Genomic DNA, 72,089 nt, shown 5'->3' with positions numbered 1-72,089 from the left:
CATCTGTATGTAAGATTAAATGTATAAGATTAAATTCAGACCTGTAGAATGACAACAATCCAAGTGAATTTATTGTATCCCTGGAAGAATCCATTTTCTCCTACTCGCTGCCCATCATATACATATACACCCATCAGTCCAAAAATGCTTCCAAATAAACCTACAGGAGACAGGATAAGTTTTTCAACATATGGTATTCCTGCAGACATCTAATATTTGAATTGAATTACATATAATTCAATAATATAAATATGAAAGATTAATATTTCTCGATTTTCCTGAATAATTTGCATCAATTCAAGACAATCATGATCATTCTTATGTCTTGTGTATGAATGGAACACTTGGAATGTCATACACAGCTGAATGGTTGCATTAAATCGTATTCAAAAGATCAAACCAATATGCAAAAGACAGTTGGCTTTGTAAAACTTTTAAAACAAACATTCTCGGCATTGCCTCAAATTGGGGACATTTTTGAGGGATAGTTAAGTACAGAATATTTTCACCTATCACTTCCTAAATGTTTATAAAAGCAAAACCAACCAAAGGCCTTGGCCTAAACATGAATAAGAAAGAATACAGGCTTTGAGATTAAATACTTACAGTAGCATCACTATCAACACCTCTTTTTACTTATTCTATTACCTGTACAGAAACTGTCAAACCTGGCAAGATGATCTCAGAGTATATTGAGTGCATCTACTTTAGCTGAAGCAAAATCTTGAAGCTCTGGAGCAAATTTTTATTTTATTGTTTTACTTTAGAAGGCTCATGGCTCAATCCCATGACACATCCATCTTGAAAATAAATATGACAAAACTGTCATATTTTATATTCCAGACATATTCAATAGAGAAACAAATGGATGTTTCTTGTATATTTTTGTGTGGGTCAAACTAAATTGCATTGGATCTAGCCAAAAATGTCATAAAGCTGCATAATGTATCATTTTTTTGTTGAAGATTTTGAATTTAATTCAAATGTAAAATGTTCATGAGAGCTTGCTGTGTGCAAATTGGCTGCTGTGTTTCTCCAGTATAACAGTGAAAATACTTCAAAACTACTTAATTGGCTGTAAAACACTTTGAAATATCCTGAGATTGTGAAAGATATAAATGCAAGTCTTTATTCTTTCCAGTGAAGAATTGATTTTGGTTTATTAAGTCCCAAAGCTAAAAGCTCTAAGCTTTGTTGCCAGCGGCAGTCTTGACAACTTACTTGATCAAGGGTAAACAACAGAGTACATTTTGCCTGCCTGAATGAAAGTGAGCTGCAAGAAATAATCACACTCAACTGCTGCAAATTAATCCTGTTGCAATGTAACATAGGAGATCGCAGTTCAAATATTAATAAAATTGTGACTCATTATCGCTTTTCAATGAAGCTGAACTATTACTGCACAACACTTGCTGAAATCTGGAGACACCAAGCAAAAATAGAACATAGAGTGAAAATTGGATATTTAATATCACCATCTGAATTTATTTGAAGACTTGAATTCTAATGCTCAAATTTGTAAGAAAATGAAATGAAAGGATACTGTGATCAGGAGGACATGTTTTATAAGGCAGGGTGTTTGCTGGTTGATTTCTTTACTTAAATATCTAAGAGAGAGTTTATGGAATAAAACTACATGGAAAAATTAACAGTACCATTTATTTTATTACATATCTGTAAGGTCACCACTCAATTCTTCACTTTAATGGTTGAAAAGCCCAAATTTTTTGATTACCAATGCTGATCACACAATACTCTGGGTGGTCTGATAGGAACACTACAGTTTTAGCACAACTGGCTGTGACTTGTGCACTACTATTTTGGTCATGATTTTATTTAGTCTGTTGTTTGCTGCAATGATTGAACATGAACAAATAACGTATTCATTTGCCTTGAAGCTGTTAATCTATTTGAATTATCACCAATTATGGAAGACATGATCTTCTGCAAGAACATGTTTGGAGGAAGCAATCTTCTGGTATGTTAACTCTTCTAAAATTCTCAGTTTTAGCTCTATAGCCATTCTTTTTCATCTCTTGACTATTTGCTTACTGTTAATAGTACTGAAAGAATTTCCCACTGTTATGTTTCCTATGATGAGCTAAAACGGAATAAATTATTTGAATTGGTAGGTTGGAAGTTAATGAAGCATTAAATAAGATTAAATATTAAGAGGTTCATGACTTTTGGAGCCACATGCTGGTTTGTGTAGTTAGTGCAGATTGACTGCAAATATTTGAAAGGGATTCTGGACGACATCAGCACATGAACATTAAGCAGATTTTAGAGCAATGCGTCTCCAGGTCACCATCATTTCCTGAAACTTGTTTAATTGGTTTCAGGGTCTGAGTGGAACGTCTCAGATTCTATTCCTGAGTTGGTCAGTTTCTTTACCTCTCATGAAATTATTTAATTTCTGGTAGGTGGAATGGAATAGGAACCATGATGCATTGTGACAGGCTGATTTTTTTCTATTCATGTTTATGTTACTCAGACTGCTCTATTAATGTGCTCCTGGATGTTTCTAATCATCTCTCAATTTTCCTTTGCCTGTAAGATTTATAGAATTTCCTTTTTCTTTGTTTATCTTCCGATTGATTCCGTTTATGTACTTGGGTCACGTTTATTCTCTATTTCTCTAAATCAATAATTATCTGCATGCTCAGATTGCGCCTTGCATCAGTATAGTTTTGCTGTACATTAGTACAATTGTGTTTTTAAACTTGGATCTGAACCATTGGATATTCCTACTTTTGTCACTTTGTTGTTTAATGTCACACACAAGAACAACATTTCAATTTTCACTTATCTCTCCCAACTCTACATAGAGCAAACAGGGCTTCTTATTCTTATTAAGCAACTATAGATTTTTTTTTTTTAAAAGCAGTCCCATAGGCTAACAGCTTGCAGAGCTTGGATGGCAGTAGTAGTCTTCACAAACAGCTTGATTAAGGACATTTATATCTGAACTTTCACAAAAGTCAAGCGTAGGGATTAAAATATCTGAAGTAGTGCCACAAGAGGCCCATTCAATGGTCTGCCTAACCTAATCAGCTCAGCTCCCACTTGGCCCTGGTGTTTGGAGAGCCTGTCAGGTTTTAACAAAGACTGGTACAAGCAAATGCATAAAGTTCATTGAATGTATCAGAACTAATGCTGTTAGAGGACTATAAAAATGATTGAAATGCAAAGTTAGAAGCAAGAGGTTCATAAATTTGGGTGGCATGGTGACACAGTGGTTAACACAAGGGACCCGGGTTCAATTCCACCCTCAGGTGACTGTGGAATTTACACATTCTCCCCATGTCTGCGTGAGTTTCCTCCGGATGCTCCAGTTTCCTCCTACAGTCCAAAGGTGTGCAGGCTAGGTTGATTGGCCATGCTAAATTGCCCTTAAGTCAGGGGGATTAGCAGAGTAAATATTTGGGGTTACGGGGATAGGGCCTGGGTGGGATTGTCGTTGGTGCAGGCTCGACAGGCTGAATGGTCTCCTTCTGCACTGTAGAGATTCTATGATTCTATGAAATTACTAGAATGTACAATCTTTTACAGCTAAGCATTGCTGTGGGTTTCAGGGTTTTGATGCCAAGTTCCTTTCGCCTTGAACAGATTTTGAAGTGTCTGACTCCAGTGTTTAGAACTTTCATTTCTGTACATAGTCAAGCACTGAAGCCTCGGTCTATCCTTATACAATATCCCAATCCAGCAAGCTGTAGCATAGGCCCGGCATTGGCTTAGGCCTATCATGAATGACTGAGCTCTGAAGAAGGGTCATACAAACTTGAAACTTTAATTCTGTTTTTCTCTTCACTGCCAGACCCAAGATTTTCCAGCAATTTCTGTTTTTATTTCAGATTTTCAGCTTCTGCAATACTTTGCTTTTATTTTATGTACAGCTGGAATTAATCATGTAACTTTGGGTTTCAACTTCTTTCATGTCCCTGAGATTTGGAGTGACCCTACCTCTGGCATGTCTATTCTATATTTCCTAAACTAATGGGATTACCCATAGTTTCGATATTATATAATCATAAAATGATCCAGCAAAGAATGAAACTATTCCCTAGCCCTAATTCTTTGGAAGAACTACATAATTCATGCCATTCTTCTTTCATCCTAACCCTAAGTATTTATCCAATTTCCTTTGGAAGGTTGCTATTGAATCTGCTTTCACTGCCTTTCATACACTGCATTCCAGATCACAATTTACCTCTTAATTTTTTTCCCCTCATGTTGTTTTGTGTTCCTTCATCAATGACCTTAGATCTTGCATTCTCACTACCAATCCTTCTGCCACTTGAAATTTATTTATTCAACCAAAACTCTTAAGATTTTGAATACATCTATCAACTCTCATCTTAACCTTCCCTTCTCAAAGCTATCAATACATTTTCCGTCACACAACTCACTGTGTGCATCTTATGATTGAACTTCAATCCAATGTCTTGTTCAAGATGTATTCTGCCCTTTCATTATCAGCTCAAACTTCCAAATCCCACTTTGTTTGCTTCAATTACCTTTGTCTTTATTGTGGATATCCGTTATACAACTGGTTAATTTATACCACTCTAATAGATTCAGGAGTGACAGCAGCAAGGTAATCTGAAATGGCATTACTAGTATTTCATACACTATTAATAAAGCGTTAAAAATCCTACTAGTCTTGCAAATCATATCGTTTTTTCATGTGTTTCATGTGACAATATCCTGAAAGTGCTCACCTCTTTATATTTGCCACAGAATCACTTACCTCACTGCTCATTCGCATAAGTCTAAACATGAGGCTCCCATAGTGCCAGTGATGCTGACATAAATGATCAGAGAAATGAATTGGTCTGAGATGGCAAAGATGGCACATGAATCTCATGTATAGGGTTTGTGATGGGACCATGATGACAAGGAATGCTATATAAATGCAAATTATATTGTTTCTATCTGAACCCTAACAGGAAGTTTCAAGATGTGAAATTTTGTGACCTTAAATGCTAAATTATGCTTTTTCAAAGCATATCTCTTTGCTGAATGTCGAAGCATCACAGTGCACAGTGGTTAGCACTGCTACCTCACTGTACCAGGGATCCAAGTTCAATTCTGGCTTTGGGTCACTGTATGGAGTTTGCACGTTCTCCCCCTATCTGCATGGGTTTCTTCCGGGTACTCCAGTTTGCTCCCACGGTCCAAAGTTGTATGGATTAGGCTGATTGATCATGGTAAATTGTCTCTTAATGTATGGGAGACTGGCAGAGGTTACCGGATAGGGCCTCGGTGGGATTGTGTTCGGTGCAGGCTCGATGGGCCAATAGCTTCCTTCTGCACTGTGATTCTAAGAAATTTGTGTGTCTCTTGAACACAGAAAATTGGCAGCCAAAATGTACTGGGTCAGGTGAATCCAGGGGCAGATGAGACAGGTCATCTAGAAGTGACAGCAACACACATACACCGTATAAACACCAGTTAGGAAAGAGGGTTTGGGAAATGAGGAACTTTGCCCTGGATTAGTGGGTCATACCAGATCCATACTTGCTGTCCTGACCAGTACTGGCATGTCAGGGAGTTGTTCCACAGATGCAGATCATAGAAAAATAACATGGGAAAGGGCCTCAAGAGGGACCTTGGGCTCCAGTTAAGATGGAACAACATTGGGCAAAATTTGGATAGAACATTAGGATTGGTTCCTGGTAAGCATACTGATATATTTTAAGTCAATCACAAATAACACAATCCTTAAATGTAGATATTTATTTTGATGTACAGAATGTGTCAAATATACTACTGGACATTTAAGTTAAATTTTAGGACTGCAATTATAGGTCAAAATAGAAATATCCATACTTAGTCATTTTTCACTCACCTAATTGAATATTTCTAATCCAAACTGACTGCTTTGTCCCTTTTAGGATTTTCTCAAAGTAAACTCCTGCAAATCCACTGGATAGACAAGCACTGAGCACCGCTATCAAACCTACAAACTGGGAACCTGCGGAGAGCTCCTGTTTCAACTCCTCCGTGGTGTCAGTTGGCCACTGAAACAGATTGGGCAATTTCATGTTAGCAACATAGAAACAACCCAACATTGATATTTGGGAATAATGTGATATTACAGCAAATGAAGGATGAATAGAGATGTCAACTTGGCTCTGTGATCATACTCCCACCCTAGTCAGAAGTTTAAGGGTTCAAGCCCTAATGTATGACCTGAGCGCACAATTTAGGCTAACACTCGAATACGGTACTGCACTGTTGTAGATGCCAATTTTTGGATGAAATGTTAAACAGAGTTCAACTGTTGGATGGGTGTAAAAGATCTTACTGAAGAACATGGTGTTCTCATGGTGCCCTGATCAAATTTTATCCCTTAATCATAAACTATCAAAAACAATTTGAATTATAAGTTATCCCATGGCTGTTTGTAGGATCTTGCTGTGTTCAAATTGGCTGTCACATTTGTCTGTAAAATGATAACTACACTCCCAAAATACGTCATTAACAGTGAAGTGATTTGGGATATGCTAAGAATTTGAAAGGCTTTATGTAAATACTAAGTCCTTCTTTAAGTATTGGGCCAGTAGTTAAGGAGAAGTAGTAGAAGTGGAGATGTTTAAGAAGAGAATTTCAGAGCTTGGAATTTTGGCAGCTGAAAGCACCAATGGTGCAGTAACTACATCAGGGTGTGTAAGGAGCCAGAAATGGAGAAATGTAGAGATCTTAAACACAGGCTTGCAATTGTCTAAATTCTTGAGACATTAAATGTATACTTCTTTGAATCAGTACTTCTGTTGATAAATAAAATCAATTGCTAAGACAATCTATTTTTAAAAAATACTTCATGTTAAAATATCAAAATGTTGCCCAGATTTAGCTACTTTAAAACATTTCATTTTCTGGCAAGATATTCATTCTCTAAAGAAATACAAATGATAAATTATTATGCAATTAATTTTATGAGCATTTCCAACTGTTCCTTATTTGAAGTAAAAGATTTTTGTTAAAATGCTGATTGTTGCACGTTCATTTTGAACAATATATCCTGGAAGCTATTACAAACTAATTGTTTCCAAGGTTTGTATTAAGATGCACACTGACTGCAAACATGTATTTTAATATAAATGAGTTGCCCCATGTTATAATCCAATCTTTCGCCCAACTCTCTTTTTTTAATATTCATAACAAAAATATATATTCAAGGCAGTATTATGCCACATATGATCGAAAGCTTAGAAATGTGTGTTTTGCGCATCTGGGACAGTGCATTGCAAGGTATTCAAGAAGGCCTGGAGTGTGGCGACTTCTTGTGAGCTGTCCCCAGCATACCCTTCAATTCTATCTTTTACTCATTCTACACTTTTAAAACTGTACTCTAACTCTTTAATAATGTTACCTACCATATATTAAGCTGATCTTTCTCTACACCCTAACTATGACTGTAACACTATATTCTGCACCTTCTCCATTCCTTCTCCCCGTGAATGGTATGTTTGTCTCTATAGCACACAAGAAACAATACTTTTCACAGTATCTTTTCACTGTATCCCAATACATGTGACTATAATAAAATCAAATCAAAAAGTCCAATAACCAGTTTTTGCCAATACAGTGTTTAGCATTGAAGACTTATGTCGGGTGCCGATCACATTCCCCTGTTTTTGAGAGCTGAAAAATACCATTCTGTCGGACTGCCTCAAATTTATTCAAGAAACAAAGAACATTACAGGTACTTCTAAAACAAGATAAAATTACAGAAGGGCGAAGAAGCTAGACCAGTATATGGTGCAAATACAGACTTTCAAAGACATTCGAGAAAGTATCAAAGACATGTTCAGAAAATAGAAGCACGTGGTATTAAAGGGATGTGAGTAATTTGGGTACATAATTGTCCAAGAGAAAATACGCAGAGATTACTGGTGAACAGTTTTTTAAAAATTGGACAGAAATAAGTGGTCGGGTTCCCAAAGACCACTGTTTCTAATGTCACGTACTACTCTGGTAGGTAGTATAAATATCGGAACTTGTTTATGAGGTGTACAATTACAAAGTTGGTAATACAGTAAATAGTGAGGAAGGATGCATCAAACTTCAGGACAACATAGTTCCAGTGAAATAACATGGGAGATCCAAATTAAGGTAGATAAACATGAAGTGACAAATTTGAGGAGGACAACATGATCGTATAATCTACATTTTGAAAGGGGTACAAGAGCAGAAGCACCTGGTGGAAAATATTCATAAATCCTTAAAAAGTGGCAGGGCAAGTTGAAAAAGCAATGGCTTTGTGAATAGGGTCATTGAACAAAAAAAAAAAATCAAGGAAATCATGCTAAACCTTAACAAATCACTGCTAGCTAGGTCTCAGTGGCAGCATTATACACTTTCTGGGCACCAAACCAGGAAGATGTTGAGGCCTTGGAGAGGGTACAGGAGGTTTACCAAGATGGTATCAAGTATGACAGACTTCAGTTATGTGGAGAAATTGGAGAAGCTGGGATAGTTCTCCATAGTGCAAAGATTATAGGTATCAAAAATTATGAGGAGCTTTAAGCAAGGAGAGAGAAATAATTTCCTCTGGTAGTTAGTACAGTAACCAGGTGTCAGATTTAAAATAATATGCAAAAAGACTATGAATATAATATATATGAATTTTTTTCTCACATAGGTTTATCATCATCTGGAATCTAGTACCTGAAAGGGTGGTGGAATCAGCTTCCAGGAACTTGCGTATTTACAATGAAATGTATTTGAGAACTAATTTCAGAGTTATGAGGAAAAAGCAAGTGTGTGGAACAAATTTAGATGCGATACGCTGAATGTCTTCCTTCTATGCTGTGAGATTTTACAATTCTAAACCAATCTACAGGAATTTAACTATCTTAAAAAAAAAAATAGCATGATAACCTGCAAGATTTTGAGGCTTCCTGGTATAAATGCAGGCAAGACAATATTCATGTTTATCACTAAAATCAAACTTTCATCAACAGCATTAAAAACAAAAAAAATATATGAAAAATTCCCATATATATTGCCCCTTCCCTCCCCCACCATAATTCCACATTAAACAATTTATCATACATCTGCTTTACCTATGATTTTCTAATGCATCATACAATGCACAATTTTTAAACAAAGCTCATTTCAATTCCTCAGCCATCAGAAGTTGTGAATATATAAATGGATTTTACATTATTTGACGTATGACAGTAATTAAAATTATCTCCCTGGAATTTACAAACAAAATAGTCATTGTTCTCTACAGACTGAATGCTTTGATCAGAAGTTCAAAGAAAATCGTAGGTTCATGGCAGATAACCTTACTGCTGGCCTCAAGCTACCGATAACAATTACCTTTTCCTAGGAATTATCTATAACCAAAGTACGTCTTTAAAAACAAGTTAAATATGGACAGGAACATAAAAGCAAAATTATGCGGAAATACTCAGCAGGTCTGGCAGTATCTCTGGAGAGAAAAGCAAAGTTAATGTTTCTGTTCTTCTGAAAGGTCAGACTTTTTTGTTTGAGGTTTGATAGAATTCTGCTTCTATCACATTCTAAGGCAGGGCTTTTTAACGAAACTGAAAAAAAAAGTTTGAATCAAAAGCCAAAGAAACTCATCCCTTTTCCAAAAGGTCAGTCCTACTATCTGCTCATATTTGTACTGCATCACTCAAATCGCTTCTCTCTCCAGAAACTAATTGCCTCTTGAATAAATCATACCATAATGAACACACATAGCAACGTCATTAAGATTTAAGGCTCTACTTAGTTTCCATTCTCAAGATAAGGAAAAATTAGCTGCAATGCCTCCATGAGAACACCAGCAGTCAATGAAAAGCAGCAAGCAACCTACCCCATTCTCCCAGCTAAATAGGCAATTAATCCAAGAGACACAAGTGGAAGAAAGCTTGAAACTAAATGTGCATGTTCTCCAATTAAGATTAGCAGACACTCAAAAACCATGCTGTTGGGGCTAAATCAGTAATTTATATTGTGCTGTGTCTTTTAATGCAATTAAATATGTAAAACTAAATACAAAACATTAAATAGTAATGTCTCACAAAGCCTTTGAAGTCTGAATTTCTGTTGTGTTGCCAAATATTCAATTGTGTTGGGAATCAATTATAAACTTTTGTCACAAAAAAGTCCTTTCAATATTATAAGAGTCTGTGCATTACACATACCTGAACAAGTGCTACGCCAGCCATTAATGTTAAGAGTGAGAGCCACTGATAAACACCTAGGTTTTTACCAAGCATTGTCACAGAAAAGAAGGCTGTGGTAAGAACTTTTAGCTGGTAAGTAACCTGTAGAGAAACACATTATAGCAATAAATCATTTATTTACTTTTAACAGTATATACAAATCCCATCTATACTTGTGTCTGTTATTTAAACAGTTGCTTTCTATAGATCATATTTCCATAGTCCCTTGAGCACACTACTGCCTCTATCCCCAAGAAACAGGTATGCCAAATACAGAGGTCATGATGATCTCATATCAGCTAAGATGGAGGTAGCATGTCAGAATGTCCGACTCAAGATTGCCCAAACAGGTGCACTACTCAGAGTTACACCATGAGATGAGAGCTGAAGGAAACATTTCAAAGACAATCTCAAAGCCTCCATGAGAATCTGCTCTATTAACATCACTGCATGGGAAGCAGATGCTCAATCGTGACCAAAATGATGATCCATTATTAAAAATAGTGTCAACACTCTCCAATCAACAAGAGCAGCCACTGAGAAAATGGAGAGAGGCAGAAAGAAAGGACAACTGTTGGAGCCAACAATCTGCCACAACGCCTACCGGTCAACAACCAATGCCCTGTCCGGGAGAGAACCTGCAAGGTTAAAGTAGCTGGGTATAACCCATCTACGAATCCACACCAATTGTGACATCTCACTTCCACGTAGTCATCTGCAAGGAAGAATTGGTCTCTACATGAGGGATTTCCAATTATGATCATTACTCTTAATGTGTAATGCATGAGGTTGTCAATTATTTCTATTAATAAATCTTAAAACCCTGAATCCTGTCCCCAAACAAAATTGAGACAGCAGTAAACCTTTTTGCTGATAGTCCGTTCCAGATATCTAGTATGCTTATGGGAAAATAATCCCATTAAATATTTGATCTGATTTGAACTGTGTACTCGGGTATTCTAGTTGTTCACTCTCATTGCCCATGTCTTTCACTTTGATAAAAACCTGGATTAGATCCCTTCTTGTTCTGTGGCTTTACAATTCAGAGCTGCAAATACCAGAATCAATCTCACCATTCCTTTAAACACTCCAATGCTGAATACTACAGAAATACATTGGCTCCCTGGCAATGCCTTGATTGTAAAATTCACATCTTTATTTTCAAATCGTGCCAGGGCCTTGTCAGTTCCTATCTTTGTAACCACCTCCAATCCTATAATTCTCCAAAATCTCTGCACTCCTCCAATTCAGGTCTCTTGCACTTCGCTGCGTATTTAATTGCTCCACCATTGGTGACTGTACCTTCAGCTGCCTAGGACCTAATCTTGGAATTTTTCTTCAAAAACCGCTTATTTTTTCTATCATCTTCTCCTCTCTGAAGACCGTCTTTAAACTCTTAATTCTTGGACCAATATTATTTTCTGTGGTTTGATGTCAAATTTTGTTTTGGAATGCTCGTGAAGCACTATGCAATGTTACTATGTTAATAGTATATTAATACAAGCTGATATTGTGAAGTACTCTCCTCCAAGTCATTCATGAATTGTGTAAACAGCACACCTCTAGAATTGCCTCTAGATTTTTCACTTGTTTTCAATTAACAACCCAGCTTTCACTCATCAATTTTAACATTCTAAAGACACATTAAATATGGAATTTAATCAAATACTTTGGAAAATTCAAACATATTCATACTTTAACCAGGAACATCTTCAAATACTTCCATCAAATTTGTAATGCAGGACCTTCTTAAACTTATTCCTACCAATAAGTCAAAACAAACAAAACAAACAATGGAGAAAGAATATTTAAAATTGAGATCTGGAAAATACAGAGAGGTTAATATTTTACCTGATAAGTCGCAGCATCTAAATTGGACAACGCTACATAAAGGAGGTTATTTTGAAGTGTGTAAATTCCAGAAGGAATAGCAAGTTTTAGTGTGTCCATTGGCTTGTTAATAATTTCATCTTGTAACACTCTATTTAGTGCTTTAAAACTGTAACCTAAGAAAAAAAATGAAAATAGTACAAGTAGATTAGCCTCCAAAGTGTTCATGCTGAGACATCTTTATTCACTCAAGAACTCAAACCTTCAAAACCCACAACAAAGAACAAGGAAAATGATAGCGCAGAAACAGGCCCCTTTGGCCCTCCAAGCCTGCACCAACCATGCTGCCTGACTGAACTAAAAGCCCCTTCTCTTCCAGGGACCATTTCCCTCTGTTACGTTCGTATTTCACGAGACTCTTCCATCCTTGATACAAAGGCAAACACCAACCGTTGTCAGAACCAAAGTTCTTTATTTGTCCTACATATGTAGGCTGGCTAACCTTTGCAACTTAACTTCCACTCAGTGCTGGAAGTCAGTTAGCAAAAGGCGCTCGGAGTAACATGGCTGACCCTGTTTATACAGTTTTACTATTGCATCAGGTAGATGTGATTTCAAACGAGACTTAAGCACACATCACCCGATTCAATCAAAAACGAGTAGTTACAGGAATTGCTGCATAAGAAAGAACATTCTATTCAAATACTCGTTTACTAGTAACAACCCCCACCCATCAGAACATAAGCATAATGTCTTTAAGATACGCTGTCAGCGCAAAATAGAACATTGTCACGTACTTAGCTAAACTCGCACCCCAGTGGTGCCCAGCAAGCTGGAGCCTGTGGTTATCTTGTTTTGTCAGTTTGCTCCCATGAGCTGTTTCGCTGCCGTCCTTGCAAGCCCAATAGTTTACCTTGCCCTCTACAGTGGACATTAACTCTTTAATATCTCACCTCTATTCCCATCCTATTTATGCATTTGTCAAGGCGCCCTTGACAGTAAAAGTCACTATTGTATCTGCTTTCACTACCTCCCCCGGCAGAAAGTTCCACGCACCCATCACCCTCTGTATAAAAAACATGCCTCTTCCATCCCCTTTAAACCTTGCCCCTCACACCTTAAACGTATGCCCCCATGTAATTGACTCTTCCGCCCTGGGAAAAAGCTTCTGACTATCCACTCTGTCCATGCCCCTCATAATCTTGCAGTCTTCTATCAACCTCCGTCGTTCCAGTGAGAACAAACCAAGTTCCTCCAACGTCTCCTCATAGCCAATGCCTTCCATACCAGGCAACATCCTGGTAAATCTTTTCTGTACCCTCTCCAAAGACTCCACATCCTTCTGGCAACCAGAATTGTACACTATATTCCAAGTGCGGCTTAACTAAAGTTCTATAAAGCTGCAACATGACTTGCCAATTTTTAAATTCAATGCCCTGGCCGATGAAGGCAAGCATGCCAAATGCTTTCTTGATTACCTTCTCCACCTGCGTTGCCACTTTTAGTGACTTGTGTACCTGCACACCCAGATCCCTCAGCCTATCAATACTCTTAAGTCCATTTACTGTAATTTCCCATCTGTGTTGGACCTTCCAAAATGCATTACTCATATTTGTCCAGATTAAACTCCATCTGCCATTTCTTCACCCAAGTCTCCAACCGATCTATATCCTGCTGTATCCTCTTGATGGTCCTCATCGCTATCCGCAATTCCACCAACTTTTGTGTTGTCCGCAAATTTACTAATCAAACCAGTTAACATTTTGCTCCAAATCATTTATATATATTACAAACAGCAAAGTTCCTAGCACTGATCCCTGAGGAACACCACTTGTCACAGCCCTCCATTCAGAAAAGCACCCTTCCACTGCTACCCTCGGTCTTCTATCCCTGAGCCAGTTCTGAGATCCCTATCTGCTTCAAGAAGACGACCATAATCCCGGTACCCAAGAAAAACCAAGCAGCATGCTTTAATGACTATCAGCCGATGGCTCTGACATCCATCATTATGAAGTACTTCGAAAGGTTAGTCATGGCACGAATCAATTCCAGCCTCCCGGACTACCTGGATCCATTACAATTTGCCTACCGCAGCAACAGGTCCACAGTAGACGCCATTTCCCTGGCCCTGCACTCAACCCTGGAACACCTAGATAACAAGGACACCTATGTCAGACTCCTATTTATTGACTACAGCTCAGCCTTCAACGCTATTATTTCCATGAAACTCATCTCCAAACTCCATGGCCTCCAAACTCAGCACCTCCCTCTGCGACTGGATCCTGAACTTCCTAACTCACAGACCACAATCAGTAAGAATAGGCAACAACGCCTCCTCCACGATCATCCTCAACACCGGTGCCCCACAACGCTGTGTTCTCAGCCCCCTACTATACTTCTTATACACCTATGACTGTGCGGCCAAATTTCCCTCCAATTCGATTTTCAAGTTTGTTGATGACACCACCATAGTGGGTCGGATCTCAAACAAGTACAGCAATGAGATAGAGAATCTGATGAACTGGTGCAGCAACAATAATCTCTCCCTCTCCTTCCCAAAACAAAGGAGATTGTCATCGACTTCAGGAAGCATAAAGGAGAACAAACCCCTGTCGACATCAATGGGGGTGAAGTAGAAAGGGTCGAGAGCTTCAAGTTTTTAGATGTCCAGATCACTAACAACCCATCCTGGTCCGCCCATGCCGACATTATAGTTAAGAAAGTCCACCAATGCCTCTACTTTCTCAGAAGACTAAGGAAAGTTGGCATGTCAGCTACGACTCTCTCCAACTTTTACAGATGCACCATAGGAAGCACACTTTCTGGTTTTATCACAGCTTGGTATGGCTCCTGCTCTGCCCAAGACCGGAAGGAACTACAAAAGGTCGTGAATGTTGCCCAATCCAGCACATAAACAAGTCTCCCATCCAATGACTCTGGCTACACTTCCCGCTGCCTTGGAAAAGCAGCCAGCATAATTAAGGACCCCATGCACCCCGGACATTCTCTCTTCCACCTTCTTCCTTCAGGAAAAATATACAAAAGTCTGAGGTCACATACCAACCGACTCAAGAACAGCTTCTTCCCTGCTGCTATCAGACTTTTGAATGGACTTACCTTGCATTAAGTTGATTTTTCTCTACACCCGAGCTATGACTGTAACACTACATTCTGCACTCTCTCTTCCTTCTCTATGAACGGTATGTTTTGTCTGTATAGCGCGCAGGAAACAATACTTTTCAGCGTATGTTAATACATGTAACAATAATAAATCAAATCAAATCTGTATCCATCTTGCCAGCTCACCTCTAATCCAACTTCCAAGGACAAAGGCAGCAGATGCATAGGAACATCACCCACATACAAGTTCCTCTCCAATCTACACACCATCCTGACTTGGAACTATATTGCCATTACAGGGTCAAAATCCTGGTGCTCCCTTCTTAATAGCACTGAGTGCACCTACACCAAAAGGTCTGCAGTGGTTCAAGTCAGCAGCTCATCACCACTTCATCAAGTCGAATTAGGGATGGGCAATAAATGCTGACCTAGTCAGCAACACCCACATCTCGTGAAAGAAGTTTAAAAACTGATTTTCTTTTCAATGTGCTGTCCATTTAGAAACAGTATTAGATAGCAGGGAAGAAAAATATCAATTATGTATTAATAGGGCAACTACTTTGTATCATTGTTCTAGACATGCATACATGGGGCAGCACAGTGGTTAGCACTGCTGCATCACAGCGGTTAGCACTGCTGCCTCACAGCGCCAGGGACCAGGATTCGATTCTGGGCTTGGGTCACCGTCTGTGCAGAGTCTGCACGCTCTCCTTGTTTTTGCGTAGATTTTCTCCGGGTTCTCCAATTTCCTCCTACAGTCTGAAAGACGTGCTGGTTAGGCGCATTGGCCCTGCTAAATTCTACCTTAGTGTACCTGAATAGGCGCCAGAGTGTGGCAATTAGGAGATTTTCACAGTAACTTCACCGCAGGGTTAAAAGCAAGTTACAATAATGTTTCTTTTTTTTTCCAACTGAGGTGAGCGCACACACAAGCTTATTACTTGTAGACTGATTGGGGCGCGCAGAAATGTTTACCTTACAGGGTCCCAGTCATATATCATTCAGGTTATAACTTCCTCAGAGGAGCAATCAGCATTGGGTTGCCATTCCATGCCCTATTACCTTCATTGATTTTCTTCCGTGTGGCTTGCCTGATCTTGTGTCTTAGACCAAGCAAGATTTTATTTATTTGATTTATTATCATTGTCACATGTATTGGGATGCAGTGAAAAGTACTGTTTCTTGCACTGTACAGACAAAACATACTGTTCATAGAGGAGAAGGAAAGGAGAGGGGTTAGAATATAGTGTTACAGTCATAGCTGGGGTGTAGATTAATATATGATAGGTCCATTCAAAAGTCTGATGACAGCAGGGAAGAAACTGTTCTCGAGTCGGTTGGTACGTGATCTCAGACTTTTGTATCTTTTTCCCTTCGGAAGAAAGTGAAAGAGCGTATGTCCAAGTGCATGGGATCCTTGATTATGTTGGCTGTTTTTACGAGGCAGCGGGAAGTGTAGACTGAGTCAATGGATGGGTGGCAGGTTTGCGCGATGGACTGGACTTCGTTCAAGTTTAATGTCTCTAAAGTTTATTTATTAGTGTCACAAGCATACTAATGAAGTTTTAAAAAAATTCCTAGCTGCCACACTTGGGGGGAGTGGGGGCTCAGAAGTTAAAGCCCAATATTTTACATAACAAAAGGAAACAATGCAGCCTACTGCACATGTGGCTGCTGTCTGAAAGCATTACCCATTTAATTTCATTTCCTTTGATAGGAAGGAAGAAAGCTGTGGGAAGATGCTCTTGGGCAAAAAAATCACAATCAATCTGGAGATGTCTGAGGCAATGTATTGGGGAGGGCAGAGAAACTGAGTGACCTTGCAGTCTTAAAGTGCATCAAGGTAGATAAATCTGCGGGACCTGATGAAGTATATCCCAGGACATTGTGGGAGGCTAGGGAGGAAATTGTGGGTCCCCTAGCCGAGATATTTGAATCATCGATAGTCACGGGTGAGGTGCCTGAAGATTGGAGAGTGGCAAATGTTGTGCCTTTGTTTAAAAAGGGTTGCAGGGAAAAGCCTGGGAACTACAGGCCAGTGAGCCTCACATCTGTGGTGGGTAAATTGTTGGAAGGTATTTTGAAAGACAGGATCTACAGGCATTTAGAGATGCAAGGACTGATTAGGGACAGTCAGCATGGCTTTGAGAGTGGAAAATTATGTCTCACAAATTTAATTGAGTTTTTTGAAGGGGTAACCAAGGTAGATGAGGGCAGTGCAGTTGATGTTGTCTACATGGACTTTAGCAAGGCCTTTGACAAGGTACCGCATGGTAGGTTGTTGCATAAAGTTAAATCTCACGGGATTCAGGGTGAGATATCTAAATGGATACAAAATTGGCTTCTTGACAGAAGCCAGAGGATGGTTGTAGAGAGTTGTTTTTCAAACTGGAGGCCTGTGACCAGCGGTGTGCCTCAGGGTTCAGTGCTGGGCCCACTATTATTTGTCATTTATATTAATGATTTGGATGAGAATATAGGGGGCATGGTTAGTAAGTTTGCAGATGACACCAAGATTGGTGGCATGGTGGACAGTGAGGAAGGTTATCTCCAATTGCAGCGGGATCTTGATCAATTGGGCCAGTGGACTGATGAATGGCAGATGGAATTTAATTTAGTCAAATGAGAGGTAATGCATTTTGGTAGATTGAACCAGGGCAGGACTTACTCAGTTAATGGTAGGGTGCTGAGGAGAGTTACAGAACAAAGAGATCTAGGGGTACATGTTCATAGCTCCTTGAAAGTGGAGTCACAGGTGGACAGAGTGGTGAAGGCAGCATTCGGCATGCTTGGTTTCATTGGTCAGAATATTGAATACTGGAGTTGGGACATCTTGTTGAAGTTGTACAAGACATTGGTAAGGCCACACTTGGAATACTGTGTGCAATTTTGGTCACCCTATTATAGAAAGGATATTATTAAACTAGAAAGAGTGCAGAAAAGATTTACTAGGAGGCTACCGGGACTTGATGGATTGAGTTATAAGGAGAGGCCGAATAGACTGGGACTTTTTTCTCTGGAGCGTAGGAGGCTGAGGGGTGACCTTATAGAGGTCTATAAAATAATGAGGGGCATAGACGAGATAGATAGTCAATATCTTTTCCCAAAGGTAGGGGAGTCTAAAACTAGAGGGCATAGGTTTAAGGTGAGAGGGGAGAGATACAAAAGTGTCCAAAGGGGCAATTTTTTCACACAGAGGGAGGTGAGTGTCTGGAACAAGCTGCCAGAGGTAATAGTAAAGGCGGGTACAATTTTAACTTTTAAAAAGCATTTAGATAGTTACATGGGTACGATGGGTATAGAGGGATATGGGCCAAATGTGAGCAATTGGGATTAGCTTCGGGGTTTAAAAAAAAAAGGGCGGCATGGACAAGTTGGGCCGAAGGGCCTGTTTCCATGCTGTAAACCTCTGACTCTATAACATTTCCACAGATGCCTGAAGGAACAGGTAAGGTGATCAAAAAGGCACACGGGATACTTTGTTTTACTGGCAATTGACGTTGAATATAAGAGCATGCTAGAACTGTACAGAATACTTGTTAGACTGCAGCTAGGGTACTGTGTACAGCTCTGATTACCACATTACAGAAAGGATGGGATTGCATTAAAACAGCTGCAGAGGAGATTTATAAGGATGTTGCCCAGAATGGAGAATTTTAGCTATGTGGAAATATTGAATAGGCATTAGACCATATGATATTGGAGCAGAATTAGTCCATTTGGCCCATCAAGTCTGCTCTGCCATTCACCATGCCTCAACCCCATTCCCCTCCCTTTTCCCAGTAACCTTTGATCCCTTACCAATCAAGAACCTATCTATCTCTGCCTTAAATACACTCAATGACCTGGCCTCCACAGTCTTCTGTGGCAATGAATTCCATAGATTCACCGCCCTCTGGCTGAAGAAATTCCTCCTCATCTCAATTCTAAAGGGTCGTCCCATTATGTTGAGGTTGTGCCCTCAGATCCTAGTCTTTCCTATTAATGGAAACATCTTCCCCATGTCCACTCTATCCAGGCCTTTCAGTATTCTTAAGTCTCAATGAGATCCCCCCTCATCCTTCTGGACTCCATCGAGTACAGATCCAGAATCCTCCAATGCTCTTCATACGTCAAATTTTTCATTCCCGGGATCATTCTCGTGAACATCCTCTGGACCCTCTCCTTTCTTCAATACGGGGCTCAAAACTGCTCACAATATTCCAAATGTGGTGTTCACAGAGCCTCAGCAGTACATCGCTGCTTTTATATTCTAGTCCTCTCGAAATAAATGCGACCATTGCATTTACCTTCCTAACTACCAACTCGGCTTGCAAGTTAATCTTAAGAGAATCCTTTCAAGTCCCTTTGCATTTCTGATTTCTGAATTCTCGCCCCATTTAGAAAATAAGTCTATGCCTCTATTCTTCCTACCAAAGTGCGTAATCTCATAATTTCCCACTTTGTATTCCATCTGCCACTCTTTGCCCACTCTCCTAACCGGTCCAAAAGCTTTGGCTTTCTTTGGAACAAAGAAGGCTGAGGGAAAATTTAATTGAGGAATATAAAATAAGAGGACTAGAAGATAGTGGATAGGAAGGTTATTTCCATTAGTAGGGGTCATGGGTTAAAGCAATTATTAGAATTTGGGGCAGGAAGACTACATTTTTCCACACAGAGGATGGTGAGGGTCTGGAATTGCCTGAAAAGGACAGTAGAAACAGAAACACTCATCACCTTAAAAACACTTGGATGTGCACTTGAGGTGCCATAATATACAGAGCTACTGATAAAGAGCTAGAAGGTAGGATTAGGCTGGATAACTCTTTTTCTCGCCAAGGCCATCCCCACACCCCCACTTCTTACCTTCAAACAACCGCACAACCTCAAACAGACCATTGTCCGCAGCAAACTACCCAGCCTTCAGGAGAACAGTGACCACGACACCACACAACCCTGCCACAGCAACTTCTGCAAGACATGCCGGATCATCGACATGGATGCCATCATCTCACGTGAGAACACCATCCACCAGGTACACAGTACATACTCTTGCAACTCGGCCAACGTTGTCTACCTGATACGCTGCAGGAAAGGATGTCCCGAGGCATGGTACATTGGGGAGACCATGCAGACGCTACGACAACGGATGAATGAACACTGCTCGACAATCACCAGGCAAGAGTGTTCTCTTCCTGTTGGGGAACACTTCAGCGGTCACGGACATTCGGCCTCTGATCTTCGGGTAAGCGTTCTCCAAGGCGGCCTGCACGACACATGACAATGCAGAGTCGCTGAGCAGAGACTGATAGCCAAGTTCCGCACACATGAGGACGGCCTCAACCGGGATCTTGGGTTCATGTCACACTATCTGTAACCCCCACGACTTGCCTGGGCTTGCAAAATCTCACTGTCCTGTCTGGAGACAATACACATCTCTTTAACCTGTGCGTAATGCTCTCTCCACTCACATTGTCTGTACCTTTAAGACTTGATTACCTGTAAACACTCGCATTCCAACCATTATTTTGTAAATTGAGTTTGTGTCTTTATATGCCCTGTTTGTGAACAGAACTCCCACTTACCTGACAAAGGAGCAGCGCTCCAAAAGCTCATGGCTTTTGCTACCAAACAAACCTGTTGGACTTTAACCTGGTGTTGTGAGACTTCTTACTGTGTTTACCCCAGTCCAACGCCGGCATCTCCACATCATAACTCTTTTTCTGCCAACACAGACAATAGGCTGAATGGCCTCCTTCTGTGCTGCCAATTTTCCTACATTTCTAGGTTTCTTTGCCCTTTTGCTCGACAGATCTACATTTATTTGTTTCAAATATTTATCCATTTTCACTTTAAAAGCTGTTTGGGTCCTACTTTCAGCTCTGCTTCCTCATTGCAACAATCCTCTGCATATAAAATAATTTGCTTTAACATTTCCTTTTGTTCATTTGTTACCTGCAAATCTGTGAACTAATAAACAATAGTTTTTCTTCAATTTATTTAATCATAATCAGAATGGTTGATCAGGTGAAATAGGATTTCAAGTCAAACAGAACAATCCAGTTAAAATTTCCTGCAGTTCAGGATTTGATTCATACAGAACTCAAAATGTTTCCATTCATCCTGATCTGATCTCCAAATACCAGTATGTTGGGATAGTTAACTGGATGATTTCAAAAAGTGGATACATCTCAACCAGGGGGATTCTAGCTTTCATAAACCACATTCATATTATGTATAAAAACTAATAAAAAGTTTACTGCCATGTTAAACCAGAAAGAATACATTAAACACTAAAAAGTGTACTTACTAGAGTCCTTAAAGACTAATAAAAGGCATGCTGCAATCTTCATTATCTCCGCAATGACGACAGCAGTTGATGCTAGGTAACGGGGTCCTTCTTCCTTGAAGGTACGTGAGTAACGCATAGTCAGTACAAGGCTGGTTGTTTGAAAAACTAGAACTCCCAGTGAAATGTATTTCAAGTTGAGTGCCATGTTTCCACCTTCACTTTCCTGAAACAAAGTTAAAGCAAAACACTAATTCATATCACAAGAATATTTTTAGCCTCAGAGACTTTATTGTGAACACATAAGGAGAAATGTTTCTAAGTCTCAGATGCCAGCTAACATTGCTGAGCAGGAGAAGTAGCTTCCTTATGTTAAAGGAAAAGGTTTAGTCAATTCTACTTGATTACTCCCATCGCTAATCCCACAAATGCAGTGGCAGCGACACCAAGATGGGGTGGTTTGACATCCGAACATATCAATTCTTATTTTTTTAAAGTTACTTTTAGTAATAGAAGAGAAATTCAGTGCTTCTTTGCCCATGGTAAATCATGATTGAAATTTTTTTCCCACTGGTATTAAAATAACAAATCCCAATAACAATTCTGGGCATTTGTTATACTTCTTTCACTGTGTAAGAGCAGTGAGAACTGCTTTTCCTTCAATGGTCAAATTATTAAATGCAGAAAATGGAATTCAAAAATGTTTTTCAGATTTTAACATTTTCCAAATAGTTGAGAAATTAATTTGAAGTTTATATCTTATTTATATTTTCCTCAACATTATTTGTATTTTGGGGTTGAGGAAAATGGCTCCTCCTCTTTCATTATTCTTTTGTCAGGGACAGGGACAGCAGATCTACCCAGAGGTGACAGTAGAGGCCACTCATTCGGCACAGTGGTTAGCACTGCTGCCTCACAGCGCCAGGGACCTGGGCTCTTGTCTGAGTGGACTTTGCACATTCTCTCTGTATCTGCGTGGGTTTCCTCCGGATGCTCCGGTTTCCTCTCAGTCCAAAGGTGTGTGGGTTAGGTTGATTGGCCATGCCACATTGCTCCTTAGTGTCAGGGGGATTAGCAGGGCAAATATGTGGGGTTGCGGGGATAGGGCCTTGGTGGGATTGTTGGCAGTGCAGTCTCAAAAGGGACAAATGGACTCCTTCTGCACTGTAGGGATTCTATGATTGTCTCCTTCAATTTTTCCTCCCACAAATGGAAATGGACATTTAGGATGAGTTTCCATCAAAACATTGTATTTAAGAGACACTTAGATAACCAAGTAAGAAAGAAAATAATAGAAGAATAGAAATGCTGTTAAGATTAGATTAAGAAGGGTGGGAAGAGGTTTGTGTAGAGCATAAATATGAGTCACATTGTCATCCTTGTTCCTGGTACAACATGCCAAGGTTGAATAGTGAAGATAGATTAATTCTCTGTCGAGTTGCTTGTTTATCTTTGGAGTTTGGGTGGTACAGTAAATTACAAAGTTAAATATTGGGTGAAAAATTATTTATGTTTAGAGATACTTAGAGTTGTTTCAAGTTGAGAAGTGATATATAAATGTAATTAATATAAATAATATTACATGTTTTTTGCCAATTCCTGCCCACTTCGCTTTTAAGTGGTCAACTTGTTGCTGAGTTCAGTTCCAGGGGTATACGTTGAAGGAGCCATTATTCTTTGCTGAGCCATGACAAGTATCGAGCTTTTCAACTGCCGAGGGCACCATAACCAATCCTTACCCAGTGACCATACGTGCAAACATCTAGCCACGGTCAAACCATTAAAAAGGAACCCCAGAAAATTTTCCAAACCAAGAGATGCAGTGGTAAATTGTAGTGTCTCTATGGATCAGAGATTAACTAACAGCATAGAATTGTACTGAACCCAATCTAAACAACATGCCATTATGAATTTTCTGTTCATCACTTCAACATTTAAAAAGATTTTAAGGACAGTTTACCAAATTGAATATTGAAATACTAACATCTGTGGCTCCGCTGCGAAGATCTGAAATTCCCATCTTAAGTCTGTCGCGTTCCTCCTTTAAGGCACTCTTCAAAACCTACCTCTTTGTTTTGCCCTAATATATCATATGATTTAAGTGCAAATTATGCTTTTGTCATGTTCCACAGGATGCTTTAATACATTAACGGTGCTATATATTAATGCAATTTGTCGGTTAAGTCTCTAATGCAGAACTGCAGCCTTTAATAAAAGGGAAAGATAAAGGACAGTACAATTTACACAAAAACTCTTCTCATCACAATGCAAAACCCTCTAATATCAGAGAACTGATTTAATTAATCCATTGATTAATTAACTCCAAATGCAAATCAGCATTACAGCTAGAACTCAAATTGCTCACACTGGCTTAGACTGCATGTTGAGAATAACAGTGCCCACAATTATTAAGTAAATCAACAGGAAACTTCGGAATATGCATATATGCAGCTGGATTTTTGTGGACAGGTTGGACCTGGACAATTTTCCACTTTGCTGTAGTGGCAGTGTTGCAGCTGTACTGAAATAACTTGACTAGAGCCATGCATAGTTCTGGAGCACAAGTTTACAGCTGGGACGTTTTTGGGCCCAGCCAGTGCACTCTTGATATAATGCACAGCGAATCAAACTGGTTCAGGACTGGCATCTGTGATTGTGGGATCCCTCAGAAGGCTGAGATGAATTATCCACTCAGTACTTCTGGCTGGATTGGTTTGCGTCTGCTGTTTAGCACTCAGTTGGCATTTTTAGCTATGCCTGGTGCTGTTTCAGGCATCTCTCCAATACTCAACCAGAATTGGTCCCTGCCAGAATATCAGAATGAGGAAAATGATGAGCCATGAGGTTACAGATTCTAGTGGAATATAACTATGTTGCTGCCAATTACCCACAGGGCTTCATGGATAGCCAGTTTGACCTGCTAGATCTGTTCTATCCATTTAAGCACAGCAAGAAGTCTCACAACACCAGGTTAAAGTCCAACAGGTTTATTTGGTAGCAAATACCATAAGCTTATGGTATTTGCTACCAAATAAACCTGCTGGACTTTAACCTGGTGTTGTGAGACTTCTTACTGTGCTTACCCCAGTCCAACGCCGGCATCTCCACATCATGACTATCCATTTAACACAGTGGTAGTGGCACACGACATGGAGTTTATCCTGTGTGTGAAAACAGCACTTCATGCCTACCAGAAATATCATGGACAGAAAGGTAGATCAGTGACGACAAGGTTTCTCCCTCATGTTGCTTCTCTCACCACCTGCTGCAGGCTTAGTAATGTAGCTGCATTCTTCAGGATTCAAGTCAGTTCTGTCAGAGAAAGTACTACCAAGGAATCTTGTTGATGGACACTGACGTTTTTCACCCAGAGTATATTCTGTGTCCTTACAACTTTCAGTGCTTCTTCCAAGTGATGTTCATCATGGAGGAGTATTCATCAGCTGAGGGAGAGCAATAGGTGTAATCAGCAGAAGGCTTCTCGGCCCTTATCCTCACCCTGTTTACAATAATTCTGCCAACACGATACACCACCTCAGAATTTTTCTAAGCAAGAAAGCTGAACAAATAAAGCCACGAAGGCTATGTGCAAATGAAAAATCTACACTGATGAAACAAGCAAAACCACATCAAAAGTCATATTTTTGCAAGTCTTAAAGAAACACATTAGATTCTTGCAGGTAGGCAGCAAAAAATAAAATATTAACACAACATTGTGTGTTAATTAAACCATTTATGTATATAGCTTGGCTTGCTTTCAATTCATATTTACGATATTAAATAGATTACAATTTCAATTTAAAATAGTTTTGCATTGCTGCAGTACGTGACACATACGTTTGCAAATGTACTCATTCTGTTAATCTCAGCACAGATGAATACAATTTTAATACCTTCATCAAATATTTAGATACCAGCATAGTATCACAAATGCTATGATCTCAACCAAACCCTCTGTAATTTCCTTTCAGGAGCTTTGTACAAAGAAATGCTTTCAACCAATTATAATGAAGAGAGCTCTGCATGGCCTTAAATGCTTCAGTTCTAGTTTATCCTCTATTAATAAAAGTGCACAAATATAAGGCAACAACAAACAACTTGGAGACTTACTAGGTTAATAGCTTTGCTTCCCAAGAATGTCATCTGCTTTTGCATCAGCATTTGACACAAGACTGATGTCAAGATTTGACAACGGAAAATTATTATAAATGTTGTAATCACATAATCACAACCTGGTATTCAATATGCAGATACATAAACATATGAACAATTAAAATTATATTGGCAAATATTAAAATGAAGTACTATTGCCAATCTGATACTTAATATTAGGTTCTTGCTTCACCAGATAAGCAAAACTACCAGAAATTCTCCAGATGACACCTTGAAACCGCCAAACTACACACAGATAAACCTTATATCTAACCTTTGATGCGCAAGCAAGTTACAACCTGGCTGTAGATCTAGGTTTCAACGACTGTGACGCAATCTTTTGTTACCCTCTGAGCGAATGTTGCGATATTGATACTCATTATATCACAAAATATTTGAGATTTCTGCTCTTGGTCCAACAATCTGTTTAAAATCTTAAAGAAAGATTTGCATTAATATAGTGCTTGCCAGAGATCTCAAGGCACTTTACAGCCCATTAATTATTTTAAAAAGTGTAGTCACTGTTGTAATGTAGGAAACACGGCAGCCGATCTTCCACAAAAAGCAACGTGCTAATGACAAGATAATCTGTTTTTGTGATAGTTATTGAAGGATAAATATTGGCCAGGGCATCAGTGAAACTACTCTCCTGCTCCTTTTCAATAGTGTCCTGGGATCTTTTACATCAACAGTACTGCAGAATTGTGCTCCATCCTCCCATCCATTGACACTGTACACTTCTCATTGCCTTGGAAAAACAGCCAGCATAATCAAGGACCCCACGCAACCCGGACATACTCTCTTCCACCTTCTTCCGTCGGGAAAAAGATACAAAAGTCTGAGGTCACGTACCAACTGACTCAAGAACAGCTTCTTCCCTGCCGCTGTCAGACTTTTGAATGGACCTACCTCACATTGAGTTGATCTTTCTCTACACCTTAGCTATGACTGTAACACTACTTTCTGCACCCTCTCCTTTCCTCTATATGTACGGTATGCTTTGTACACTGCGCAGGAAACAATACTTTTCACTGTGTACTAATACATGTGACAATAATAAATCAAATCAAAAAAGAACTTGCTGCGTCCATAGCAAAGCTGCTTCAGCACAGCCACAACTCTGGCATCTATCTGGCAATGTGGAAAATTGCACGGGTATGTCCTGTACATAAAAAGGACAAATCCAACCCAGCGAATGACTACCTCATTAGTCTGCTCTCGATCATCAGCAAGTGATGGAAAGGGTAATTCACTGTGCTATCAAGTGACATTTAATTAGCAATAGCTGAGTCACTGACCTGCAGTTTGGGTTCCGCCAGGATCACTCAGCTCCTGACCTCACTGCAGCCTTGGTTCAAACATGGACAAAAGAACTGAACTCCAGGGATGAGTTGAGTCACTGCCCTCGACATCAAGGCAACATTTTATAAGTGCAGCATCCAGGAACCTGAGCCAAGTGAGAAATCAATGGGAATAAGTCATACCAAGTATAAAGGAAGATGGTTGTGATTGTTGGAGGTCAATCAACTCTGCTCCAGGACATCACTGCAGGCGTTCCTCAGGTTAGTGTCCTAGGCCCAACCATCTTCAGCTGCTTCATCAATTCTGACATTCCTTCCAGCATCAGGTCAGAAGTGGGAATGTTCACTGATGATTGCACAATGTTCAGCACCATTTGCGACTCCTCAGATACTGAAGTAGCCCATGCCCAAATGTAGCAAGAATTAGACAATTGCGCTGACAAGTGGCAAGCAACATTCGCACCACACAAGTGCCAGGCAATGACAGTCACCAACAAGAGAGAATCTAACCATCGCCCTTCAACATTTAATGACATTACCATTGCTAAATCCCCACTATCAAGATCCTGGAGGTTTGCATTGATCAGAAACCGAACTGGACGAGGCATATAAATACTGTGGCTACAAGAGCAGGTGAGAGGTTAGGAATCCTGCAGAAAGTAACTTGACCCGTTGACTGACCAAAGCCTGTCCACCATTAAGGAACAAGTCAGGAGTTTGATGATATATTCTCCACTTGCCTGGATAAGTGCAACTCCAACAATACTCAAGAAGATGGACACCATCCAGAAGCATGATTGGCACCACATCCACAAATATTCACTCCCTCAGTACCATTGACAAGATGCACTGCAAGAACTTGCCAAGACTCCATTGACAAAACCTTCAAAACCCAGGACTGTTACCATCTAGAAGGACAAGGGCAGCAGACACATCAGAACACCACCACCTCGAAGTTCCTCTCCAAGCCACACACGATTCTGACTTGAAAATATACCGCTGTTCCTTCACTGTCCCTGGGTCAAAATCTTGGAACTCCCTAACAGTACCTTGGGTGTACCTAAACTACATGAACAGCAGTGGCTCAAGAAGGCAGTTCACCACCACGTTCTCAAGGGCAATTCACAATGGCCAATAAATGCTGGCATAGCCAGTGATGCCCATATCCCATGAATTAAAAAAAAGTTAATTGAGCAGGCAGATTGTAAAGTAAGCCAAGAATGTGTTGTAGAAGTTTATTTGGGGTATGAAATAAGGCTGAGTCACAATTTATGATTGTTAATTTGATTGGTGTGTAGTATTATTGTACTTTTCTAGTATATTAATTGTTTTGCTTGATGAATGAATGTTCAGAATATGCTTATTAGGGATGTATGTTAGAACATAGAGTGTAACTGCAAGACATGGAAATTACAATTAGCTAAAAGTTAAAAGATCATAGAATCCCTACAGTGCAGAAGGAGGCCATTCTGCCCATCAAGTCTGCACTGACCACAATCCCATCAAAACCCTATCCCCATTACCCCATGCATTTATTCTAGCTAGTCCCCCTGACACTAAGGGGCAACTTAGCATGGTCAATCCACCTAACCCGCACATCTTTGCATGGTCAATCCACCTAACCCACACATCTTTGGACTGTGGGAGGAAACCGGAGCACCCAGGGGAAACCCACGCAGACATGGGGAAGAATGTGCAGACTCTGCACAGACAGTGACCCAAGCCGGAAATTGAACCCGGGTCACTGGTGCTGAGGCAGCAGTGCTAACCACTGTGCCATCCCAAATAGCAAGTTGATCTATAAAAAGTTCCTACTATCAGATGCTAGACAGGAACTCACCAAGGCTTGGTAGCACAGTGGTTAGCACTGCTGCTTCACAGCTCCAGGGACCTGGGTTCGATTCCGGGCTTGGGTCACTGTCTGTGTGGAGTTTGCACATTCTTCTCGTGTCTGCGTGGGTTTCCTCCGGGTGCTCCGGTTTCCTCCCACAGTCCAAAGATGTGCGGGTTAGGTTGATTGGCCATGCTAAAATTGCCCCTTAGTGTCCTGAGATGCGTAGATTAGAGGGATTAGCGGGTAAAATATGTGGGGGTAGGGCCTGGGTGGATTGTGGTCAGTGCAGACTCGATGGGCCGAATGGCCTCTTTCTGTACTGTAGGGTTTCTATGATTTCTCCTTAGGCGGAACCTACCAAACCCACACAGCTGCTATCTAGAAGGACAAAAAGAACAGAAACAAACATGGGAATGCAACCATCTGGACAATCCTCTCCAAGCCGCTCACCATCCTGACTTGGAAATATATTTCCATTCCTACACTGTCGTTGGGTCAGAATCCTGGAACTGCCTTCCTAATGATATTGCGTCCTTAGACTGCAGCAGTTAAAAAGGCAGCTCACCACCACATTCTCAAAAGGTAACTAGGGATGGGCGCTAAATGCTGGCCTAACCAGTAACACCCACATCCATGAATGAATTAAAAAACGAAATCATAAGCTGCCTGGGACAGCAACTGGAAATACCTGTTGTGCCAGAAGTAACTTTCAACAAACATGAGGAATGTTCAGGCCCACTTCGTGATTGCGGATAGACAATTAAGTAATCTAATCCAATCATGTTACTGGGACACAAGCTTTATCTAATAGGGTGACATTGAGTTTAACAGCAAGGGACCAGTCATGTCAGCTGTAATCAATAAGATAAAGGAAGGTAGAGAAGCATAAATCAGGAAGTCCAATAACATTGATACACAGTTTTTGGAAGGGGCAAAAATACCCCAAATCACACTCATCCTGACGACCACCTTTGTGTGCAGCTACATCAAGCCATAGACCGTCAGTACACCAACACCTGCTGAAATCCTACCTGACCCCGGTGTTGCAAAGGATCTGGTCATGTTGCAACAAAGAATTCTAAGCAGATACACCAGACTGAACCACCTATCCCTAAACACTAAAGCTTGGGCAGTTCAGCAGAGATGTAGTGGGGAAAAGATCACTGTCTAAGGCCTGTACTTCTGACATTGTATATACTTTGCAAATACAAGAGTATTGAAATTCTATTGAGGCAAATCAAGAGAACATGCTGTATGAAGGAAAGTTGAATTCTCTTACATTTTTGTAATTTCTCAATTCGCAATGTTTTGCCTTCAGGCTGTATGTTTGACATGGCAAAAATGTTGTAAATATCAAGACAATTATAATTCTTTAGAGGCACCGTGTAGTGGAACAGATTGTATGGAGACAAGGCTAATTTTATGACACTTTGCAATTTTCTCGTTGAAATATTTTGAAATGTACTTTTACAAATTTTATGAGGACAGTAGTGGCACAGTGGTTAGCATTTCAGCCTCTCAGTGCCAGGGACCCAAGGTTGATTCAAGCCTTAGGTGACTGTCTGTGTGGAGTTTGAACATTCTCCCAGTGCGGGTTTCCTCCAGGTGCAGATTACGTGGATTGACCATGCTAAATTGCCTCATAGCATCCAAAGATGTGCAGGTTGGTTGGGTTAGCAATGGTAAATGTTCAGGGTTATGGGGATAGGACAGAGGGGAGGGTCTGGGTGGAGCACTCAGATTTGATTTGATATTGTCACATGTACTAGCATACAGTGAAAAGTATTGTTTCTTGCGCACTATACAGACAAAGCATACCATTCATAGAGAAGGAAATGAGAGAGTGCAGAATGTAGTGTTAGTCATAGCTAGGGTGTAGAGAAAGGTCAACTTAATGCAAGGTAGGTCCATTCAAAAGCCTGATGGCAGCAGGGAAGCTGTTCTTGAGTCGGTTGGTACATGATCTCAGACTTTTGTATCTTTTTCCCCAACAGAAGAAGGTGGAAGAGAGAATGTCCAGGGTGCGTGGAATCCTTAATTATGTTGGCTGCTTCGCCGAGGCAGCGGGAAGTGTGGACAGAGTCAATGGATGGGAGGCTGGTTTGGGTGATGGAGAGTCAGCGCAGACTCGACGGACCAAATGGCCTCCTTCTGCACCCTAGGGATTCTATGGTATTTTAAAGTACATTTTTTGGGAAGAAGTCAGTCAGGATCCTTGGGTAACAGAGTGAAGAGACACGCGCTACAATCATACATACACCTGTATCCTTGTGGTCCTTAGTCAGTCATGAATAAAAGGGGCAAACTTACAGATGGGGACCCTGGTTTAAAATCTCATTCGGAAGACGGCTACTCCGACAGTGCCACACGTCCTCAGTACAGCACTGGAGTGTCAGCCTTCACTTTATTACTCAAATCCTGGAGACGGACTTGAACCCGGAACCTTGCGACTCAAGAGGTGAAAGTCAACATCTGAGTGATGGCTGATCCTGACGGATGTTCAAGTTCCAGCTGATATATATGAAAAGCTAACTTAATCGTGACAGCATGCGGGTGGTGTTTAATTTTTTTTTAAAAACCTTTAAATGATCGGTTTTCCAGCCTCTGAGCTGGCGAGTGGACTCGCACCTTGATATGAAATATCAGCAGCTATTAATTCCAACATTCGGGAACAGAAGACAACGTGTTTGCTCACCTCTCCCACCATGGCCAACGGCGGGGACTGCAGTTTATTCCGCCGCTTTGGAGTTTACTTTCAGTGGCTGCATTGGTGAAGCTTTCGGCGCTCTCCTCAGCAATCCTCTCACAGCAATGGCCGCCGCTCCCCTGCAGCGAGAACTCCACCTCTCGCGAGAGCATCTATCAATCCCTCTCCCAACTACACATGGTCCAAATTGTGGCTCTAGAAAGGAGTGAGCAAATCACTTACTGCCAATGCACATTTTCACAAGTGGCTCCTCCCTACTTCATTCAACAACTTTAATTTATACAGCTGTATAAAATAAATAAATCCAGGACTTTAGAATCCCTACAGTGCAGAAGAGGGCCATTCAGCTCATCGAGTCCGCACCAACTCTCTGACAGAGACCATAAGACATAGGAGCAGAATTGTGCCACTCGGCCCATCGAGTCTGCTCTGTCATTCAATCATGGCTGATATTTTTTTATCCCCATTCTCCTGCCTTTTCCCCATAACCCCTGATCTCCTTATTAATCAAGAACCTATCTCTGTCTTAAAAACACTCAATCAGCGTCTTACCTAGGTCCTCTCCGCTGTCCTATCCCCGTTACCCCACTCATTTACCGTGGTCAATCCATCTAACCTGCACATCTTTGGACTGTGCGGGGAAACCAGAGCACTAGGAGAAACCCACGTAGACAAGAGGAGAGTCCAGACACTCATCCAAGGCTGGAATCGAACCTGGCACTGAAGCAGCAGTGGTAACCACTGGGCCACCATGCCTCCCAAAGCCCTTCATGTCCCGTTGCGCTTGACATGTCTTTATTTTTTGAAGTGTAAGTCACGATGGCGAACAGCAAGCTCCCCCAAACAGCAGTACCTTATATTGAGTTGATCTTTCTCTATACCCTAGCTATGACTGTAACACATTCTGCGCCCTCCCCTTTCCTTCTCCCCTATGTACTCTATGAACGGTATGCTTTGTCTATGTAGTGCACAATAAACAATACTTTTCACTGTATACCAATACATGAGACAATAATAAATCAAATTTGATCACAACCAAATAACCTGTTCTGGATATTCAATAAAAACCCAAATTCCTGGAAAAACTCAGCAGGCCCGGCAACATCTGTGGAGAGAAAAGCAGAGTTAAGGTCTCTAAGTCCACATATGCCTTATTTGGAGCTCTGAATTTCACAGTATTTTGTTTGCATCAACTCATTTTAGATACTGGTTTAAGAATAAATACAATCAAAACTCCAGGGAGAACTGCCCTGCCCTCCTTGCCATTGGATCCCAATTGCGTTCACCTAAATGGCTGACAAAGCCTTGCTCCAAATTCTCATTTGAAAGACTGTACAACTAATGGTGCAGCACTCCCTCAGTACTGCATTGGAAAATCAACAAACATTTTGCAATCAAACCTTTGGAGTGGAACTTGAACCTCACAATCTTGTTTCAGAGGCAAGAGTACAACTACTTTATCACGGTTCACCTCCGAATCTATAATTTTGAAAGATCATGTATGAATATTGTTATTTTGGAATTTTTCCTTTCATTTTGTAAACTCCTGTTGGTACTGCCAACACAAGATGTTCTGTAATTACAACTGTCACCTAATGTTACATAGCCTACAGAAATTATCAAAGCTTAAAATTAATAACTTAATCAAAGTAATTAGGACCTCAAAACTACTCTGGAATCAGTCAATACCTTCCGACGAGGAGAAAACAAGGTGGTAAAGTGACATTTTTATCCTACTAGAATCTGGCTTTTTTTCTATTACTACCTTCTGTTTACCATTTCCATACCCCAACACTAGGCAAGTTAAAAAAAAATCCTACTCCTGATAACTATTAATGACTTCTGTTGAGCAGAGTGAACGAATGGAACTGAAGGACATCTGATACCTTTGAAACTGTAGCCCAGCACAAATCAATAAAAAAATGCAGTGGAAGAATTTTTTTTAAATATCACCTTTCACAATGTATATTTTCTCTAACGTCATGCAATTTAGAGCTCCAAATAAGGCATATGTGGACTTAGAGACCTTAACTCTGCTTTTCTCATAATTATCCTTGTACATTGGATTAAAGATAAAAACTTAAATTTATGGATTGTGAAAAACACATTAAAAACCTCTTCATCAAAAATGTGTGAAGTCCAGTTTATGACTAAAATTATTTCATAAAATGCAAGACTTTCATTCTTGAAATGAATCAATGGAAATCATTGTGTTTTTCCTACATGCCCAAGTTTACAGCAATTTATGATACAGTTCAGATTGCATCGTTGAAACTCTGAACACATCTATAATTGTGCCACTTGAGAGTTTTCCAAAAAGGTGAGCTGTGTATTTATGGTCAAAGAGGTGGTGAGAGGTATCTGACAATTATCGCTTAAGTCCAATTTACTTGTGCTTATCTGAAAAAGTTATAATTATGCTGTGATATATAAGCTACTCAATTGGAAAAAACACCGAAACCAGACATCATTGACAGTTGTCTTGTAGCTGGTGTGAATACTTTGTGTTTGATTTGCAATAGTATCTCCACATTTTGATTTGCAATGTCAGCATAGATAAAAATGAAATGGTCTTATTAAATTATTTTGTAAACCTGATTTCTTTCCAAAGTTTATATTTCAGTTTTTTAGGATATTATATTGTTGCCCAAATACCTCAAGTGTTTCATACTAGCACATACAGTAAAGGTTTGGGGGGGGGGGGCAGCTGCGAGAGGTGAGGCAGGTGAGTCTGGGGAAGGGAAGGCAGGTCCAGGGGGAAGGTCTGCTAATTGAAAGTGGGAAGGGGTTGGAGAAGAGGGGCTTCTAAGTGAACAGTTGCAGGGCTTGGGGCGAGTAAGTGGAGATTAAACAGGATCGGGAAGAGGTGATTCTGAATGTGTATGTCAGGAGAGGCGATTTGGGCAGATGTGTATATGTGCAGATTTGTGGGATCATCAGGGAACAGCACAGAGCTTTAAACAGCATCCACAGTGTCAATGGAGTTGAGGAGGCAGACTAAGTATCTCTCATGCGGAATGTTGCAAGGGTAAAACCTATTGGGCCTCCTTTGCATTGTATGTGTTCTCATAAACCCCCATCTCCCAGGTTTGAGTTCCTGAAACCACCCCACTGTTGAAGTGCCCTTATTTTTCTCCCTACAGGTTTGGGAGAATGGTACGTCAGCCTCAAGACAAATCATGATTTGAGATCTTTGCCTAATTAGTCTGGAAAGGATTTTAAATTCATTTATATCAAGTTATGAGGTTAAATTTGGCTATAAGGATTCATTTTAACAAGTCTGCTATAAAATGGAAATTGAGTTTGAAGTCAGAGAGTAAGCCAATGCTCGCTTCATAATTTAATACATCAATTCAATAAATATTGACTCATAAGTGAAGCTAGTGCTAGGCTAGTATCAAGGGTTAGGTTTTTCTAAGGAATGGTCAAATACTGATTGGAAAGTCATTGAATATTAGATTGTTGTAAAAACAACCAGTTTGCTGGTTTATAATTGGCCTCGTCTCACTTGTACCTTCAGGGAGAAAGAAAAGAGAAATGCACCTGCAAAGTTTTCACATACGCTGCACACAATGGATCTTTTTATTACAATGCCCTGGTCACATTAGCATACTAGAAATTGGGCAGTCAAAGAATCTCTTCCTTGTCAGAGACATGGGATCCACTTATAGCAATGGCCAGTGATATTTAATATGAAAATCAATTCACGAATCCAAGAAATTTGCAACAAGACCGTTGTTATTTTTATTGACTATAACAAAATATTTTAATCAAACTTGCAAGAGAAAATCAAACTGGATTTGATTTATCATTGTCACATATATTGGCATAGTGGAAAGTATTGTTTCTTATGTGCTATACAGACAAAGCATACCGTTCATAGAGGAAAGGAGAGAGTGCAGAATGTAGTGTTAAGTGTAATAGCAGAGAAAATACCAAGTAACATTGAAATGAGCATAATTTGCAGGTTTCAGACAAATGATGCAATATGTGGCAAGTGAAAGTGTAAAATAGATAGTATGGAATCAAGGAATGAAAAGAATGTTGGCAGAGTTGTGTTGATCAGGTAAAAGATCTTGGGACTACCATGAATAAAATTATGAAACTTATCAACCAGTGTTTAGAAATGGTAAAGATAAGACAACTTGGTTACAAAAAGAGCAGAGTATAAATTAAGAGTGACATTCAGTTGCTGCAAGTTAAACATGCAACTGTGTACTTGTTATATGATAGTTGAAAAAACCTTTGGCCACTAGAAATTTCAGTTACAAAGGAAAATGGCAGATGAAGTTATTGCAGATACTTGAGTTTTTGATGATTCAATCTTCATATCTCAACTTTATTGTAGATGGTTTGCTGCACCTGTGATTTCCTTGATGATAGGAGGCGAAATACAATTAAAGCGAAACTAAGCTGTACAACATAAAGGAGATGCAACCAATATGCTTTAATTTGTGGAATTTCTAATACCCATCATCACATTACACTTATAATTCCAGCTTCACTATCAAAATGCTCAGTGCTAACAATCTTTCAATCTATAGGTGCCATTCCAATGTTGTCTTAAAGTATGCATTTGAGAGAGGATATCTAGCCTGAATTAGAATCAGTTGCTTTCATTACTTTGAAAACTTCCAGAGTCAGCTCTAAGTAATGACCCATGTCAGCTGTTGATTAATTGGTAGCTCTCTTGCTTCAGAGACACAAGAGTTACATTAATTTCCACAAAAATCAAGGCTGACACTCCAGTGCAGTACTGAAAAATTGCTGCTCTGTCAGAGATCTTGCAGACGAGACATTTAATTAAGGCTCCACCTTCTCTTTCGGGTGCATGCAAAAGATCCCTTGGTAATATTTTGAAAAATAGGCAAATGATCCCAATGCTCTTGCCAGTTTTTCTCTCTCAAACATCACAACAACAGATTTTCTGGTCATTATCACATTGCTGGTTGAGGGAATTTGCTCTGCTCTAGCTCTTTTCATACATCATAACAGTAACGACACATCAAGAATTACTTCATTGACTGCAAAGTGCTTTGGAATGTCCAGTGGTCATGAAAGGCACTGTAGAAAGGCTACACTTTTCTTTAAACTCCTAAAGTAACTGTTAAGACTCAATATTGTTGTTGCCCTATACTATATCCACTCAAGATTAATAATAATTTCCCTTAATTTGATGAGCTGATCTATATCAGCTCATAATTTGAATCTGGTCAGAAGTCAGCAAAAAGGAGGAAAAGACACAAAAAAGTTGAGGCAGAGGGGTGTGTGTGTGTATGCGGGTGGGGAGGCATGTAGAGAACAAGCAGAGAGTCCAAGAAAATCAGAAATAATTTTTAAATGTGAGGCAAACTAGAAGTTAGGGAACAAGAAAGATGGAAAAAATATTAAGGAAATAAATAAAATAACGTCCTGGTGGTTTTAGTGAGAGATAAGATAAATATTGATGAGTACTTGCAGAACTCTATAGCTTTTCTTCAAATAGTGCCATGTGATCCTTTATTAGAGGCAGAAGCAACTTCAGTTTAACTTCTCCAAAAGGAGATAATCCTTAATTTCTTTAATAAAAGATCTGAAAAGCTAGAAGCCAACTATCTGGACGATTCAGTACATTTATTATGTGAAAACATTCATCTCAAGACTACAGAGATACATATGCAGTCCTATATCTAGCAATGTGCATGGAAAGAACTTCTTGGGCATTGTGAGCAATGTCTAATCAAAGTAATTTGTGGCACTTTACCTTGAAAATGCCTAAAATCTCTACTAAAGCTTGACCGGATCCCTTTTGATACCATTTTAAAACCTTCATGTCCAATTCTTGCTTAGCCTCATTCAGAATACTGGTAAGTGATACTTGAAAGTATTTTTTAAAATGAGTCTTTCCATCACTATGTTGATGGTTGACAGTAGGTTGATGGAAAAGTAGTTAGCTAGGTTGAATTTGTCTTATGTGAACTGGAGATATCTTTATGCATTTGAATCCTGTGTTGTCGCTGTGGTGGAACAGCTTAGTCAGTTCTGCAGCCCTGTCTTTCAGCACCACAGCTGTAATATTGAGGAGGCCCTTTGCCTTGTTATGTCGACTGCACTCAAGATGTTTCTTGATGTCACATAAAATAAATCAAATTATCATCTGATCTTAGCAGTAGGCTGTGATTTCATCCATCTTGTCCAGCTGGCTGTAAAATTCATCCTTTTTTGCACTCAAGCTGAGCTCTGCTTCTATCAAAATTGGCTTGTTCATAACACTTCCTTCAACTAATTGCTCAATTGTTTACTACCATCAGTCATGATTACAGATCATCGATTTAGTCTGTTTTGATGTTGGAGCACTTTGCTCTGTCTCTCATATACTGCTTCCACTATGTAGTAAATGCCGTGTTGTAGTTTCCCCAGGTTGGCATTTCATTTATTTTTAAGTGGCCAGTGCTGCTCCTAGCACGCCCTTCTCATTGGTCATCTTGATGGCAATGGAGGAGAGAGATAATGACCATCTCTCCCACGAGGTTAGATTGTGATGATATAATATTCTGTTGTTTATGATCAATCACATCTCATGGAGATCCAGTTTTGAGCTGGTAGATCTGTTCTTAATCTATCCCAGTAACACTCTGGTAGTGCCACATAAGATGAACGGTATCCTCAGCGTGAAAATATTGCATTCAGTTACTGAGACCTGTAGTCATCCCCAAATGACAGTTGCATTTGAAACAGCTGGATTAGTGAGTACAATGTCAAGTAAGTCATGCCCTTGTGTTAGTTCTTTCAACATCTGTTGAAATCTAATATAACAGTTGGTTGTAATAATCATGCAGTTAAGGACACTGAGTTCGCACACTGAGTACATTCTGTACTGTTGTTACCCTCAGTGTTTCATCCAAATGGTATTCAACATGGAAGAGGAAATGGTAGGTAATCAGCAAGTTTTCTTGCCTACTTTAGCTCAAAGACATTTTGGGATTCATTCCCTGGTTTAAGCCCTGGCTGTGTCCAGCAATACTTCCAAGATATCTGCATTCCTCTAATTCAGACATTTTAAGCATCCACGATTTTAATTGCTCCACCATCAGTGGCTGTGATTTCAGCTGCCAAATCTGTAACCCCTGGGCAACCCTCCCTAAAGGAGGTCTTGTGGGGCAGTGTGTAACATCCTTGCCTCTGAGCCAGAAGCTCCAGGTTTGGGTCCCACTCCCAGACCTGATGCCCAAGGAAAATGCATTCAGAACACGGTCAAACAGGTTGTGTGTGTCAACCTGCAAATACTTCCAAATATAACAATGGCTGGTCAAATACTCCCACCGACTCATGGGAGACCGTGGCTGTGACCAAGCAAAATGGAGGAGGCACCAAACACAGAGAGACTTCATCAGAAAGCATACAGAGCCAAATTCGAAATTTCAGAGGGAGTGCACAAATTTCCAAACGATCCACCCCTTCAAACAACAACTGCCCCACATGTGGCAGACTCTGCAGTGGCATAGTACACCATCAGTAAATCCATAAAATTTAGCATAAGAATCAGCATGGTGGCACAGTGGTTAATACTGCTGCCTCACAGCACCAGGCACCTGGGTTTGATTCCAAGCTTGGGTCACTGTCTGCATAGAGTCTGCACGTTCTCGTGGGTGCTCAGATTTCCTCTCAGTCCAAAAGATGTGCCGGTTAGATGCATTGCTATGCTAAATTCTCCCTCGGTGTACCCCAACAGGCGCCAGAGTGCGGCGACTGGGGGATTTTCACATTAACTTCATTACAATGTTAATGTAAAGCCTACGTGTGACACGAATAAACTTTTAATTTAATGAAAACATAAGAATGACCTCCTTTTGTACTGGAAGATGTTTATATTTAGAATGGATACATTTGAACAGAAGTTTATGAAACATTCTGAACAATCTGTTTTGTGTTTCGCCCTAATTACTTAAAAATATTCCGACGCCCGTACACCATTTTGGTTTAAAGACGAGAAAATGTGGTTGCAAAATCTACACGCGCGCGCGCGCAAAAAAAAAGCCGTTAGTGGAAAAAAAACCAAAACCGTAACCATGGAGAAGCCACGGACCATCGGCAGGGAACGTTTATGAGTGGCCTTCCCTTCCGCCTCCTCCCACTCCGCCGCAGCCTCAGCCCCAGCCCAAACCGGCACCTCAGCAACATGACGCATTCAACCCCGAGCAAAGGACCCACCCCCTTCTCCGCTCCTCCTATTGGGTAATCACTCCCACGTCCTACTTTGGATTGGTCCCCTGGCACTGTCTGTCAAGTGACGTCACCGCACTTCCGTTGACCGGAAAGAGGTAGCGGGCGCCATTTTGTGTTTTTTTTAATTTGTTGAGGAGAGTACGTGTGTGTGCTTGGAAATATTTTTTAAAAAATATATATATTAAAGAGGCGTTTGAAATTCTGTGACTAAACCGCTCGGGTGGTAGGTTATCTGTGTTTTGAAAACCGTTAACGGTTGTGTAAAAACGGTACTTCGTTTCACCGACCGGCGCGCATTGATGTGGAGACCTTTTCTCCTGTGAGCGGGAGTGAGCAAGCAGCGAGATGGCTAACAAAACGGCCATTGGAAACCACCAGCAACAGCAGCAGCAAGCGGGGGGAAGTGTGAAGCCGGCTTCCTCCATCAAACAGGGCAACGTATTGCCGCTGTGGGGGAACGAAAAGACCATGAACCTTAACCCGCTCATCCTGACCAATATTCTCTCCTCGCCCTACTTCAAAGTGCAGCTCTATGAACTGAAAACCTACCACGAGGTGGTGGATGAGATCTACTTCAAGGTAAGAAGAAGGCCACTTCGGATTTTCTTTTAGGCCTCGGCCTCCTCAGCCGTTTCGTTTGTGCTGGTGAATTGGGCTCCGACGGCGGCGCCATGTTTGGTTTCTCCACACGGTCACGATGGGTAGGGACATTTGGACAAGGGCAGAATATCTAGAAAAAAAATAAGGAAGTGCTTTTTTTTACTTGCTCGACACAGTCGCCGCCGAATGGGCAAACGCTCTCTCTCTCTCATGTATATAAAAAATATTGGTTTAAACGCTTCTATTTTTCGAAAACCTCTTTGAGAATGACTCGCGGTCAGCTGGATGGGTTCTGAGTTTCTCTTACCGGTTTTTCCTGCTGCCAAGGCGGGTGAAATTCTGAAGAGCGGTATGGTAGTGCCAGATGATTTTTTTTTGGAGAAATCTGGCGAAACTGTACAGATCTTTAAATGTACAAGGGAATAATTATTTTTATTTTGGGTAGAATTATTTAGTCTTTCAATCTTAAGGTGTACAAGGCTGTGCACTTTCCCAGTATAAGTCCTGCTAGTATGAGAATCTGCTAGTCCAAATTAAGCACCACACAATAATTAAATTCTCTTTCTCCCCTCTCCCCAATTGGTCGAGATGCCATTGCTGGTGGGAGGTGTAATTGGTGGGACTAATTTTATATGTGAATCCATAGAGTTTTGAATGGTTACAGCATTGAAGAAGGCCATTTGGCCAGTCACGTTTGTACTGCAAGAGTAACATGATTAGTCCCACATCCTGCCTTTATGCGATAGTAAACCTTTTTTTCATCATGCCGTAACTGCCGCCTTAACTGCATCAAACATATATTCCCATGTTCCTCAAGGTCCTTTGGCTCCTGCACCCCCTTTAGAATTACACCCTTTATTTTATATTGCTCCTCCTTGTTCTTCCTCCCAAGATTAATCACTGCAAACTTTTCTGAATTAAATTTTATCTGCCAAGTGCCCCCCATTCCACCAGCTGATGTCCTCTTGAAGTTCATAGAAATCATAGAAACCCTACAGTGCAGAAGGAGGCCATTCGGCCCATCGAGTCTGCACCGACCACAATCCCACTCAGGCCCTACCCCCACATATTTACCCGCTAATCCCGCTAACCTACGCATCTCAGGACTCTAAGGGGCAATTTTTAACCTGGCCAATCAACCTAACCTGCACATCTTTGGACTGTGGGAGGAAACCCACGCAGACACGAGGAGAATGTGCAAACTCCACACAGACAGTGACCCGAGCCGGGAATCGAACCCAGGACCCTGGAGCTGTGAAGCAGCAGTGCTAACCACTGTGCTACCGTGCCGCCCAAGTTATGATGCATGACTTGCCCTTAGCAAATTGTGCTAGCTTTTCTTGATCCAAATTTACCCAAGTGATAATTTTATCTTGGATTATCACTGATTGGATTTATCCTTGCACCCTTTTTTGAGGTTTGTAATTCTCCAGTCTTCAGGCACAGCCTTGTCTCTAAGGAGGATTGGAAACTAATGAATGGCCTCTGCCATCACAATTTCCACCCTTCCTTCAATACCCTCAGATAAGTCTGATCCTGTTTTGGTGACATTTTATTTAAAGTGGTAATACCAAACTGGAATAGCCAGCAAGAGCATTTCTAGGGATATATCGCGGAAAAACATTTAATGATGTTGCCCTGTACTAACCATGTGTGGATAACAGGAAAGTTACACTGCCAGATTGGTAGAGTTGTAAATGCTATTGCATGTGTTTATTCTGAACCTGTTTTGCAGAATATTGGTGAGGAATTCTGTACGAAGCTGACCAGTTATTTTGAGTTGCTGACACTAGAAGTCATACTATATTATAAGTGTTTGTATGTAATATTGAAAGATTTAGTGGTTTGTTGATCTGTTGTATCTAGGGACATTTTTTCTTCCTTTATAGATTCATACTGAAAAAGAATGCTCCGCTAATTACAGATGGGCTATGTGATTCAAGTGGTGGACTCATATTTGTTTGAAAATATTCTGCTCTGAGCTATTTGAGAAGTGGGAAAAGTACCTTGGAGACTGATGCTTGTGTTACTGAAACTAAAATTATTTTAAGTCTCTGATACTTTAATCTTATCAGAAGAATGTTTATCCATAGATTTTCATTTTTTGGATATATTTAATTGGTCTGGGCCATGCCTCTTTGTTGGTACAATATTTCCAAATATTTTGTCAGCAATATAATTTTTTGTACAATAAAAGTGATGAGTTTTTTGTCTAAGGTACAGAGTGCATTTAACATAGCACAAATAGTGTGTAGTCTAAATCTCCTACTAAACATCCCAGGTTTCAAAATTCAATTTGAGATTGATAGAAATTTGAATTTCACATGCATCTCAGGGACTACTCTATCAAACTCCTTCAGAATCTTTCAGAATGTTTCAATGCGATCATCTCTCGTTCTTCTAAACTTGAGTATAGACCCAATTTACTCAACATCTCATCATAGAACAACACTGTCATCCCAGGAACCAGTCAAGTGAACTTTTGCTGTACTGCCTCCAAAGCAAATGTATCCTTATAATATGAAGACCAAAACTGCACAATTTTCATGTTGTGATCACACCAAAGTCCTATACAATTGTAGCAAGATGTCCTTATTCTTGTACTCCAATGTCCTTGTAACCAAGGCCAACCTGCCATTTCCCTTAATTACTTGCATGTTAACTTGGTGTTCTTTATACAAACACATTCAAGTCTGTCTGACCGTCAACATGTAAAAGTTGTATACCTTTTAAAAAGTACTCTTTCTATCCTTATCACAGTAAATAATTTCACTCCCCCATATTATACGCAATCTGCCATCCTGCTACCTACTCACTTAAGCTGACTGTATCTCTTTGTGGTCCCTTTGTGTTCTTCTCACAGCTTACATTCCCACCTAGCTTGGTATCATCAGCAAACACAGATACATTCTCTCGGACTTTTCAAGTCATTAATATAGATTGTATATAGCTGAGGTTCCATCACCGATCCTTGCTGCACGCCACTAATTTGTTTATCCTGCACTTTGTTCCCTGTCCATTAACCAATCCTCTATACATGCTAACCTTTTGTAAGAGACCCTATTGAATACCTTTTGGAAATCAAAAGTCTACTAGTTCCCCCGATCTACTCTATATCCTCAAAAGTTTAATACCTTTCGCTTTCATCAAACCATGTTGATCTTTGATCAAATGATTTTTTAAGTTGTTAAGACTTAAGATGACTATGTCAGGCTAACTGATCTGTAGTTCCCCGTTTTCTCTCTTGAATAGAGGTGTTATATTGCTAACTTCTAATCTGCTGAGGCTCTTCTAGAATTTAGGGAATTTTGAAAAATCATAACCATTGTATTCATCATCTCTGTAGCTACCAAATAAAACCCTATGATGTAGGCTGTTATGTCCAGGGGTTTTGTCGGTTTTTTGTCCTTTAAGTTTTTCTCTACTGATATTAGTTACATTAAGTTCCTTATTTTTAACTTCTTGGTTCCTCTCCTTTTCTGGTATGTAATTTGTATCATGTATTGTGAAGATAGAGACACTATTTATTTAGCGTTCTGCCATTTCTTCATTTCCACATGATAATTTCTCTTGTCATTGTCCCTAAGAGGGCTTTGCTTTGACTTGGCTTTGGCTTTAGTTCTACCTTTTTTATATATTTGTGAAAATACTTGGTTTGCTTTTATCTTTCTGACTAGTTTACTCTCTTTTGCCGTATCAGCTTTTAGGCCATGCTTTGGATGCTAAAACGTTCCTAATCTTCACACTTACCGCTATTCTTGGCAACATTATTCACCACTTCAGATAGATTGAGTGAACAAAGCTAGGGCAAATGGAACAAAAACAGAAAATGCCGAAAAATCTTAGCAGGTCTGACAGCATCTGTGGAGAGAGAACAGGGCTAACATTTTGATTGGATTTGCCCTGTCTTTTGTGTACAGGACTTAACTGGGCAATTTTCCACATTACCACTGTTGTAGCTCTACTGGAACAGCTTAGCTAGGAATGCAGTAAGTTCTGGAGCACAAGTTTTCAGTACTATTGCCGGAATATTACCAGGGTCCATAGCCGTTGCAGTATCCAGTGCCTTCAGCTGTTTCTTAATGTCACTTGAGTGAATCAAATTGGCTGAAGATTGACATCTGTGATGCTGGGGACCTCCGGAGGAGGTTGAGCTAGATTATCCAGTCGGCACTTCTGGTTGAAGATTGTTGCGAATGATTCAGTGTTACTTTTGCACAGATGTGCTGGGATCCACCATCGTTGAGGATGGGGATATTTGTAGAACCTTCTCCTCCAGTGAGTTGTTTAATTGTGCACCACCATTCACGGCTGGATGCGGCAGGACTGCAGAGCTTCAATCTGATCCATTCGCTGTGGGATCACTTAATTCTGTCTGTCACTTATGCTTTTTGGCATGTAAGTTGTCCAGTATTGTAGCTTCACCAGGTTGACACCTCATTTCTAGGTGTGCCTGATGTTGCTTCTGGCATGCACTCATCATTGAACCAGGGTTGATCCAATGGCTTCATGGTAGTGATAAAGTTGGGGAAATGCTGGGCCATGAGATTACAGATTTTGGCTGAGTACAATTCTGCTGCTGCTGATGGCCCACAGTGCCTCCTGGATGCCCAGTCTTGAGTTGCTAGATTTGTTCGATATAGTTGGCATGGTTAGTAAGTTTGCAGACGTCACCAAGATTGGTGGCATAGTGGACAGTGAAGAAGGTTATCTTGGATTGCAATGGGATCTTGATCAATTGGACCAGTGGGCTGACGAATGGCAGATGGAGTTTAATTCAGTTAAATGGGAGGTGATGCATTTTGGTAGATTGAACCAGGACAAGACTTATTCAGTTAATGGTAGAGCGTCGGGGAGAGTTACAGAACAAAGAGATCTAGGGGTACAGGTTCATTGCTCCTTGAAAGTGGAGTCACAGGTGGACAGAGTGATGAAGGCATTCAGCATGCTTGGTTTCATTGGTCAGAACATTGAATACAGGAGTTGGGACGGCTTGTTGAAGTTGTACAAGACATTGGTACGGCCACATTCAGAATACTGTTTTCAGTTCTGGTCACCCTATTATAGAAAGGATATTATTAAACTAGAAAGAGTGCAGAAAATATTTACTAGGATGCTATTGGGACTTGATGGTTTGAGTTATAAGGAGAGGCCAGATAGATTGGGACTTTTTTCTCTGGAACATAGGAGGCTGAGGGGTGATCTTATAGAGGTCTATAAAATAATGAGGGGCATTAATCAGCTAGATAGTCAATATCTTTTCCCAAGGATAGGGGAGTCTAAAACGAGGGGGCATAGGTTTAAGGAGAGAGATACAAAAGGATTCTGAGGGGCAATTTTTTCATACGCAGGGTGGTGAGTGTCTGGAACAAACTGCCAGAGGTAATAGTAGAGGCAGGTACAATTTTGTCTTTTAAAAAGCATTTAGACAGTTACATGGGTAAGATGGGTATAGAGGGATATGGGCCAAATGCGGGCAATTGGGACTAGCTTAGGGGTTTTTAAAAAAAGGGCAGCATGGACAAATTGGGCCGAAGAGCTGTTTCCATGCTGTAAACCTCTATGACTCCCATTCAGCACAGTGGTAGTGCCACAGAACACGACGGAGGGCATCCTCAATGTAAAGACAGGACTTTGTCTCCACCAGGACTGTGCGGTGGTCACTCCTACTGGTACTGCCATGGACAGATGCCTCTAAGCAGGCAGATTGACGAGGTTGAGGTCAAATATGTTTTTCCCTCTTATTGATTCTCTTACCATTTGTCACAGTCCCAGTTTAGCAGCTATGTCCTTTAGGACCTGGCCAACTCAGCCTGTGATGGTGCTACTGAACCACTCTTGGTGGTGGACATTAACGCCCCCCACCCAGAATACATTCTGTGCCCTTGCTGCCCTCAGTGCTTCCTGTAAGTGGTGTTGAACGTGGAGGAATGCCGACTCATCAGCTGAAGGGGGAATGGTACATGGTAATCAGAAGGAGGTTTCCTTGTTTGACCTGGTATCTTGAGACTTCATGGGGTTGAAGATTCGCAGGGCAATTCCCTCCCGACTGTATGCCACTATGTCTCTACCTCTGCTGGGTCTGACCTGCCGGTAGGACAGGACATACCCAGGAATGGTGATGCTGGTGCCTGGGACATTATCTGTAAGATATGATTGACTGTGAGTATGGCTATGTCAGACTGTTGCTTGATTAGTCTGTGAGATATCTCTTCCAATTTTGGCACAAACTCCCAGATTTTAGCAAGGAAGACTTTGCGGGGTCAACAGGACTGGTTTTGCCATTGTCATTTCCAGTGCCTATGCGATACAGGGTGGTCTGTCTGGTTTAATTTCTTTTTGTTTTGCCTTTAATTTGTAAAAGTAATTGTAGAGCTGCTTGATAGAGGTTTAATCAAAAATGGACACCAAGTCAAATGAGATTGATTTTTGCTGTTAGTTCATCTATTAAGAGTTTTAAAATGTAGTTGTTAAAAAATGTTATGAAGGAACATGAAGCTGGCATTTTAATACCATTTGAGGAAGAAACCATTATCTTTAAATTTTGCAGCTATAAAAAGACTGGACTGAGAAAGTAATAACCTCTTGGTATCCAAACAATGACAAATTTTATCAGTATATGCTTAAAATTTTAAGCCAGATTTGATCTTAATTGCTCCATAGACTAAAAAAGTAAATACATTTTTCAGACACGATTTCTCTTTCTTAAAACCACGTTGAGCTTGCTTGATCATTTGATTTTCTAAATGGTTAGTAAACCAAAATCCAGCACTTGCTGCAAGGAGTGGGATGCGCTCTTTGAGGGTAACTTCAAATACTCCCAGTTCTTTGACAAATTAATTTGAGTAAACATGGAAGAGCCATGCAACGAAGAATCAAAACATAATATGCAGTGATTACATTTATGACTTTGGACTTTGAATTTTTGTGCATGTCTCCAATGTACAAAAGGTGATTTGCTTTAAATGAATTTGACATGTTGAATTTTACATGTGGCAACTTTTTGTCTTGTGATGTATTCCACTGTGTCTTGTTCTACTACTAGCCAATAAAGATGAACTAGAGTTTGCTTGCATATACCTAACCAGTATAAACATATTTGCTTTGGTTGCAAAGGTAGGTTATTTTACTTTATACTGAAGTAGCTAAATCTTCTAATGATTTATTTTGTAAATTGCAGGTTACTCATATTGAACCATGGGAAAAGGGGAGCAGGAAGACTGCAGGCCAGACAGGCATGTGCGGAGGGGTAAGTAGAAGTACGTGCTTTATTTTTAAAAAAATCTCTCTCTCAAAACTATAAATATTTATCTGTTTGGAAACACTCAGTGCATCAGGTAGTATCTGTAGGGAGAGAAACAGTGTTAGCATTTTAGGTCAGTGACCTTTTATTAGAACAGGAAAATATTTGAGATGTAACATGTAAGAAGCAAGTGCAAAGATAGGGCCTTTCCCGATCTAATAAAAGGTCATTAATCTGAAAAGCTAACTTTGCTTTTCTCCACAGATGCTGCCTGAATTGCTGAGTATTTCCAGCATTTTCTGCTTTTATTTCTGCTATCCCTGTGGTATTTTGCTTTTGGCATTATGCTTACCTGTTTACTGACTTGGTTGCTTATTGGTTCGCCCTAACCCACCTTTTAGTGGCAACGTTAGTGATGATTTCTAAATGATTGCATTTCAGCCTAATCTAGTTGCTGCCAGCTCTGTTTTTAAAATAGTCTAATGTCTTCAATGCTTTGCAAGGTGTCACCATTTTGAGCTGGTTCACATTCAGTGCAACCTGAATGAGATGAACATTTTTGAGATTTGTGCATGCCCCGAGGATGGTGCAGTTTGATTTTTTGATTTCAGAGGCAGAGATCTTGTGACTGAATCTCAGAATGTCGTCTCAATCGCCCAGTATATCCCTTTCCACATATGGTAAAATTGTCACTTGCTTCAAGCTATGATTTTAAGATTCTCCTTTCTCCATCCCTTGTTACATTACCTCTATTGCCCTCCCTTGCAAGACAGTGTTCATTGACCAGGGGGAAACAACTGAAGTGAAAGTTTATTTGAATTGCCTACCACAATGTGATTAACTTGCTAATGAGTCAAAAAAATAGAAATCTGATTAACCATACCAAATTACAGAAGAACTAGGAACAGGAGTAGGCTATCTGGCCCCTCGAACCTGCTCCACCATCCAATGAGATCATGGCTGATCTTTTTGTGGACTCAGCTCCACTTACCCACCCGCTCATCATAACCCTTAATTCCTTTACTGTTCAAAAATTTATCTATCCTTGCCTTAAAAACATTCAATGAGGTAGCCTCAACTGCTTCAATGGGCAGGGAATTCCATAGATTCACAACCCTTTGGGTAAAGAAGTTCCTCCTCAACTCGGTCCTAAATCTGCTCCCCCTTATTTTGAGGTCATGCCCCCTAGTTCTTGTTTCCTCTGCCAGTGGAAACAACCTCCCTGCTTCTATCTTAGCTATTCCCTTCATAATCTTACATGTTTCTATAAGATCTCCCCTCATTCTTGTGAATTCCAGTGAGTATAGTCCCAGTCTACTCAGTCTCTCCTCATAAGCCAACCCTCTCAACTCCGGAATCATCCTAGTGAATCTCCTCCGCAGCCCCTCCAGTGCCACCATATCCTTTCTCAAGTAAGGACACCAAAACTGTACACAGTATTCCAGGTGTGGCCTCACCAGCACCTTCTACAGCCGCAACATAACCTCCCTATTTTTAAACTCCATCCCTCCAACAATGAAGAACAAAATTTCATTTGCCTTTTTAATTACCTGCTGCACCTGCAAGCTAACTTATTGTGATTCATGCACAAGGACACCCAGGTCCCTCTGCTCAGCAGCATGCAGCAATTTTTTACCATTTAAATAGTCCATTTTGCTGTTATTCCTACCAAAATGGATGACCTCACATTTACCAGCATTGTATTCCCATCTGCCAGACTCTTACCCACTCACTTAGACTATCTATATCCCTTTGCAAACTTTCAGTGTCCTCCGCACACTTTGCTCTGCCACTCATCTTAATATCATCTGCGAATTTTGACATACGACACTCGGTCCCAACTCCAAATCATCTATTTAAATTGTAAACGATTGCAGTCCCAACACTGATCCCTGCGGCACACCACTAGTCACTGATCACCAACCAGAAAAACACCCATTTACCCCCACTCTTTGCTTTCTGTTAGTTAACCAATCCTCTATGCTAATCCTCCATGCTAATACATTAATACATTAGATAATACGTGCAACTTATCTTATACAGCAGCCTTTGGTGCGACACCTTGTCAAATGTCTTCTAGAAATCCAGATACACCACATCCACAGATTTCCCATTGTCCACTGCGCACGTAATGTCCTCGAAGAATTCCACCAAATTAGTCAAACATAATCTGCCCTTCATGAACCCATTCTGCATCTTCCCAATGGGGCGATTAATATCCAGATGTCTCGCTATTTCTTCCTTGTTGATTGATAGATTCAAACATTTTCCCTACTACAGAAGTTAAGCTAACTGGTCTATAGTTACCCACCTTTTGTCTACCTCCTTTTTTAAATATCAAAATGTGGCATCACATTTGCGGTTTTCCAATCCGTGGGGACCACCAGAGTCCAGAGAATTTTGGTAAATTACCATAATTACTGGGTGATGGATAATATAGCTCACCTTGTACTGGCACACATTTCAGTAACAATTTTGTGTAGCATAGTTCTGACGATTGTGTGACTTGTCTGTAGCAGTTCCATTTTAACACACCTGATATGATCATTCCTGCTTTGTTTGACGCCTCCCCTTGATTTGCACTTGCAAGATTTATAGCTGACCATGGAGAAGTTAAAACAAAATAATAGAACAGCTCCTTCCACATATGGATGTAGGGAAGTTTAACTTCTAAATAATAATGAAATGTGCACGTCTTCCTTTAACATACAAATTAGGAATGCGGCGCTCAAACCTGCTCTGCCATTCAATAAGATCATGGCTGATGTGATTGTGGCCTCAACTCCACATTCCACCTATCCCTGATTAACCTCAATTTACCTCTGCTTCCACTGCCCTCGGGGGAAGAGAGTTCTGAAGATTCACGATCTTCTGAGGGGGGCTAACAATCTCATCTCCATCTTAAGTGAAACACCCCTTGTTTTTAAACTGTGTCCCTTCGTTCTAGTAATCTGCAATCTACTCTTATTATGGAATCCAGTTTTAAAAATTTTCTCATCACGGACAGAAGCTTCAAAGTATCTGTGAGTTCTTAATTGACTTGTCAGTCAGCTTTTGTGCCTGACCATTAGTTGAACTCATTGTTTTAGGAATGTAGAGCAATTACATGCTCTATCCTTAAAGGGGTATATACATATATTCTATTTTACACCACATGTCCCTATCCTTCTAAGGTGGCACACTGCTAATTAACATCAATGCTGCTAGAAATTTGCATGTGTTGGGTACATATGTAAAATAGTAGTTGAATGTATAGTTGTGTTTGATGTCCAATAAATCTACCATGAGGAAAGGTTTGCTAAGGGAGCACACAATTTATTTCTATTACAACAGCAGCAGCAATTTGTAATTAAAGAGCACTTACTTGAGCAAAATGTATCTGAGCTACGTAAAGCGTTGTTAGTACAAATGAACAAAGTCAGAGTTAGATTTTCATAAGCGCACTTAAGAAAGAGGAGATTTCAGAGCTTGGAAACTTACTAGTTAAAGGCATGGCCACACAGTGGTGGAGCAGTTTAAAATCAAGGATGTACATGAGGCCAGATTTAGAGGAACACTGGTGATTTTAAAACCAAGGCATTGCTTAGCCAGGAACCACCATAGGTTAGTATTACAAAAGCTGGAATTTCTGAGATAAAAACAAAAAATGCTGGAAATGCTGAGCAGGTCAGGTAGCATCTGTAGACAGAAACCAAGTTTAACTTTTCAAGTCAAGGTGACCTGATGAAAGGTCATCTCGACTTGAAATATTAACTGTTTCTCTCCACAGCCACAGCCGGCTGACGGTGGAGAGGCATGGGGAGTGAGTGGTGTGGTCAGTTGTGTCGAAGGTTGCAGATAAGTAGAGAAGGGAAAGGAGGGGTAGTTTACCTTTGTCACAGTCATGTAAGTTGCCATTTATGACTGATGAGAACTGCTTTGGTACTGCGGCGGGGAAGAATCGTGATTAGAGGGATTCAGATGTGGAGTTCTAGTAAAGTTGACTGTAGATTTGGCAGGTAACAGTGGATTTGCGGCTCTGTTGGGGGAGAGGTAGGCTCTGTTGATCTTCCTGTTGGCTTGGAGGTCAAGCTGGCATCTGGATATGCGTTTTTCTTCCATTCCTTTGTGTTGAACTGCACTTGGTTGGTTCAGCTGTTGCATTGATCAGTGGTTGCTGCTACTTTAACTTGTTACTTGCAGGGTGGATGCACATTGCTTCTTTCTCATCTTTTGTCACGTGGGATTTCTCAATGAATATGTACGTTCAATTTTCAACAGTGGAACCTTCATTCCCGCCCTTTTCACAATTTTAGCCAAATTTCTGATTACTTTCTTCTTTTCCAGTTGTTTTTCGAGCTTACAAATCTTTTCATTCGTCTCAGCAGCTACTCTGGTAAGTTGAGTTGTTGTCGTCTCTGTTATCCGCAGAACTCTCTTATAAGCATGATAGCTTCACCTGGGCATTCAGTTTGGAATGTTTCTTGCCTGGCCACTGATTGCTGTTTCAGTACATTTGTTAGATCCTCGGTGTGTTTTTCAGCATTCTTCTCATCTGCTTTCAAAGTCTGGATTTACTCTTCCATACTACACATTTCCTCAATCATGTTATTTAGGTTGGATCGGCTAATAAGTTTTGGTTATTAATTCGGCGTTCAAGCATCTCTTCTGATTCTGCAGCAATTTCTTCTCCTGTTCTATGTATTTTTCATGATGTTTACTAGAAATATCTGATGCTTGATGTTCCTCAAGTTTTAATTAAAGATCTATGTTGAATTTGGCTGTACAAATTCATCATTTACGCTTTTCAAGTATTCTATTTCCTGTGAGTGACACTCTAGTGTTCTCATTAGTTCTCATTTTTTCTTAAACTCCTCTTGAATGTGTCAAAGTTTCTACACTGATTTTCCCTTGGCAGAGTATAGTTCCTCTGTGCTATCCTTCAAGCTCGCATTCTGCAAGTGCACTCCTGCCAATTGTTCAGAAATGTCGCGCTCTTTTGTGACAACTTCTACCTTCACCTGCTGTTCTAGGTTCTTGATTTTTATTTCTTCATATATTTCTTTGGAAATGTAATGTTTTCCCAAGATTTCTTCCAAATGTGCAACTTTTTTTCAGTGCTGCAGTTTTTTTGCACTCTTGGCTTTTTCCCAGAATATTGAACATTCCTGAGTCTTCTCTGCCAACAGGTTCTTCAGTCTTTCAGAGTGGCATTAAATTCATTTTGTTTCACTTTGTAATTTTCCAGAGGAACAAACTCTGACACGATGGATCCTTGTAATGTGTGATGGTCTTTATCATTCACTGCCATCTGTTGGTACAGTTCAGGACACATGCCAGGGCCTTCAAGAAGACATGCACTTGGGGCTTCTGGACAGTTCCTTACCTCTCTGGTGCTCTCATGGAATTTATTCAGCTATAATTTTCACCCCTTTTACTGCTTTGCAGGGAGTTTTCTGTCTCTCTTTTTCAGCTGTGCAGACTCCTCGCACTTGAAGATTAAAATATTCATCAACGGCATTTAATATTTCATTGAACGTGGTTGAGGGCAATGCACTGCATTAAGATTACTTCATCACCAAGTTCACCTAATAAGTATAAAAGGTATCTGGACTACTTTAGGTTTTCTGTTTGGATCTGATGCACTCCAATAATTAAAACATTTCTTCTCCAGGACACCCAATTTTTCATTGGACTCGCTCCAGAGCCGAATCCAAACTGATTCATTAAGTTTGACTAAATCCACGATCATTTAATTTTTTTGCAGTTGCAGTTTTAAATGCAATTGCGTTTGCAGCTTTAAAATGGCTGTGCAGTAACTGATTTATTTCAGTTTTTCTTTCCACGATTGTCAGGTCTTGGCGGGCTCTTGTTGCACTGTCTTTTACTCAACTTTCTAACTGCAGGAAAGCTACAAAACAAGACGTCTGGGTCACTTGTGCTTTTTTAAATTGGAGAATTGTGCTGGAAGGTGATTTCATGTTCTGCCTTCAGTTTTTAAACTTTCTCTGGAGCCTTTTCTGGATTTCAAGGTAACGACACTGTTCCCTGAGGCAAAGGGAATTATTGCACACTCTGATTTTGGTGAGCACTACAATTTGGCGATAGTGAGCCTTCTGAATTTAAAAAAAATCAGTGGTTGCTTGGATTAGCATCCTGCCGACTTCTTTTGTTCAGTGGCTTATTTTTGCTGAGTAAAGTAGTGTTGAATTTTAACTTGTGCTTGATTTTAACTGAGCTGGACAATCATGGTGTTCCTGAAATGTTTAATTAATTGATTATTTCCCCTCTCTTTTTTTCCCCGATGAGCTCAGAGGCCATACATTGAGACTCCAATTTGGGCTTAGTTTTAACGACAGATTTCTTTCACGTGCTGTTTCTGAAACTGAATTACTTAAAGGGTTCTCAAAACTTGCTGCAGCCTGGAATTTTAAAAGATTTAGCTCACCCTTGCAGGCTTTGTCAACTTTGCAATCTGAGGCTAGACTTCTAAAGGAGATTCAATGGATCTTCTGCTGCAGAAAACATCTCTGCCTTCAACTTCCAGACCTTTCTCTGGAGTGTTTTCTGGAAAAAAATTTCTGTTGTGCCCTCCCAATTTTTCTGGGAGCTTCTTTCAGGTCAGAAAGGCATGTTGCAGTTATTAATCTTCTGGTGTTTCAGTTTGTCTCAGCATTTTAGAGAGGTCCTTGATTTTGATCCCATTGTTGCCGCCATGTTAGGCAGGTATTGGGGTTACAGAATGGTCTGTCTTAAATAAGTCTGTAGCTTTCTGTAGATTAGCTATAAGCCTTTAATTAACTACGTAATCTATTTACACACGCACAGTAAAGGGTACAAGCTAGAAGTTGTCTCCATGCTGAGGTCTAGATTGTCTCTGCTCAACACCACACTGACCCCTGTTTCTGGGTCATTTGCTTTCTTACATCACTGTGGGCGGTACTGTACTCAGTTCCTCATTAATCCTGTGTATACCAGACCCTTGTACTCCAGCTTTAGTGTTCAATTCCACAGACAGCACGTCCAACATGTAGCACTACCTGTAGTGTTGTTCTAGGTTGCATGCTGAAAGTCTCTGGATTGGGGCCTAAAACCTCAAACATCTGATTGAGGTTGGGACCACTACAACTGGGTCAAAACTGAATGATTAGGCTTAAAGAATTCCAAGTTTGTCGCAAATTTCAGCAATCTAGGGTCAATGACTGCATATAAAGGAAAGCTTTCCTGAATGTAGCCAAATTCTTTGTCTATTTTACAATTGTCCTAGTACTGCAATTTTATCCTTCTCTAATCTATTCAACTAGGTGAGATTTATTTACATTATTAAAAAAACACGAATCATAACTTCTCCAAACTGATATTTATGTCTCATGAAAATTGCCCTGTCTGGAGGCAGTATATTAACATTTGGTACTAACACTGCACACTGTATTCCATATGTGGCTGCACCTACGGCCACTACTAGCGACCTAGTCCAGCAAATTATCTCCTGAATATTGCTGAGTTTTTAAAAAGACGTATATCTATATAGTGCTTCTAATCACCACAGGGCACCCCAAATCTCTTTACAGCCAGCAAAGTAATTTTGAAGTGAAGTTGCTGTTGTGCTGTAGGAAATAAATATTTCTGTCTTGTTTCTCGCTAGCCTTCTTGCCTTTCTTTTTTGTTGGGTACCTGAAATCCCTTGCAGGGTCATAGAATAGTACAGCACAGAATGAGTTCAGTTTGGCCCCTCGAGTCTGCACTAGCATTTTCAAAGCGCAATCTAGTTAGGATTATCCAATGTCCTTGCAATGTTTTCTCCTTCAATTCCATTTTGAAGGCTACTATCGAATCTGCATTGATCACTCTAACAGACAATGCATTACAAATCCTTATTACTTATTATTGTTGCATAAAAGGGGTTTTCTTCATGTTCTTTTGCCAGTCAAATCTGTGATCAATGATTATTGATCTTACAACCACAGGAAACTGTTTCTCTACTTACTCTTATCTAAACCCTTCATGATTTTAAATCTCCCCTTGGTCTTCTCTGTTCTTAGGACATCAACCCCAGTTTCTGCATAATACTAATCCCTCATCACTGGAACAATTCTGGTAAATCGCTTTTGTACACTCCAAATTCTTCACGTGTAACCTAAGCTAAGGTATCTGGAGTTGGGCACTAGTGTTTATATACATTTAACATAACCATCTGGCTCTTGTACTCTGTCTATTTATAAAAGCCCAGAATACCATATGCTTTATTAACTGCATTGTTAACCTGTCCTGCCATCTTCAAAGAATTGTGCACAAGTACATTAGAGTCTCTGTTTTTGCTCCTCTTTAGCCCTTCTAATTTACTCCCAAGTTCATCTTGCTTGTCCTTAAAGTCAATACTTTGAATCTGTTGTTGTTGATTATGGATCAACGTGGGACCACATACAGCGAAATTATTGCTCCTTTTTGAATTCTCCGTAGCTATTTAATTGAATTTCAGCTAATTTATGTATATTTGCAGTATTGTTGATGATGTGAAAGCTGCCTGGTTCCGTTCTTGCATGCATTTTTTTGTTTGGCAATGTTGCTTATAGATGCATTTATTCCGCTGGCATTGGCTTCATGCCTGTTCACCCAAATAAAATATTATGGGTGAAGTTTTCTGTCCACCAACGGTGTGTTTCACTGTGGAGGAGGTGGCCTGCCATTGGCCAGCGGCAGGATCTCCTGGTCCCGCCACTGTCAACTGGGGTTTCCCATTGTATGCACCTCCCACTGCAGGGAAACCCGCAGCAGCGATTTGCCATCAGCAGGACTGGAAGATCTCACCAACAGGAACAACTGGAAAATTCCAACCTTCATATCTGCTGTTTAACCTTCCTGCTTCCCACTATTTCCTTCAGTTTGATCTAAATTAGATCTTGGAACTGCCAATAGCTGTACTCTGGTGTCTTGTATAACTAGATTTGATAGAGGTCTTTAATACAGTTGTTTCAGTTAGTTTAGGTGCTTTCCAGCTGTCTTTCTTAGCCCAATCTGATATTAAATGCTGCTTATACCATCTGAAAAGTTTGCCTTCTCCACAGCAATGTCCTTTAGTTGTCTGTAATTGTGAAAATTTTCTTTAATAAATTAAACTTTAAAAAAAGGGTTCTCATGAATGTATAGTTTATGAACTACATATATACAAAAATTAATTTGTTTTTCTTTTGACTTGGACTGACTAACTGTAATATCATTCCTACCTACATGTAAAGTTCCTTTCATCTGTTATTCTTCAAGGTATTAAAACTGCCAGCAATGATATTTACCATGCTTTCAGAATTCACATAATTGCTCTTTGGAACAACTTGCATCTGCACAATGTGCTATCAGAATATCAAATGAAAGAGTTAGCAAGGAAGGGAACACAATTGCTTAAGCATCTGCTTTATTTTGCCATCCTTTGCTTAAGTTACAAAAACTTTTAGAGGTATCCTCTCTTGGTATTTTTTATATCTGACAAGCTGCTGCTAATTTGCAGAGTACTTGACTGGTTCCTTCCAATTCACTCAGTGTAAGATAACTCATTAGAGGAAGTAATTAACAAGAAGAGTGAAGTGAAGCAAAGAATGATTAACCGAGGAAATATTGATTGCTGGTAAATATTTTAAATCATCGACTTGCATCCAAAGCGCGCAAATGTTGTATTCAAGCAAAGTAGTCTCAATGTGTTTGGAGTCAGTAGAAATATTTCAGTGACTTCTTTCAACCACTTCCTTTCCCAAAGTGACTTGAAGCTAGACATGCCACACTTTCTGTTCCTTTTGGCATGGTTTTGATTTTCCCATTGTAATGCTGTGTGGAGGAGTAGCGCAAAGTGGGAGAAAAACCGCGCATCACAAAATTGGCAACTGGACTGCTTGTACTAGCTCCCATCATTGTAACTCCTTCAGTAGAGAGTAGATACCCTGATTTGTTAGATTTCATTCTTTATAGCAAACAAAAGAGTTGAAGTGAATCAGATAAATAATGGATAACTTGCACGAAGGAATTACTTCAAAGAATGATTGAACTATTAAGGTCAGACAGCATCTGTGGGGGGAGAAACAAAGCAGTTAATGTGCAGGATTATGACCTTTCATCAGATCACAATAGGAGAGTTTTATTCACAAGGTGTCAGTATCACTGGCAAGGACAGCATTTATTACCCATCACTAATTGCCCATGAGAAAGTGGTGTTGAATTGTCTTCGTGAACCACTGTTCATTTGGGCAGGGACTCCCATAGAACAGTGGGGTGTTCCAGGATTTTGATCCAGCGTCAATAAACAGGTGGTGATATCTTTTCAAGTCCAAATGATCTGTGACCTGGAAATGGTAATGTTAGTTCCTATTTGCCCACTGCCCTGGTGCTTTTAGGTGGCAGGGTTTTGGAAGTGCTTTCAAAGAAACCTTGGGCGAATTGTTGGAGTGCACCTTGCAGGTGGCGCACAACTACCATGGTGTGTCAGTGGTGCACTGAATTAGTATTTAAGGAGATGGCTTGGGATTAATTAAGTAGGCCGCTTTGCCATGGATGGTGATGAGCATTTGAATATTGCTAGATATGCAAATACTAACTCAACAGGCAAGTGGAAGATATTCTATTATACTCAGTCATGCTTGTAAGTGGTAGGAGGCTTTGGGAAGTCTGAAGGTAAGTCACCAAGTGCAAATATCCAGTCTTTGATCTGTTCTTGCAATCGTAGTATTTTTATGTGGCTGGTCCAGTTAAGTTTCTGGCCAGTGGTAACCCAGACAGTGTTGATGTTGGGGGATTCAGCAATTGTAATGATATTGAATGTTGAGGGAAAATGGTGACACCCTCTTACTGGGGCTGATTATTACTTAATATTTGTGCTCTGTAGATACCAATAGCCACCTAGCCCATTCAGTTGCTTCCCTGATGGGTCAATCTTTCTCACCTTGCCTCTGATCCATGTATGCTGTTTCTAGAAAATAAAATTGAGTGTAATAAAATTCTGTGTAAACACTTGTACAAAATTCTCTTCGAATTTTTATTTCAGGTACGAGGTGTTGGAACGGGAGGCATTGTTTCCACTGCCTTTTGTCTACTGTACAAGCTGTTTACCCTGAAGTTAACTCGTAAACAGGTGATGGGCCTAATAACACACACTGACTCTCCGTACATCCGGGGTTTAGGCTTCATGTATATTAGGTATGTCTTTTTTATAAGCAATCCTTAAAATACAGATATCTAAAGCTTGGTTACATTCCTGATACTTTTGTCAGCTACTTGATGGTTAATTTTAACTGCTAAATGTAATATGGTAGTTTGCTATTTTAAATAACATGGTTGGCTGAATGGCGCTTCAGACAAGTTTCTGTTTAAAATGTAGGAATCATTTTCCGTTGTGAGGGAGTTTCTTCATTTTATTAGTGAAGTAACAGTTCACCTGAAGGTGGGATCTAGATGTTTCAATTTGAAAGTAATGAGTTAGTTACGTTCTTTCAAATTGATTCTTAGCTGAGCTGTTACTTGGGCTATTCATTGCCATTGATGTAGTGATTAATTCAATTGACATTTAGCTTTGAGCACTGGTCTAATCAAGAGAGACTTTACACTTGATATGTAAAGTGATTTGAAACTTTGTATGCTTTCATTCGGTTTGCAAAAAGAAATGCGATTTTGAGAAGTGTTCTTAAAGATGTTTTCACATTTTAAAAAGTGCAGCTAACTACGTGTGCCCCTCTCCCACTATTATCTGTATAAGGAAATGGAAGGGCACCCACTGCCTCACTCTGGTAAAATTAGATATTCTAAATTTGACAATCTCATGCATGCACAATGAATTTGCCAGTTCTAATTGTGTTTATTGTGACATGGCTCCAGCTGAGGCTGCAAATTGGAGAGGACAATATAGCTCCAATCTGCAGAAATTAAAATTGCAATGTAAAAGAGATTTAACGTGCAAATAAGTGATATTTCTTTGTCCAGTGTTTTCTGTATATTTGTAACATCTTGAATGTTTATTTTATTCTAAAGGTACACACAGCCCCCAGCTGATTTGTGGGATTGGTATGAACCTTTTTTAGATGATGAAGAGGTATGTTGGCAAGGATTGTGGTTTTCATTGACTTTGGGCATAGTGGAGTAAGAATTGGTGTTCAAATTAATTTTAGATGAGACTTTATGTATTGAATCTCCAATTTATAGATGTAAATATTTGTATTTCTCTGTGAAGAATAGCATTTTAAATCTGGTTTCTCGCTGCCATGCTAATTATGCACAGACTAAATTGTATTTTGTTCATATTGTCCTGGGTGATGTGACTTAAATATTTTTTGATGAATTGACTAATCCCATTTAGAATCAAATGCCATGCTGCTAGTGAATCTCCTAAACCACTGACCTTCTATCGTGGAATCCTGCAGACTTGAATTCACGGTAACCTAGGGCTGACTTCTGCTGATGCATATTATAGAGACTGCTGTGCCACAGTACAGTTTAATTTTTTTTTACAGGAATTAGAGGGAGATCTTGGGGTGCTGTTATATTTATGTTCTTTATATCACAAATATATATTGTACCGTATTCACCAGGGTATGATCACTGCCGCAAATCCAACCCAAGATATGTTCCCTTTGGAGTGTGCAGATACTAAACATGCAAAAATAAAGGGCAGGGTAAGAGGTTAATTGAACCTTTCCTGGCATGGTGTAACTTGACCACATTGTCACTTCTAGCTCTTTGTACTCCCAACAGTTGCTCACATAGAGACAAACTCATAGGCTAATTTAGGGAGAAACTGGGAGGTTCATTTTCAAAAATTCAGCTAATTTGAAGCAATCACAGTGACTGGTAAAGCTGCTACAGTTTGTATGTCGCAATGTTTATCATTCTTGGAAGCTCAACCAGCGCTCTTCAGAATGCATATAACAAATCTGCACCTAAATAAGAACGAGAAGCAAGAGTCAACCATATGGCCCATCAGCAGATGCCAGCAACTTAACTACAATATGATAGTGAAAAGTACTGTCGCATAATTAATGTTGACTTAATGGTAGCATTTTTGCTATTGATGTGAAAGGTTATGGGTTCGTGCCCTACTTTAGAGACCTAAGCACATAATCAAGGTCGACACTTCAATGTTATATTAAGAGAGTGCTGCATTTGGACGTCCTGCTGTTAGAATAAAGCATTAAATTGAAGCTCTCTTTCTGAGGTGACTATGAAAAGAGCAAAGGTGTTCTCTCGTGACGTGTTCAAAGTCACCAAAACAGATTTTTTGCCCATGTATCTCATTGATGTCAGTGGGAAGTTACTGTGCACAGTTTGGCTCACGCATTTTCTTCTTCTTCAATGGTAATTACACTTCCAGAAGTACTCGTTAGTGGTAAAGCACATTGAGATGTCCTGAGGTTGTGAAAAAAAAATAACATAGGTAAAAGTGTTATATATTTTTGTAGCTTGAATTTAATGTCCCCTAATTATCCCTGCTTCATCTACTTCAAATAGTTAAACCTTATTTGAATGACATTAGCAAAGCATAAATTTCAGTGTAAAAGATACCAGTTTCTTGGTCTGCCATAACCAGTTTAATGGCTCTTGGTTTATCAGTTCAGGAGTCTTCCTGAAGTTTTTCTAGGGTCTCAATGTCTGTACTGTGTGAGCAGACCAAAACTAGATCCAATATCTGTGAAGTAGTCTGGCTACATGTTTGCTGCACTTGTCAATGTTAAAAGACATCTGACAGGAACAGACACATTTCCCACTGTATCAAGATCCTCCTCCAATCTATTATTTTCTTCTTAAGATCCATACTTAAATGGTTGTATCATCCACAAACTTGTGGATGGTTCTCCATCACAATCAAAATTAGAAAGAAGTGAATGTTATTCTAAACTTGTATAGAACCTTAATTAGACCACACAGTAATGTGTGCAGATCTGGTCACCATATTATTAAAGGGTGTATATGGAGAGGCTGCAAAAGAGGTATTACCAGAAATGCTTGGACAAAAGAAGATACAGGCTGGGTCTCTTCTCTCTTGAAGAAAGAAGATTGAGGGGGTGGGTGACTTAATGGATGTCTTTAAAATTATGAAAGGTTTTGATAGAGTGCATATGAGGGAAAAGGAAATAGATGCTTACAATGGTAGAGTTGGATGAGAAAAGATGGGAAGGGGTTTAATGGAGCATAAAAAACTGGTATGGACTGGCTGGGCCAAATGGCCTGTTTCTGTGCCATAGATCCTATGTGATCCTTTGATGCATGCATTCAGTTCATTACTAAAGGTGGTGAGCAATTCAGTGAACCTCAGATCTTTATAAACTGTGCCTGAGTTTGCAACAACTACCAGATTGTTAACCACTTTCAACTTGTCCATAACTATTCAAGTCGTATTTATTTTTCAACTTAACAATACTTAGAAAATCCTGAATGTAAAGCAGATTCACAGTCTGGTCTGGAAACTGAATGCATTATTATTTAAAATTTTACTGGATAGCTTTTTGCCAGACTAAATCTTAGGCTTGGTGAATTCAAATTATTTGCACTTCATGGAAAAGTGCTATTTTGTGCTGCACCAAGATTTGAATTGCTTTACATTTTATACAAGTTCATTTTTTAACTTGATAGGCTACAAAAAATTGAGTGCAGGTTACCATTATGCCGAGAGTGTTTTCGTGAGGTATGTTGGCATCTAATTTTGAAACTGATTGCATTTTTAAAGGGAAAAAATTACAATTTTGTTTCAACTCCTGGAAAAAGTATATTAATATAAAGTTTAGACTGGTTATCAGAGGGCAATGGTGGCTATTTGCAACAATGGCCTATTCAACTTATTTCCCATCCCTAACAATTGCAAGCTTTCTAACAGAAACAAAATAGCGCAAGAGACTATTATGAGCAGAAGCAATAAATGGAACATGGTATCTGGTTCTGGTGCAATCTCTGTCTTCCATGAAATATCTGAAAAAACTGGATCTTTCTTTGAATTCACATATCTCAAGTTTCTACATTTAACATGTAGCAAATAGATTGCTTAAGATCTGAACTAAAGCATTTCCTACTTTTATGTTGAAAACTACTTGTAGAGCTATTCTTCATTCCTGCTTAAGGTTATTAATTTAAAGTCTTGATTTGGTTGCTTTTGTAATTTTTTTCTAACTATAACGGTAAATTTCTTAAAACAAATGCACACTTAAACCCATGCTAATGTATCCAGCTAATTTGTAGGGTGTATGAAATCATTTTTCTTGGGAAAAGGAAGAAAGAGATAATATAGTAGAAACTATTGATCAGCTTCTAGTGATGAAGTGCTGAGTAGTCCCCATTTTTAGAATATAAATGCTATTTCCGTGTACCTAGATAAATGCAGTGATAAAGGGTGTTGAGTTCAATTGACCGCTATAATTCAGTATCTTTGATCGACTTAAGTAATATTACCATCCCTGTCACGGACCTTTTAAAATGTACCCACTTGTGTCAACAAAAATATTTGTAATGCATTCAAAAGAACATGATTTTTCAGAGGATAAATTTGATTTTATTTTCTCTCTCCATTTCATGTATACACAGTGAGTTGGTAGTATTGGACATGTTTTGAGTAGCACACTGAAGTACACTGTTACAACACGAAGCTGCCATTCTGCCTGTGATTACATCTGTCTCCATCAAAACTTTAGATTTGAGCCTGAGTTTAATAAAGCTCTGAGACTGCCAGCATTAAGCTAATTGCCCTGTTTTCTTCTTTAGATCTTCATTGGCAGCAGGTGAATTTGGAAATGTAGCTGAGCAACACTATTGATTAATGTGTGTGAGTGCAAGCGCTTATTTTATGTTTAGACTGTCTTTTTTGTTTTTCTAGCCTAATAAAATCTGATTTTCCTGTGTGCTTGCACTGTAGGTGGAAACTGACAATAGCTGACTAACATGTCCTGAGCTGTGAGAGGGCATGGCAAGGAGGCAATCATGCGGTAATGACCCTTTTCCAAAGACAATGGTCATTGTGGACTATACAGTTTCAAAATATATTATATTGAATGTTAATTGATTATACCTCACTGCTTCATGGCAGTTGGTTTGCTATTGCTTCAAAAATTGTTTTAATGTTAAGTGAGGATCACAACATACAAGAAGAAAATTGAACGGCTTGCCGACAGTTTTCAAATTTAGCTATAATCCTTGTAGCTACATAAATGTTAATCAATTTGTGCTGCTGGTGCACTAAGTAATTTGTTTAAAAAGCCTATCTGGTTTTGAAGAGATTGGTTGTGGGAGGTTTTTCCAAGCAGGGTGATTAAAATTCAGCCTTAGATCAAATATTGAGGGGGTTTTATTATGTCAGTTCTAGGAGAAATGGTACCTATTATTTTGCAGATACATGCAAAACAGTTTGCATAAGCTGTTAGTGGTATTACAGAAGTTCCAATAGGAACAGTCTAATTTTTAACCATTTTATTACAGGCATCAACATTAATTTTGGGATAGGCTTCAAAATTTTGCAGGTAGAACTGCATGTGAAAATGAGTAGTTTACATCAAAGGTAGTACATTCTTCTTAAAAAGCAGGGGTTTGTGAATATTTCACATGCTAACACAAATGTGAAGAGTGAAAAATCTGTTTTACCAATAGTATGTTCTTATTGTGTTTTTCAGGAACTTGATGTAAAGGCTGGAGGAGGATGTGTCATGACAATAGGAGAAATGATTCGTTCTTTCCTTACTAAACTGGAATGGTTCTCTACCTTATTCCCAAGGATCCCAGTTCCTGTTCAAAAGAATTTGGACCAGTATCTCAAAACTCGACCAAGGAAAATTGCCAAAAAGGATGGGAAGGATAGTATGGAAGAGCCAGAACGTCTTTCAGAGCGCAGACATTCGAGGTAATGCATTTGGATTATTTAAATATCACACATTTAAAATGCTATTTTTAAAACATTTAGAATTTTATGGCAATTTATTGACTTGTCTTTCAGGTCACCAAGAAGATCTCTTACCCCACGCAAATCTCCTAGGCGATCTAGAAGCAGAAGTCGTCATAGAGAAGGCCATGGATCTTTTGGTTTTGACAAGGAATTGGAAAGAGAAAGAGAACGACAGAAAAGGGAACGAGAGCAAATTAAAGACAGAGAGCGAAGTGAGAAGGATAGACATAAATCTAGAAGCACAGATAGAGGCTTGGACCGCAGACGAAGCAGAAGCAGAGACCATCACAGAAGTCGAAGCAGAGATAAAAGGAGTGATAAAAAGGATAGAGATAAAGAGAGGGAGAAGGAAAATGAAAGAAGCAGAAGGCGAGAAAAAGATTACGAGAAAGACAAAGAAAGAGTAAGTGATAGAGATAGGGAAAGAAATGTTGAGAAAGAATCGAGATCTAAAGATCGAGATAAAAGAAGCCAATCAAAGACAGAAGACAGAAAACGTAAGGAAGAAAGAAGAGAAAAGGATGAAAAGAGGCATAAAGATGATAAAAAGGAATCAAAAAAAGATAAAAGGCATAGTCGAAGCAGGAGCAGAGAGAAAAGACATAGAAGCAGTAGTCCTGGCAGGGGTCGTGTCAGCAAACGTAGTAGAAGCAAAAGCAAAGAGAAATCTAAACACCGAAATGAACATAAAGAAAAATCAAACAAAAGAAGTATTAGCAGAGAAAGGACTGATGAGAATGATGGTGAACGGATAAAGAAGCAGCGTAGTCATAGCAAAGAGAAAGCTCGCAAGCGCAGTCGAAGCAAAGAGCGATCTCACAAACAAAGTCATGGTGATGGTAAGGACCATTCAAGCAAACCAAGCCACAGAAGTCTCAGTACAGAAAGAGATGACAAAAGCAATGCAGAAGGATTGTTGCAAGGCAATACCACTGATGATGACTGAAATATTACTAAAATCTTTAATTGTACAGTGAATAAATCGTTTTGCTTTTGAACATTTTTCTTTTTTAAAAATTGAATTATGCTATGGCTAGGATAAACACATGTCTTCAAATTCCTGTAGCCTGCAGATGATATTTCCTGTTTGTAGGAAGTGCCTTTGGTAACCAGCTGTTCAACTTACCATTGTAATCCAAGACCAACTTTATTCTGTACAATGTAGTTGATACAGATTTGTTTTGTTTGAAATAATGTTTTTGCAAGTATACTATGTACATATGTTCTAAGAGTTTTAATCATTGGCACAACTGCCATGTTGGTTCATTTTGTATGATGGGCAATAAACTGCCAGTACTTAAAACTGATGTGTTAATATACTGATACCATTTATGTTTGGCATATACATGCCCTGTAGTAGATATTCCTAAATTCAGCAACATTGTACTGGTTTTTAGTTCCTATTTAATATGAGACCTTGCAAATCTTTGAGGAAAATAGTGGATGATGGCATCTTGGGGAAATTAAGTTGACACACACTAAAATTGGTGTTTCTCTCCATGGCATTCGTGCAAATATTTTGCATAGAAACAGTAACACTTAAAAAGCAGATCTAGATTTCAGTGTGTGGATAAGAAAGATACAAGCAGCTGCTTAATATTATGGTGTTTTGCTTATGCAATGAATTCCTTGCCAGGCGTACTTTAGGTCTTGCACTTTTGTCTTGTAGCTTGACTAATTTAATATGTTTATTTTCTTTTAGTATGATTCAGAACATGTTGAGCTCTGTCATTTGACCATCAGCATGGATCAGTTCAATTTTTAAGTTTTATTGGATTTAATATAGTAATTTCGAACTTAAAATACATTTTTATAAAGCCAGTTTACATTTTGGGTTACATGAGGAATACATTGATACATTTTAAGTGTTTTTTGGAATTTGTTGTGAAAGACTTCTAATGGTTGAACCAGTCTCTTTTTGGTTCCTAGGATTCATTTGAGTTTGGGAAGAGCTCTGCATATTGTGGTATACCAAAAGCTTTCATTATAACATTAGTAAAAGTTTGCTTGATCTTGTGAAGAGAATTTATGATTTTGGAGCTTTTTGGGAAACGTATCTAAATTGACCCAATGTACGAATATCAATCAGTGACATAAATAAATGCAGGATTTCAAATTATTCCTCTGAGGCATTTCGCAAGATGGTTAAAACAAAAATTGCTGGTGTGTACCCGTCCTGAGGTACTCTGGCAATACTTCTATAAACCTAATTGTCATGGGGATTATTATGTGAATGGAAAAAAAACTCTGCAAATAATAAATGATCCACAATACTAATTCCCTAGCCTGTTATATACAGATATTTTCCCAGTTGCTAAAGGGGAATATTGATGAAGTGACTTCAAGGTTGGAATGCTATTAACCATGAGCAGTGAGTACATGAATTGCAGAAACACTTCCTAGTATTGATGCACTGAAGTGTGATACAATTTATGGAGGCCATTCCAGAAATTGTAAAGATATAAAACTAAATTTTAAATGTAAGATCTATTATCTAAATAGTGGGATTTGAGAGTATGGTAAATGCTTATAGAATTTGACATTTTAGACCTTTGAAATTAGCGGGAATTTAATTTTAGATGCCAGTGCTGAACAAATGTATACCATACACGGTCTTTAAAAATAGCTGCAATTTTGTTTAAGAGAATGAATGCTCAGGCAAGCTGCTGATCTGCTGTTGCATAAAATACTTTTTGTCAGCTGCTTCAAATGCTGTGCTGGTTCTTCATACTTGGGCAGTCACCATACAATTGATTGGCCTTTGTGACAGCCATTTATTTTATTTAACAAATTAATTATCAAAATGATGCCAGTTGGTAATTGTTTAAGTCCTCTACTTTATACTGCATTCTCCACGCTCCTGGAGATCCGCTATTTCACCTTCTTCTCATCCAGCAAATAATTTTATTGAAAAACTGGTTCTGCTGAGTATAGTTATTTATAATCATGAACCATGTATGCCTTTTTTTTAAAAAGCTGCTGCCAGAGCAAGTGCTTCAACATTTCCTCCATTGGTTGCAGCAACTGGTAGCACAAGAAGTACACCTTATGAAAAAGGTTTTCAGAATGTTAACATGAAGAAAGAGTACCATTTGTTAAATGCAGGGAAAGGGAAAGAACCCAAGGGTCATATAGTATTGAAAGGGGCTCCTAATTCATACCCTATGCGTGCAGAAAGTCACTGGCCAAAATGAATTGTTTTTGGAGAAGAGTTGAATGTGATGTAACACCATCCAAAACAAACCCTGAGTTGGGCTTGAACAAAAATGTAGTTTACCTTTTTACTTAGCCAGATATATTGCTTAAACTCCTCCATGAAATGCAAAAGGGCATATATGTAACTGCAAATGTAGAATAAGGGAACAACCATTCATGTCCTAACCCAAGTTTCGGAACTCTGCAGCTGGCCTCACTAGGTTGTTTTTTTTTCTTTTTCTAATTGTCAGATTAGGGACTCCAATGTCTGAACATGCATCCTCTGCAAGAAACTGGTACAGTGGGTATTTAATTCTAAGGTCGTCCCTTTTATTTAAGCTATTCTTGAAACACTTGTATAAGCAGACCCCCACAAACCAGTAAGGATTTTAGTACTTAGAATCATAGAATCCCTACAGTACAGAAGGAGGCCATTCAGCCCATCAAGTCTGCACTGACCACAATCCCACCCAGGCCCTATTCCTGTAACTTTACCACACATTTACCCTGCTAATCGCCCTGGCACTAGGGTCAATTTATCATAACCAATCCACCTAATCAGCACATCTTTGTGGACTGTGGGAGGAAACTGGAGCACCTGGGGGAAACCCATGCAGTTACAGGAAGAAAGTGCAAACTCCTCACTGATGGTGACCGAGGCCAGAATTGAACCTGGGTCCCTGGTGCTGTGAGGCAGCAGTGCTAACCACTGTGCTGGCGTGCCATCCCACTTTAGTGCATTGCCCCTCTTATTCAATGTTTAAATTTAGTTAAGGCTTCCTAATGACAGGACCACCTTTTGCAAGTATAAATTTAACCATTCCTTCAAATTCACAAATGTTTCCGGTGCTGCAATTCAATTGTATAGCTCAGAATTGTTTCCGAAGATACAGAGCAGAGGGCGGGGTACTTGCTTTGCAGTAGAAAAAGTGATCTCGCTGTTGTTCATTGCCTGCGTTTGGGACAAGGGTATCAGATTCTATGTGCTTCATCTGACACTTGGCATGGACCAGATTCAGTGGAAGTTACTTTGACGTTGGCAGAACAGATACCAATTTCTATTTCTGTATCTCGGTGGATACCAACTTCTAGCTTTGATCTCAATGCATCCAATTTGTGCTGGTGGTTTACTCAGTGCCCTACTGGTCCCCTCTGTTCTGGGCATTACTAGTAGCTCCTTGAAATCTGCATGCAGTCATGTACTTTATAAAATTTCTGTAGAGCGCTGAGAGAATATAGCGTACTCGCTGTTTCAATTTTATTGCAGCCTAAATGGAAGTACTTAATTTTGTTATAGGAAAAGGAGGGATTAGCAGGGTAAAAGTGTGGGATTACGGGGATGGGACCTGGGTGGGATTGTAGTCGGTGCAGGCTCCATGGGCCAAATGGCCTCCTGCACTGTAGGAATTCTATGAAAAAGACACCTTCCACACCACAGCACTACTGCAGTTTACATGGTTGTCTTGCATTTTCTACCTCCTGGCACTTAATCTGTGCTGCATTAGGCACTGATTTGATCCCCAGTTTGTTGTGCTGCCTCTGAAATGTGAGGGGTACCATAGCTCCCCCTTTAATAACCTGTTTTCCAAGTTGTGTTGTACATGTGGATTTTCATCCTATTATTTCTGCCTTGAAGTGCAATATATTCTCCCTCAGGGTATGGTTTTGACGATGCAGCTTTTTCTTGGACGAGCACATGGCATGTAACATTGCTTACATGGCAAGTATTAGCAAAACTCTTAAAGTGGAAGATTGAGGGTTAAAATCCCACTCCAGAGATTGTGTAATTCCAGCCTGACACTTTAGCACAGTACTTTGGAACTTACTGGTGACATTGTCAAACATCGTAAAAACAGATGTTTATTATTTCATCACTTTGGACATTGCACAAATTAGCTGCCACATTTCTGACAATGCAGCTATGATTACAATTTTAGAAAGTAGTCAATTGGATGTAAAGTGCTTTGGGGCACCCTAAGGTAATGAAAGGAACTGTATAAACATATTTTAAATTTTTTATTATAAACCAGAAAGATGAGCCCTGCCACCAGCGCAGCCAGCCTTCATCTTTCCATTGTTAAGCTGCTGTTTGAAGTTCAAACTGCAAATTGAGATACCACGAAAGGTGCTGACAAATTCCTGGGATGAGAGGGTTATCCTATCAAGAGAGACCAAATAGTCTGGGTCTGTATTCTTTTGAGTTTAAAAGAGTGAGGTAACCTTATTCAAACGTACAAGATCCTGAGGGTGTTTGACAGGGTAGGTCGTGAGATGTTTTCACTTGGGAGATAGTCTCGAACAAGGGGACATAGCTAAGATAAAGGGCTAGTCATTTAAAACAAGTGGGTAGAAATTGCTTTTTGCAGAGAGGTGAATCTCAAATTCTCTGCCCCAAAAGGTGGTGGAGGCTGGATCATTATAAGTATTCAAAGTGGAGGTGGATGAATATTTGATAGATTGAGGAATAGAGGGCTACAGGGAAATGGCACAGAAAGGAGTTGAGGCCAGCATAGATCAGCCATGACTATTGAATGGTGGGGCAGGCTTGAAAGACCTGGTGGCCTACTCCTGTTTTTGTATGTCTAAGTGAGACTGGGGGCAGCAGCTCCAGAATTGTTTATTGCTCTGGGGGTGTGGCACTGCAGGTTGTGGTTGTGCACTGCTCCTCAGCCCACCATGAACAGTGATTGGAGAATTCTGTCTCTGTCTTCTTGTGGAAGCAATTTTATACAATTTACGCACAGTCAAGTTATCATGCATCAAACATCCTTTTATTGGCTGCACCTCAGTACCAACTTTATTATCCAGACGTCTTGCTCTTAAACCCAAGTACTATTCTCCTAACCCATTGCCAATGCTCATCTTGACCCTTATTCCCTAGTCTGCCTTGAGCAACTCCCAATGCCCTGTTGATCTCTCCCTCTATTCCTGCCTTGTCCAAATCTCCTAACCCTTATTCTCCAGTTTCACATCTCACCCGGGCAGCACCCACACCCCTCTAGTCCAAATCTCCCTCAAGCTGTATTTAAAATTAAAGTTAACATTACACTAATGAACCTATTTGAACAATTTAACGTGTGTGTTCCATTGCCTCGCTGAACTGGAAAAGTGGCTAGGTTAGGGACACATTCCTCTGGAATAGCAGCTGTGGGTTAGATTTATGAAGAACACCATGTAGAATTTAACAATGTTTTGTAATTACGTTCTCCCATGTAAACAAACATCCTATTCAGTTTTACTACATTATACAATTTATCATATGTCTTCCTATTGAGATACAAAATAAAACGCACAAATGACTGTTGAGTGAGGAAGGCTGGTTATTTGAAAAGCAATGCACATCAATTTTACGGCTGCAATTCCAAATACTGAAAGATGAATGTTGCTAGATGGTTTAATACTTCTAAAAGAGTTGGCTTGATACTATTGTGTAGTTTCCAGGAAGGGAATCTTCAATAGCATCTTTGAGTACAGAACATTCAGATCGCAAAATATAAATGGTTCTTTGGTTAGCACTGCTGTCTCAGCTCCAGGAACCTGGGTTCGATTTTGGCCTTGGGTGAGTGTATGAAGTTTGCATTTTCTCCCTATGTACGCAGGGGTTTCCTCCCACAATCCAAAGATGGGCAGGTTGGGTGGATTGGCTATGCTAAATAGCCCCTTAGTGTCCCAAGATGTGTAGGTTAGATGGATTAGTAATGGTAAATGTGTGGGGTTACAGGGATAGGGTGGGGGGAAGAGGGTCTGGGTAAGATATTTTGTTGGAAAGTCGGTGCAGATTTGATGGGCTGAATGGCCTCTTCTGCACTGAAGGGATTCTATGGTAGTACAGAACTTGAGGATTGCTGGAAAAACTTTTGCCAAAGCTTTTCAGTTTGCACTCATCAGGACATTTGCAAGAATACAATATAAATTTGTTGATTTCCTTTATATTGTATGAGAAGAGAGTGCTGATTGGTTTGTTTAGCTGAAACGGATGCAGTGTGTGTACATGTTCTTCCAAAGGCTAAACAAATGTGATGGCCATTTGCTGCTTCATTCCTCAGGGTAATGTCACCCATCAGTCAAGCTGCTTTGTTTGAAATTTAAACTGTGTGGTTAGTAACTATCAGTTACCATCAACTTATGCATTCTCCACGGCAATGTTTCTAGCAATCAGGGTCCACTTACCAACCAAGCAGCGCCTTTCTCAAATATAAATTCATTAATATCCCTTGCATTGTATTGTTGCGACTCCTGATGATGCAAGATGAAAAGCTTAGCTAAAACATTTTTTTTCAGTAGTAGTCGAGATAAAATATCTTAAATGAACTCTGCACCAATGATAGATGATGAGCATCAAATTTGAAGAGGTCTGTAAGACCTATCAAGAATACATAACTATAAATAAATTCTATGGACAAAGCAGAATATAGATCACAGAAAAACGTCTCATGTAATAGACAATGGAACTGTGTCCAAATGTCCTGCTATTCCTACCACTATTTTTCCTCTCAACCAATCCCATTAAATAGATTTTTTCGTTGTTATCTCATTGCTGACTAGGGTTGTTTTTGTATGTAAATAGGCTGCCA

At 39.7% G+C, this 72,089-nt stretch overlaps 2 protein-coding genes across 13 annotated transcripts in view; one reads left to right on the top strand and one right to left on the bottom strand.

Moving 5' to 3' along the window:
* The window catches only part of LOC144497245 (UDP-N-acetylglucosamine transporter-like), a 41,488-nt gene extending 9,917 nt beyond the window's left edge, over window positions 1-31,571 (bottom strand). The window contains exons 1-10 of one of the 8 annotated variants that reach the window (XM_078218217.1): window positions 31,391-31,528; window positions 26,859-27,007; window positions 25,835-25,994; window positions 24,600-24,851; window positions 23,393-23,488; window positions 21,430-21,634; window positions 12,042-12,196; window positions 10,170-10,292; window positions 5,852-6,023; window positions 42-160 (exon numbers count right to left, since the gene is read on the bottom strand). In XM_078218217.1, the coding sequence (XP_078074343.1) occupies window positions 42-160; window positions 5,852-6,023; window positions 10,170-10,292; window positions 12,042-12,196; window positions 21,430-21,634; window positions 23,393-23,428 (810 nt within the window). In that variant the 5' untranslated portion in view covers window positions 23,429-23,488; window positions 24,600-24,851; window positions 25,835-25,994; window positions 26,859-27,007; window positions 31,391-31,528. Of the gene's footprint in view, window positions 1-41; window positions 161-5,851; window positions 6,024-10,169; window positions 10,293-12,041; window positions 12,197-21,429; window positions 21,635-23,392; window positions 23,614-24,599; window positions 24,852-25,834; window positions 25,995-26,858; window positions 27,008-31,390 lie in introns of all 8 variants that reach the window. The other 7 variants (XM_078218215.1, XM_078218216.1, XM_078218213.1 and 4 more) reach the window with 7 other exon arrangements.
* Window positions 31,572-39,648: 8,077 nt separating this feature from the next.
* On the top strand, window positions 39,649-66,432 carry prpf38b (pre-mRNA processing factor 38B). 5 transcript variants are annotated; one of them, XM_078218208.1, is made up of 6 exons: window positions 39,649-40,186; window positions 47,388-47,466; window positions 58,456-58,607; window positions 59,436-59,496; window positions 64,052-64,278; window positions 64,372-66,432. In XM_078218208.1, exons 3-6 carry the CDS (start codon window positions 58,546-58,548, stop codon window positions 65,264-65,266), a joined length of 1,245 nt encoding a protein of 414 aa, XP_078074334.1. In that variant the 5' UTR covers window positions 39,649-40,186; window positions 47,388-47,466; window positions 58,456-58,545; the 3' UTR covers window positions 65,267-66,432. The 5 variants fall into 5 exon arrangements, with proteins under 5 accessions (XP_078074334.1, XP_078074333.1, XP_078074335.1 ...); XM_078218207.1 differs by having other exon boundaries at window positions 39,691-40,186; window positions 47,388-47,456; XM_078218209.1 differs by lacking the exon at window positions 39,649-40,186 and adding an exon at window positions 51,777-51,825 and having other exon boundaries at window positions 47,429-47,466.
* Window positions 66,433-72,089: the final 5,657 nt, after the last annotated feature.

Source organism: Mustelus asterias, chromosome 8 (assembly GCF_964213995.1).
Source record: "Mustelus asterias chromosome 8, sMusAst1.hap1.1, whole genome shotgun sequence".
In the NCBI taxonomy this organism is placed as follows: Eukaryota; Metazoa; Chordata; class Chondrichthyes; order Carcharhiniformes; family Triakidae; genus Mustelus; species Mustelus asterias.
This window is presented reverse-complemented; position numbering and strand designations above follow the sequence as displayed.

Bases quoted from the DNA above. Each gene is read 5' to 3' on its own strand.
- prpf38b (XM_078218207.1), top strand. From the start codon at position 39,953: ATGGCTAACAAAACGGCCATTGGAAACCACCAGCAACAGCAGCAGCAA. The intron at 58,608-59,435 runs GTATGTCTTTTT...TTTATTCTAAAG, and splicing joins TTAGGCTTCATGTATATTAG to GTACACACAGCCCCCAGCTG. The intron at 59,497-64,051 runs GTATGTTGGCAA...TGTGTTTTTCAG, and splicing joins CTTTTTTAGATGATGAAGAG to GAACTTGATGTAAAGGCTGG.